General features: G+C 34.0%; 2 protein-coding genes across 2 annotated transcripts in view; both read right to left on the bottom strand.

Moving 5' to 3' along the window:
* Positions 1 to 13,255: 13,255 nt before the first annotated feature.
* On the bottom strand, positions 13,256 to 37,005 carry LOC127858039 (uncharacterized). The gene is made up of 9 exons (XM_052394906.1): positions 36,717 to 37,005; positions 35,090 to 35,227; positions 34,560 to 34,691; positions 32,301 to 32,386; positions 31,743 to 31,960; positions 31,035 to 31,168; positions 27,777 to 27,928; positions 25,986 to 26,200; positions 13,256 to 13,548 (listed from the first exon to the last, which is right to left on the bottom strand). Exons 1-8 carry the CDS (start codon positions 36,888 to 36,890, stop codon positions 26,188 to 26,190), a joined length of 1,047 nt encoding a protein of 348 aa, XP_052250866.1. The 5' UTR covers positions 36,891 to 37,005; the 3' UTR covers positions 13,256 to 13,548; positions 25,986 to 26,187.
* Positions 37,006 to 58,728: 21,723 nt separating this feature from the next.
* Positions 58,729 to 72,089, bottom strand: part of LOC127858024 (uncharacterized) — a 15,165-nt gene continuing 1,804 nt past the window's right edge. The window contains exons 2-12 of the mRNA XM_052394869.1: positions 69,192 to 69,374; positions 68,822 to 68,968; positions 67,633 to 67,771; positions 66,825 to 67,042; positions 66,286 to 66,475; positions 66,032 to 66,049; positions 65,337 to 65,538; positions 61,021 to 61,151; positions 60,097 to 60,255; positions 59,658 to 59,821; positions 58,729 to 59,129 (exon numbers count right to left, since the gene is read on the bottom strand). Coding sequence (XP_052250829.1) covers positions 58,968 to 59,129; positions 59,658 to 59,821; positions 60,097 to 60,255; positions 61,021 to 61,151; positions 65,337 to 65,538; positions 66,032 to 66,049; positions 66,286 to 66,475; positions 66,825 to 67,042; positions 67,633 to 67,771; positions 68,822 to 68,968; positions 69,192 to 69,374 — 1,713 coding nt within the window. The 3' untranslated portion in view covers positions 58,729 to 58,967. The remainder of the gene's footprint in view (positions 59,130 to 59,657; positions 59,822 to 60,096; positions 60,256 to 61,020; positions 61,152 to 65,336; positions 65,539 to 66,031; positions 66,050 to 66,285; positions 66,476 to 66,824; positions 67,043 to 67,632; positions 67,772 to 68,821; positions 68,969 to 69,191; positions 69,375 to 72,089) is intronic.

Raw genomic sequence — 72,089 nt, 5'->3', positions numbered from 1 at the left:
ATACTCACAACACAGATCACACCATACGAACTTGTAGTCCGAGTCGACAATGGCCAGTAAGATGATGCTGAAGAATCCCTTATAATTATAATATAACGAACCAGAGCTGGCAGGCTTTCTGATAGCTATGTGCGTGCCATCAATAGCAGCAACGCAATTTGGAAAGTTCCAATTCTTGAGGAAACAATCAGCAAGTTGTCTCCATTCTTCAGGTGTGGAGGGGGCTGTCATTACCTCATCAACATATTCTTCACATATAGCATGACACACGTCTCTGACCACTACAGAGAGGGCATTCTCAGCGACCCACCAGGAATACTTCATGTCTGAGTACTTGACACCAGAAACCAGGTGACGTAGTGTGACAGCTAACTTTAGCCCTGGATTCAAGGTCTCAATGTACCGAGTGTGTTGCTTCACGAGGCGATGACGAACCTTTCCAAAATTGTATCGTACATTTCAGTAGGCATGCGGAGGAATTTCTTAAATGTTCCAGGATCTTCACTTTTGAACTCAACCATGAGCTGATCATAGATGTCAAATTGGCGCCGTCTCCCGGAATGCAGTCATGGTCTTCTCCAGATATTACGTGCTCTGGCTCCTCTTCTCCACCTTAGTCTGAGAAAGCGGTGTATGTTTAGTTGTTGCTGGACTACTTCTTGATTGGCCATAGCAGCAACATACTGCAGTTTCAGGCGTTGTATATCTTCAATTTGACAAAGAAATAATGATACCTTCAACATTATATATATGAAATATAGGCATATGTCTGCACAAACTACTAAAACAATCAGGAGCGCTATTATTGCGGATGGATTCGCATAGATTCGCCTATCGTAGTTACCCTTCGGATTGTTTCGTATACGAGCGTATACCGTTCGTTTTCTGAACGTTAACGTATCGTTATAAATCGCTAAAATGCGTCGCATTCAATTCGCTACAATACGCAAATCATCGCTATAGTTCGCAACAGTTCGCAAGCTAGCGCAAAGATTTGTTTTCGGATCGTCCTCGTTCGCTTGATATGCAACTCAAGTAATCATGATATGCAAATTAGCTGAGAGCTGCGACCTCTAACGCCAGTTGACGAACGCTATGCGAAGACTTTTCGATCGGCTAACGTATTGACACGAATTTTAATGAACGATAGACGAAACTTTTATTCGCCAACAATTTTTGAACATGTTTAAAATTTTCCGACGAACAGAACTAATCGCAACGGACGCAAAAGCTCACAAACGCATCCATACGAACACCACCAACTATGTGCAACGTACATATACTAATGAGAACGAATTTTGCTTATTTGCCAGTACACGCAAGTTGACGTCGGGAGACTTTCGCTTATGTGTGAGGAGACCTTAAATCCTCTTTCAATAACCTTTCAATATCAGTTTTACACTTACCAGACACGATAATACCTGAGTCATCTGCATATAGGAGGAGCTTATTTTTGACCACAGCAGACATATCATTAACATAGAGTAGGAAGAGCAGGGGACCTAGAATTGACCCTTGTGGAACTCCACATGATATTGGGGCTGTACCGGAATGAGTGCCTGAAACATCAACAAGTTGCTGTCTATCTGAAAGGTATGATTTGAACCACCTTAAGATATCATCACCAAGACCTGCTGCACTTAATTTTATGAGAAGTATAGAGTGATTAACAGTGTCGAAGGCCTTTTGGAGGTCTAGAAGAAATATTCCTACGAGATTACCTTTATCCATTTCCAACCTGATATAATCAGTCAGATGTATGAGACAGGTGTCCGTTAAAAAAAAAACACTTCTGAAACCAGACTGAAATTTATACAACAATTTGTTAACCTTGAAGTATGACTCAACCTGGTCATATACAACATTTTCATATATTTAAGATATAATACTCAAAATAGAGACTGGACGGTAATTACCAACAGAGGTTTTATCACTTTTCTAAAAAAAATAGGAACAACCCTAGCATACTTGAGATCCTCTGGAACAACACCCTGTATAAGAGATTAATAACATGAGTGAGAGGTTGAGAAATAATCGTAGCCCCATCTTTCACAAAACGTGAGGGCATACCGTCTAAACCTGTTGCTTTATTAGAACTAAGCTGGTTTAAATATTTGAGCACTTGGTTCTCAGAAACTAAAAAAAAATAAAAATTGTTAACAGCTTTTACACCAAGTTTAGCATAAAAATTAATGACAAATGATTTTCCAAACTTAAGAACGCTAGTTGGTAATTTATCAACAAGCTTAGAGGCAACTATAGTGTAAAAATGGTTAAAAGAATCTGCAATAATTTCCTTATCAAAGCATATATTTCCGTCAATGTTAAGACAAATATTAGAAGAGGAAGATAATCATTTCTTAGATGGTAAACCAAGATTCTTAATGATAGACCAGAGTGACTTAGAGTCATTTTTGTTAGCTCCAAGAGACTCTGTAAAGAAGTTTTCTTTCGCTGTATCAATACACTTATTTCTTATTAATTTAAATAGTTAAAAATTTTCAGCACTTTTATCACTTTTGTAATTACTTAAAGCCTTGTCTCTTTGGTTGATGGCCTCCAAAATGTCAGAATCTATCCATGGTTCAGTCCTTTGTTTAATTCTCATTTGTTTAATAGGAGAAATGTTGTCTATCACTGACATAAATATATGTTTAAAAAGATCCTAAGCTTCAGAAGCATTGTCACACAACAAAACCTGATTCCAATCCGTAGCCAAAAGGTTCTCTTGAAAAATCTCCCTGTTATAATTTTTCATTGAACGTGCTGAAATGTTATTATGCGATCCTATGAATGATTTTGTTACTTTCCGGGTACAATATATCATGTGATGGTCACTGAAAGTTGTTTCTATAACACCAGACTGTGAAATCTTCTCCGGGTCCGAAACTAGAACCAAATCAATAGTGGTAGAAGTGGTGTTGCACACTCTTGTACTATTACATATTAATTGTGTTAAACTAAACATATTGATAAAATCTTTAAAAGCTGACACAAGAGCACTGGATTTAGATTTAGAAACATCTGTGTTGAAGTCACCCAAAATTACAGTTTCATATTCAGAGAAATGGGTACTAGATGATAACACAGATTCAAATTCATCATAAAAATTACACTGTTTCGGAGGTCTGTAAACTGCAACGCAAAGAATTGGTTTACACTTCAGCAAGAGTATTTCGAGCCATGTTGCTCCTAATTCTGCATGCTCCAGATCCCTTCGACTGTTGAACGACAAGTCGGTACAAACGTAGATCAATACACCACCCCCGTGACGAATAAATTTATGTAACGATGATATTGTGAAATGAGTGTTTAACATGCTAAAGAGGGACACGCTAAGAAATCAAATAACGAGGAATGTATCGAAACTAACGGTTTTGTGAAATTCGAGATAACCGATAATTGAGATTTTGCAATTCTGGAAATTGGGGCAAAGCAAAGTATAAATAAAACATGACATTTCGATGTTAATTCATCATCTTAAAGTGATATTATAGGCATTTTTCACTGTTGAATTGAGCTGAACAGAATTAACAGGTCAAAAGAGTTAGTTAAAATGTGGTTACTGACCAATTATCTGCAACTGATCTTGCTACCAGTTGTTTATAAAAATATATTTAATATTATATATTGTACGTGACCCACCCAGTCCTGTATGCAGAATTGATCCGTAAAACAAAATGGTGTCTTTGTGTCGTATAAACGAATCTGCACTAAAACTAAATTTAGGTTCACATGCGTGATCAGTTGTCAAACGAAAGTACGGTTGATATTCAAATGCATTAGTTTTCTCATTCCGGGATATTGTTTTAGTATGTTGATGCTGCATTAACAAATATAAGTGCATATGAGGTGAAAACACCAAAAATAAACAACGGTTGCGATAGACACCTATTAACTGTTAGATGCCCATAATATCACTTTAATTATAAACATATCATCGTATTAAAGATAAATTCACATTGGAGCCATATTTGCAAAAATTGCATGAAATGAAATTAAGGTTTGCTTTTGCACGATTCAGAACGTCCTCATACAATTTTGGTATTAAAAGTGATAGATACAATAAAAATTCCCATTAATGAATGAACCTGTCGATCATGTAATATGAACCAGACCGCAACAGAAAATCACGTTGAACTTGTTTTCCAATGTATAAGAAGCTCAGAATAAAATAATTTAAACCGTTTTGCAGGCTTACGCTTGATAAAATTAATATTGCTTCAAAAATCAACCGAACTGAACAGAACAGATATTGAATTTTCCATAGAAGCATTTTACAGCTAATCGTAAAAATTAATTAATCAATAACAAATACACATGCGTCAAAACAACAGCACCATGTTTATCCTTTTTTTTACAAATATATGATTATTTTGAGAATCTAGGATTAACGAGTAGGCTCTTTCTGTTACAAAAAAGTAAAGTAAATGGGAACAAATCGTAATAAATATGCAGTCAGATAAAATATCAAAATTTCAATTCGGGGAATAATATATTCTCCAATAACCTTAATAGTATCTGCTGCAAGTTAAAAAGCGTTAATACATTAATTAGCTTGGCGTATCAACATACATTTTCATACATACTTTTTCTGCAAGTATCAGGTATGTTTTGCGTTGTTTAAGTATAACATAAATGGCACATGATAACAGAAGGGCACTGATCTTCAATTTCATTAAATGTACACAATTTACGTATTCTTTCATAAATTAAAAAGGGCATTCGGGGTAAAATGAACGAGATTGTTCGCTCGATGTACTTAATTGGTAGATCATTAGTAAAGTGCAATAATGTTATAAGTGATAGATTGACGTGTATGTTAGGGGTAAGTCAGAATTAAGCTGTCGCCCTATATATTCTCGAAGATTTTTGCCTTACTAATTAATTTGAAGGAATATCATAAGATGTTTGCAAACTTTGCATTATGTTATTTGCCGGTTACATTGGGATTAACACTAATATAATCTGACCTGAAGGACTAGAATCAATTATTTGTACCAATATTTCAACGGACTAAAGTCAGTGAAGAAAATAAAAAGTAAATTACTGAATTAAGTAAAGGAAGAATATTAAGGAGAAATACTAAATTTATAAAAACGATAACCGGTTAGATATTTTCGAATAATTAACATAGCTTGTTTTCATTTTCCTAAACTGTTGAAAGTTTATATTAACAACTGATGAACTCTATCTTTACATTACACAAAATATTGGCCCAAATTGTGCAATGGTATGATAAAATATCAGTTAGAAATGTTTAATTAACTAATAAGGCCTGTTTCAAGATATGGATAAGGGATTTTGGGACTTTTCACAGATATTGGCATGTATTGAAGTTTGTCATTAAATGCTTTATATTGATAAATGTAGACATTGGATCTAAAACGCTGGCGCTGAAGTAAAAAAACAACACAAGAATGCAATTTAAAAAAAGAAAAAAAAGTAACCCATAACTTGGCGCGAACCACTGACCCCTGTTCGGGAGTAAAAGTCTACCGGTTGGACCACTCGGTCATCCGTGCTCATTCAAATAAGGATGTATTTTATACTTTATTTAAGCAACCCTCGTAGTATCACAAAATATAACGACAAAAACAGAACTCGCAAAATTATTCAATCGTTTTGCGTTGCAACGCTTAATAATTTTCAGGTTTTTAATTCGTCTAACGATGCATATAATGGACATTTTAGAGCAAGGTAAATGTTCAGTAGTACTGTATCCTCACAAAGGTTATAACTAAAACGAAAATTTGCCAATCTTAAACCACTTTTTTAATTTTTTTTATCAATTTACCAAAACGTGTAAAGGCCCATTAAAATGATTTTACAATAACAGCAGTACATTTTAATTTTGTAAATAATTCTTAGAACTTTTTATATAGTGAACTCGGTAGAACATGTTTGTCATGTAGATATTTTGTCAATATAAATAGATGTTGGCTAAGTAAAGTTAACATGCAAACGGGATTATATATTAGAATTGTTTATATTATCATGTGTAGGTATTTTTGTGTTAACCAAAAAAATAAATCCTTTGCGTATTTGGTTTCAAGTTAACTTAACCCATTTGTGCCTAGCGTCTAGACAAAAGGAATGATGCGGCATCTCATCAGGGTCTGCGCTGTTTGCTTAAAGGAATTTCTGTAAGAAATATTCTATATATAGAAATAAATATACTAAAAATCCCTAATTTTGGAAATAAATTGATCCAATTTACAAGGATGAGAGAGTCCACTAGGCATAAATGGGTTAAAAATGTGGTTAACATGATTTGTGGTTGAACAACCAAGGAGTTGGAGATGATAATATATAACTAGAGTGACAGACTTATTTATACAAAGATGTAATTCTGAGTAAGGTTATTAAGAGTGCTAAAATGTATGTATTGATGTAAGATTTGAAATGCAAATCTTATTCAAATCACGTGACTATTTCCAAATCAAGATTGGTCCTCTCAAAACTAAGAGCATCTCTGCATTAAGACTAAGATTTGGAACTGGTCGATGGCTTAAACCAATGTAAATATAATGCGAAGACTTGAAATGTGTAATGTTCGCGAAAATGAATATCATTTAACTTTTGAATGCACACGGTGTCGTAATGGTAGAAAGAGTTACATTAGTCCAGTTCACTATGTTAGCCTTAATATGATTGCATTTATAGCATTATTTACATCTAAAATATCAATTTGATTGAAAATTTAGCTATTTATAAAGCGTGGAGAAATGTTATTATATCTATTATGGCTAACTTTGGGTCGTATTCTTTTTTTTATTCTATTGTTTTTCATGATAACCTTCGCCGGAAAACTTAATCATTTTGTTTGATTTGTGATTACACAAATTGAAGCAATATTAATTTATCTGCGTTTGTTTTATGATTGTCAAAATGAAATATAAACTATATTGATGAACATTCAAGACTTCTAATCGTATTTAAGTTCGGCCGTATGTATATGATCATTTCGTCCTTTATATTATTCCACAAACTAAATAATCCAAATGTACAATGGCGAATAAATGTACACTATTATTGAAGTATTCTTCTTTATTTAAAGCTCATACAAACTCAAACGAATATTTCTTACAATATTTAAAAAAATAAAGTGTACACATACCAAGTCAATGTAGAAAAAGCCAAATTGTAAACACTAGATGTGGTCTGATAACATAGATTGAACACGATACAAAATACTCTCTTTGACGATGCTGTTTCATCATCGTCTAAGGTATGATTCCATAAAAAAAATCATCACAATGGCGACCTATGTAAAAGACCGAGCCAGACCAATTGAGATAATGCTCGGGTCGTAGAAATACCGAAATCCCCGTAATTACCGAAATCCCCCCAAATCCACCGAAATCTCCAGAAATCCCCCTTAATATTGATAATTTCTCAAAATACTGCGGATATGAATATTGCAAAAACACTGAAATCACTGATGAAACATTGTTTTTATCCAAGTTTGATCGTGAAAAACTAAAATATAAACATTATTATTGGGATTCCCAGTATGAATTCATAGTGCATATTTGCACAAGCACGATCAGGTACCGAAATCCCCGCTGTAAAGACCTTCAAGTGTCATAAATTTATCTGGGGCTTATTTATCTTATAAAGCAGCGGTACAGTCAAAAACTTAACAACAATATCCCACTTCTGTTGAAAAATATTGACTTGTTGCGGGGATTTCGGTAATTCTACATTCGCCTAGCAGAGTTGTCGTTCGTGTTTCAACATTCAACAATGGCCGCCCCATGAGGTCTCGTGTCAAAACTTTCTTACAGCATAACTTGGCTTGTTTCGCTATTTAGAAGCTGTAATTTAGGGTATATGAAATATTTATTCACTAAGTCTCCGCTTATGACAACAATAGATGGAATTCGAAGGATATATACTCGATGTGAATGAAGGACTTTCTCGATCGTAACAGCTTGACACGGCAACACTGGCATACTGGTATTTTTAGTTATCAATTTAGTTCACATTTTGCGTTATAAATTGTATTCGAGCATTTTGCGACATATTGAATGACTATGATACCCGATATCAACATTTCATCGGGGATTTGCAGATACCAAGCTGTCCTGAAATTCAACATTGATTTCAAACTCTTTACTGGTTTGTACTCTTTCTTCTATGTTAGTACTTTTTATCATTTTAAAGTTAAATGAACTGAGTCACAGTAAAAGAGACATTAAGGCGATTGTGGCCAGTTTGGATCTAGATCAGCCAGCAGTCGCTTGAAAGCTGTTTGCTTAAAAGCGGTTTTCTGACAATAACAAATAATTTAATTGGATACTGATTGGACTGCGCTTTTCCTGTGACCTGGCTCAAATAATAGAATTGTCATTAATTAAATTATTTATTTCGAACATTAATCAATTTTTTTTCTTGTCCCTCGAGATCAATGACTCCAGCACTTTCCTGTTGAGAATTGAATACTGCTTAAGGCGATGATAGCGGGCGTGAGAGATGTTGCACCTTCCATTATCGCTCGATTGTTCATTGTCGGCTCTGGTACTACGTACATGTACCCCGGGTACTCTAAAGTATACTTTCATGTATCCCGGGAATGGTAAATATACTAAAATGTACCCGGGAAATTTAACCCTTAATCAGTCGATGTCGACTATTTTTTTTGTATTAAGGATATTGTTTTGTATTTCAGATTACCCGGGGTACATGTAAGTATACTTAAGAGTACCCGGGGTACATGTAAGTAGTACCAGAGCCGACAATGATCAATCAAGCTCCATTATCTCTCATGAACCGACTCAAAAAAACCGAGTCGGTAATATTTGACTTAATTTTTGGTTTGGTTGCTCTCGAGGGGTCGAACAATTTTCCTAAAAGCCCTACGGGTTTGATCCCCAGAAGCGACATTGAAAACTAGCCAACTTTGTTATCTAAAAGGCTGCTAAACCTGATATACAATGATAATGTGAATTTTCTCTCACATGATGTTCATCAGTTATATTATATAAAAACTCACAGCAGTAGAAAACAACTGGACAATAAATAATGAACGCATCTTTCATTTGTCTTTGACACTTTTATTTTGACATGGCCTAGATTTAAATATGTGACTTGACTTAACCATCATTCTTGTAACAGAGCTAAAGTTTAAATGTATCATTGAAGATCACCTAAATCCAGATTTGCTATTATAGAAGTGTGGAAAGTTTTAAGGGTGTGACAAGTAAGCAAAAATTGGTCATTACCCAGAGGCCACAACTGATCTCTGACTGTTTTAAAACAAGAAAAATCAGTGCCTGATTTAGATTTCCTTACAAAGTTCAATAAAATATAATTTCAGAAGCCTGGTAACAGTTTAACGGTAATGTTATCAATGTGTCAGACCAGGGCCTTGATTTTGAAATCTATGACTTGCATGGTCATTTCTTCATGAAATCAGGACAAAAAATTGTATTTTAAGTCCTTAATTGACCTGGCTATAGTGCTCAGATTATTATAAGCTCAATCAGTATATTTATATCATTATTTATGCTTTGTGTATTGTAAACATATACACAATCATGCAGTTACATGAAAGCAATAAATAATATCAAAGTTACCCATACTATAAAGGTCATTGACAAAGCCTATGGTAAAAATGTGAACACATTGAGTGTAATCGCCCTCTCGTGCCAGCAAAAACAACACGTTGACCGGTTGTCATTTTTGACAGTTCTACTTTCACTTTAATTTTGTGATATCAAACTATTAACAATTATGTGGCTGAGAAAAATATCGCCATTGCTTTTTATGCCCCCGGTAGGGTGGCCTATAGCAATTGAACTGTCCGTCAGTCAGTCAGTCAGTCAGTGTGTCAGTCTGTCCGTCCGTCCGAAAACTTTAATGGCCATAACTTTTTAAATATTGAACATAGCAACTTGATATTTGGCATACATGTGCATCTTATAGAGCTGCACATTTTCAGTTGTAAAAGGTGAAGGTGAAGGTCATCCTTCAAGGTCAAATGTCAAATATATAAAGCGTCTGTCCGTCTGTCCGAAAACTTTAACATTGGCAATAACTTTTTCAATATTGAAGATAGCAACTTGATATTTGGCATGCATGTGTATCACATAGAGCTGAACATTTTGAGTGGTAAAAGGTGAAGGTCAAGGTCATCCTTTAAGGTCAAATGTCAAATATATGTTGTCTGTCCGTCCGTCCGAAAACTTTAACATTGGCCATATCTTTTTCAATATTGAAGATAGCAACTTGATATTTTGCATGCATGTGTATCTCATGGAGCTGCACATTTTGTGTAGTGAAAGGTGAAGCCTGAAGGTCAAGGTCATCGTTCAAGGTCAAATATCAAATATATGGCGTCTGTCCGTCCGTCCGAAAACTTTAACATTGGCCATCACTTTTTCAATATTGACGATAGCAACTTAATATTTTGCATGCATGTTTATCTCATGGAGCTGCACATTTTGAAAGGTGACAGGTCAAGGTCATCCTTCAAGGTCAAAGGTGAAATATATGGCATCTGTCCGTCAGTCCGAAAACTTTAACTTTCGCCATCACTTTTTCAATATTGACGAAAGCAACTTGATATTTGGCATGCATGTGTATCTCATGGAACTGCACATTTTGAAAAGTGACAGGTCAAGGTCATCCTTCAAGGTCAAAGGTGAAATATATGGCATCTGTCCGTCCGTCCGAAAACTTTAACTTTCGCCATAATTTGTTTATGCCTCTGAAGGGTGGCATATAGTTTTTAAACTGTCCGTCTGTCTTTTCATCAGTCTGTCCGTCCGTCAGTCCGTCCGTCCGTCCGTCCGAAAACTTTAACATTGCCCATAACTTTTGCAATATTGAAGATAGAAACTTGATATTTGACATGCACGAGTATCTCATGGAGCTGCACATTTTGAGTTGTGAAATGTGAAGGTCAAGGTCATCCTTCAAGGTCAAAGGTCAATGGTTAAATTTTGCAATATTGAAGATAGTAATTTGATATTTGGCATGCATGTGTATCTCATGAAGCTGCACATTTTGAGTGGTGAAAGGTCAAGGTCATCTTTCAAGGTCATGGTCAAAGGTCAAATTTTGCAATATTGAAGATAGTAACTTGATATTTGGCATTCATGCATATCTCATGGAGCTGCACATTTTGAGTGGTGAAAGGTAAAGATCCTTCAAGGTCAAGGTCAAACTTTGCAATATTGAAGATAGCAACTCCATATTCGGCATGCATGCGTATTTCATGGAGCTGCACATTTGGAGTGGTAAAAGGTCAAGGTCATCCTTCAAGGTCAAAGGTCAAATTTTGCAATATTGAAGATATAAACTCGATATTTGGCATGCATTATTTGGTATCACATGGAGCTGTACATTTTGAGTGGTAAAAGGTCAAGGACATCCTTCAAGGTCAATGTCAAAGGTCAATTTTTGCAATATTAAAGATAGCAACTCGATATTTGGCGTGCATGCGTACCTCATGGAGCTGCACATATTGATTGGTGAAAGGTCAAGGTCATCCTTCAAGGTCAAGGTCAAAGGTCAAATTTTGCAATATTGAAGATAGCAACTCCATATTCGGCATGCATGCGTATCTCATGGAGCTGCACATTTTGAGTGGTGAAAGGTCAAGGTCATCCTTCAAGGTCAAAGGTAAAATATATGGCTTCAAAGCTGCGCAGCAGGGGGCATACCCAAACAATTTTCGGTCTCAATTTTTTTGTTCCGAATTTTGTTTCGTACCCAAATTTGTTTTCGTACCCAAATTGTTTTCGCAAAAGTTTTGTACCAAATTTTTTTTCATACCAACATACACAATTGTGGTGATTGTGGTGATGTCGATAAACTTCACTTGATGCTTTTATATCCATCCTCTCAAAAGCATCGTCACATCAGACTGTCAGTACTTTGATTCTTTTTTTGTGGATCTATATATTCAAAACATATTCATGTACCAAGTTTGTCTTCGTTTGTCGTATGAATAGATATCGTTGCAGGACATTAACTGGAATATATCGTTCTCATTAAATCTGTGTTACCACACCGCGTCTAGCGTTGACCATTTTAGCTAAGTTTCATTATGAGTCATAAATTAGGCCTCTGTATTGCTGAAGTGTTTGTGTACGATATTCTGGGACAGTCATTGTAGTGATTATTCAAAAGTTCGCATTATGACAGTTCTTTTTGCATTTCTTTAACATAAAAGTTTTTATTATTTGAACATATCCAACTATGCTTATTATAAATGCATGGTGGGCAATTGCGTAAATATATTTATAAGACAATAAAGCATTTTGTTTATAACATATGTAAAATAACGTCATAAAATTATAATTGTCCTATCAATACGGTATATCAAATTGCAATTACATAAACGAAAACAGACAGAACAAGCGTTGAAAGACTTGTCGACACAAGATACTTTATCGTTCTTACAGTTTTGGAGAAGGATCGCGATCTTCCATCCACATTATAATGAATACGCATTGGTCAACGTTGAAGCACATATTTTGTCTTGGGTACCACTAACTAACTAAAGTTAATTCTCAATATGTAAATATCTGTATTTTTGCTCCATTAATGCATTAATTTGCAAACATGTGCAATTTACAAGTTATAGAAATAAACAATTTGCTGTAATATTTTACCACATCAAAAGGTATAAGCGATAAATCTACAGTTTGCACTTGACATGTGTTAGGCATTATATATGATTCATAGCAAATGAAAAAATAACTATAAATCTTGCGGACACATCATTAATATTCATCTGTTTTCAGGCAGTAATATCAATAATAACAAATTACTTTTTGGCAGACATTTGCTATTTTTAAACAACATTTTAATATTTTTGTCATAGCTGCGTTATTCTATTTAATAAATATATATAGGCTGCAAGCACTTGAACGTTTTGCTTTAATCCGACGTACATTATCGTTATGTATCAACTGTTTATTAATTCGTCAACACAAAATACCTAAATAATAATGATAATAATAAAAATAATAATAAAGCGATACACATTATAACATTACTCAAAGCAATCCTCAGTTGTTATGACAAACATTAGTAAGCAGGTGCATTAACATTTTACATGATACATATAACCCTTACATAACAATAACATTTTTTATTTAATTAAACATTTTTTTCTAGATCGATCAATCATTCAATAAGTATTTGAGAAAACAACTTTCGATATTAAAATATCATAAAAGCAACATATAAATATTTAACAGAACAAACACATAGAACTGCATTTAAAAAGGTAGACTAATTTCCATATATTATGTGATGATGTATAATTTTATAATATTACCTGACTTTGTTTCACTTAAATTTATAAGTTTAGAACGATAGCAAATTATTACGAAGGGTTTAATCGTCCATTGAAGGCAATGCAGAATTAATGTCGTCTTCGATCTGAGCTATAATGTCGTCTTGCCGTTTTCGCCTCGCCTCGGCGCTCTTGTTGTCAATCGGTTCCGACAAAAACCTGTACAGTGTGAACACGTCTTTGTCGCTTTTTTCGATGTAATCACTGCATATTTTGCCAAAATACTTCCAGTTCTGTAAAAGTACATACTTGTTAGAATAACAAGAGCTTTGCGGTCGGAGATCTATGCCCTTCCCCCTTAAACATGGCCTGGGCACAGGACTTTGCAACGATAATGACCATAAGAGTTAATCTTATCATATTAGTGTGACTTAGCCACTTAAATAAGTTTTAAGTTGACAAACAATTATGAATTTATGTTAAATCATCGTTATAGTAAATGGGTTGAGAATACAAAAGTATGAACACTAGTTATGGCACGATGACTGAATACAATCGATTAATCGTTGTTGGATGAGTAAGTCGGCGATAATCGATTCTCTTCCCGGAAAAATCCTTGGATGACATATCGAACGAAAACTAATTTAACAGTTTATGTCAAAGTGACCGTGACATTGAACTAGTAACCCCATTTTAATAGGGGCCATCTACTGTCCAGTGCAAATGCGCATGTGACGCATCAAGCCAATCGGTCAATTCGTCGACTTATTTAATAGGGGTCATCTTCTTTCCAAGACCAATACACACGGGAAGTATCAAGCCAATCGGTGGATCAGTTGACGAGTCATTGATTGAAAAATATTTCACATTTAGTGTGACAGTTACCTTGACCTTTGATATTGTGACCCCAATTTCAATAGGGGTCATAAACTGTCTAACGCCAAAGTACATGGAAATTATCAAGCCAATCCTCCGTTGACAACTTATCGATCGGAAACAATTTTCACTCTAAGTGTGACAAAAGCCATTGCACATTGGACGAATCAAGCCAATTGGTCCATCCTTTCAAAAGTTATTGATCGGACACGAACTGGTCTGCCGACAGACCGGCCGATCAACCGACATCAATCAAAACAATATACCCCGCTTCTTCGAAGGGGGGCATAATTAGAACAGTTAATTATTTATATAGTTCAGTTTAAAACTGGTACACTGATCTTATTTTTCAATTTATCTTTTAACTTCTTAGCATTTGATTACAATTTCAGGTTCGCACACTTTTGTCTTCCACAGCTGAATACCGTTTATAAGCTGAATACCGTGTGATTTATGGCTTTAGTTTAAATTCAATTAAAAAAATGTATAGACCACTTTTATTTATAATCAAAAAGTGTTCAGTGGATAAATGCGAACGTTTTCGCAACCATGAGAAAGACAATAGCATCAGCTAATCAATAGTGTCGAATAGAAACGAATTATATTATATTATTTGTATAGTATTTTAGTGTACGCTATGGAATGGTATGTTATGGTATAGTATGGTATGATATGGTATGGTATGGTATCATGTTGTATTGTATTGCATTGCATCGCATCGTATGGTATCGTATCGGATCGGATAGATCGATCGGATTGTATCGCGAGATGTGCTTTGCATTATATCGTATATTTATACATAAAAAAATGAAATAAAAACGTCAAGCGACCACATGCGAATCATTCATACATATTCAAAATAGTTATACGCGCGTAAATTGATCAGGCCTGTTTTAGTTTTTTGTCGTTAATCATCGTGATGATGCTTAAAAAATCGGTTAACAATGGTTAACACTGGTGAAATTATTATAATTAATTTTATAAAAAATGCACACAAACTAAATTGATGTCGAGAGCTGAATGTGAAACTGCTTTATCCGTTAAGCCTTTTTATTAGCGATGAAATTGTTATAAATTGTCATCAGCTGAACACGCAGTAAACATAGTTGCGAATCGCACTGTTGTATACCTTTTTATAAAAACCCATGCAGAATTGGAATTTTGATAACCCTTAACTTCGCGAAATAGAAAGTCAATGGAATTACCTGTCTATGTAAATGGGAAAGCTTATTTTAGATTGCATGTTTGTTCTAGTTTGAAAGTGTTTGGTATTTTTAACAAATACGAAAAACACTTGTATTCGTTCGGGTCTACTTGCGGGAAATGTTATGCAAATGTATGCAAAAGTCAGCTTAGGTAAAAAGCTGGGTTATACAGCTATGCCGAAAAATGGTAACGTGAAGAAATGTTTTCGTAAATGCAAAATCATTAAGTTTTATTTGTTAACAAAGCTTCCGACTTTTAAATGCTAAGTTCACACTATCATGATTCGCGCCCAATTAAAATTGTGGACCATAGACTTATAACTTATAAAAGGGTCAAGACGCCAGTACATACATTTTGCTAAATGATAGTTGTATTATACTATTCTAACGATTTCTGAAATATAACACGTGTACTTTTTTATTTTTCTGTTCACACAATTCATTTGTGCCTGCTTATTTGTTGCGAATTATACTCGCATAAGATGTATATGTTTCACTCCGCTAAAACATTTTATGTGGCGCAATTGAGTTATGCTTCCTTAGTTTATTTTCCGGCCTTCCGTGGATGTATTACATACACTAATCTGGTTCAAAATTCACTGCGGGGAATCACGTGGTTTTATTTTGATATGGAACACGGAAAATAGCGGCGTCATTGTCTCGGTTAGAGTATTATTTTTGTTCTTGTACCTAAATGTTTGATTTTAACTTGCTAAGATGTAGCTATCATATGCGGAATCGAATTCCGCGTGTAATGTTACCTTACATTTCATATATTACTGAGTAATTTTCTCGCTAACCCGTTGAATTGGTACTCATGCGAATGCATGACAGTGATAGTTTTCACGGATTTAAATGAGATCTTCACAAATATGATTAATATCGACATTCCTCAAATTCTTTTTTTATTAAATATAAACCAGGTTTTCTTTACATTACTAACAAATTGTCTGAGAGTCTGAAAACTTGGAAGTTTCTGCATAATAAATCACAAAACAAAAATGATATGTTTCACGGAAAACAAATTAATGACATGTTTCACGTTAATTGTATGATATGTTTTACGTATTGTCTAAAGGCGAGAAATAAAACGTCGGATATTTTCAGAATAATGCAACATTTAAATATAATTCCAGTTTTACTATTACCATATTTTTTGTGATAAATGTGACAAGGCATGCATTTTTTCGTCCAAATGACATGCATGTATCTGGTGAAATATGGTTGTGTATCATTTTTAAGACTTTAGATAAATGCATGTATCACAAATTCTAATTATTTTAATACTTTGAAGCGCTAGTAAAAATTATTATTTTTATTGAACATCGTGAAAGCATTTTAAAGTCCACATTATTTTTGTGTTTTACAATATCAACTGTGATAATTCGTAATGGTTATATTACATGGGAATGAAGGTAAATCATGTGATAAAGTATTATATTTCACGAGTTAAACATAAGTCATGCTTGAAAAGGCTGGCGCGTCACATTGTTTTTGATTTTGACGTATTCCATATGTGTCTAATAAGACTATGGTTTCTCATTAGTCGCATTGTTCGCATTTTTCAAATATGTGTTCTTTCATTTTTATAACGGTCATGTTTACACTTACAATTAAAAGAAAAAGCGAGAGAAAGAACATGAAAAGAAATAAGAATTAAATGTAGTATCATATAAGTAGGGGGTGAGAAAATCTTATTAGTTTACATGGGCTTAAGCGAAATGATCATTCACTAGAATTTCCGCACGTATATTTAATAGCATAAAATAACTTACTTTCATAGCGTGTATATAACTTTACTAAAACTTCGCTTTATTGCAATTTTAGTAAATACACATATTTTTAAAACTCGCTTAAGTGAAAATGTACATCATATTTTTGTCCACTGTTTATTTAGGATTTCGGTTTTAGTATTTGTTAACAAAAGAATACATTTATGCATACTATGTCGGTTAAAATAGAATGTCAATATACTTTTTTCTAACATCGATTTAAAGAGGACATACACCTACAAAATGATATACGTCTTCGATATTATTTGAGTTACATATATTGCATTAACGTTCGATTTAAGGAATATTTATATGTCTCCCAGACTCAATTTTTAAAATGTGGGACGAACGTCTTAATTTTTTTATGTTTTTTTTCTGAAATGAAAGTTTTTGATTATGTTAAGGTAATCAGATTATTCAAATCGGTGTTTCAATTCTTTATATAAAGTTAATGAACATTTTACAATTAAATGATATAGCCACAAATCATATCAATAAGCGTGGTTTCAAATATAGGAATAAATACATTTGAATTTACTGATTCTGGATACATCCAAACATCTACAAAACCAGTATTTTGCGTACTTTGGTTATCCAATTGTTACATCGTATTATATTTTCAGCACCGTTTCTCGTATAAAATAGTGAACTATATAAAGTACAATTAGTTTGTTTAACAGTATAAAATTTTATAAAATATTTTATGATTCGTACATGGCGATTTATATATAACGGGTACTGCCCTAGTTCCCCGTACTCTGCTGAATTAGGAGTACTCTTTTCGACACCAAGAATTCGTTTAAAAAATCTTTTAACACACGACAACTTGTAGATATGTTTTACTATAGATCCACATATATTCCACATTGACTAAGTATTTATGATAATATTTCCAATTAATAACACAATTTTTTTAGACTGCTTGAAAAAAGATACGTGCCAACCATTGATCACGTGACACTTTCCTACATAACGCATCTACTTAGAGGGGGTATACAAGGGACAAACAAGATGGCGAGGCCCAGGCCGGGAAGGGTATTTTGAGCCGTTTTTCACCCTTTATTACTTGTATGAATTATTTAATGCCGCTCACTTTCCAGCCATATGAACAAAAAAGTAATTAGCGTGTATTTCGTATTGATATTGAACTACAATATGTACACGCGTATAAGCAATACGAACGTACTTGATTTTACTGAAATTAGTTATCACTGCCCGATTGAATTTACTTTACTTTGTGATAAACTCACATCAAGTAGTCAAGGGCACAACTTAATAAAGATAGATTGGAAACGAAATAATATAGATTTTTTCAAACATGCCTTAGAAGATAAAAGACACAGTTTCAACGAAATAACAAATACATTGCTATCGGACTGTGACAATTACGATAACTGTATAGATGCTATCGAATACTATTTTTAATATCTTCTTTCTTTTCTTAATGTTCAAACTGTGCATGCAGGCGGTAACCAGCGAAAAATTAAATGTGTGAAGAAATCATTGTGTTTAAACGAAGTATGTAAAATAAACAAAAACGAGTTTTATGAATATAAAGAATCTACAAACGATATCCTTGTGACGATAACACGATTAGACTTTAAAATTCCAGAAATAAATATTGCCGCGCTTAAAGGGAGACAAAACGTACATATTTTAATAAAGAAAAGCACACATTAGCTTAGCAAAGAAAAAATAATCTAAACGATTTTTGGCGATATATTAATAAATACAAAAAGAAAAATGTTCCAAACAGTAATGATATCAATATTGATCATTTTAAAACCATTTAAAACAATCATCGAATACTGCACATGGCAGTACATTTAATACTAATGACCCCTAGTACCTGAATTTGTTGCCTTCAATCGAAACGCTCGATTATGCATTTACTTTAGAAAAAAAAAGAAAAACAATATCTAGCATAAGGTGTAATAAAAGCTGTGACTTGTTTAACAATGTAGCCATTTTTTTAATGATTCTTATTATTCTTATGATCTTATCTCACCAAACCTTACTAACATTTTTAATTACAATTTCGATAGTGGTATTTATCCAGATTCTTGATGTAAAGGTGCAATCATAATAATGTAAAAAAGGTGGCAAGAAAGAGCCCTCCAATTACAGAGGAAATACACTGGTAATATAATTTAAAAAATATTTTCATTATGTCTATGAAACAGAATAAACTGTTGTTGTAAGGGATAACATATATTTAATCCCCCTTTTCAATTTGGTTTTAGAGACGAGCGTAGTACAACCGACATAGTATTATACAAAATGTACTTTGGCAGAAACATAAAACATAACCTATATTGTGTTTTTATTGATTGTGAAAAGGCTTTTGATACAGTGATTCATAAAGCATTATGGATAAAATTAATTTAATCAGGTCTAAGTTGCTAAATGATACAAAGTATAAATGCAAATGTTAAGTCGTGTATAAAAAAGCACCTAGGATATGTCATACTCCGACTTCTTTGATGTCCCTCTTGGTGTAAAACAAGGAGAACCCCTGTCGCCGCAACATTTTATACTGTTCATAAATGATCTTAAAGATTGTATTCATGTAGAAAATTTCACTAATGATGATTTGCATTTGCCATCTGTTTTTATGATGTTATTCGCTGATGATATTGTATTATTTTCTACTAACCCAGTAAGCCTTCAGAAACAATTTAACAATGTATACCTTACTCTACTAAATGGAGTCTTAAACTTAATGTAAATAAAACGAAAATATGCATATTTGAAAACGAAACAGCAGATGCAACTACACATGGTCAAAAAATAACGAGTGCCTTGAAATTCTCGACAGTTTTGTATATCTGAGTATAACATTTCTGTACACAGGAAATATGTCTAATACTGTAAAAATCTTAAATGAACAAGGATTTAGGGCATATCATCATCTTGTATCTATCTTTAGCCGTGTAAAAATATATGGCAAAACCAAACTAGCTCTATTCGATTCATTAAGAACACCAATCATACTGTATTGTTCTGAAGTCTGGGGAATGTATGATAACTCTGATATTGATAAATTACATTACGAATTTTTCAAAAATATTCTTTGTGTAAAACAATCTACTTCTAACTATGCTGTTCTAAGTGAATTAGGTAGATTACCTCTAGTCGTTTTATCTAAAACTAGAGTTTTGCGTTATTGAGTGAAAATTGTAAATAACTAAAATTCTTTATTATACAAAGTCTTTATGGAACAGATGAATGTTTTAACCAATTTCAATTTTACGAAAAATAATATATGGTGTCATGCTTTGATTTCAACTTTAGACAACCTTGGCTTGGGTTATATGCTGTATACAACTGATTTCTCGTGCGATATTGTTTACATGGTAAACCAAAGAATTAAGAACCAATTTGTTCAAGAGTGGAGCGATACTTTAGCCCCACAGTCCAAAATGGAATGCTACTTTAAATATAAAAAAACTTCGAATATGAAAAATACCTGGATTGTATATCTCATGAAAAGTCAAGAATCAAAATGAGCCAATGTCGATTAAGTTCCCATTATCTTGAAATAGAAGTTTGTAGATATAGAAGGTTGTCCCGAATAGAACGCACTTGTGACTCTGTAACCAGAATGTTTGAGAATCCAAATATCTATATTATTTTGTTTCCAATCTATCTTTTTATTATGTTGTCCATTATATAACGATCTACGTATAAAATGTAATATCCGGACATCATGGCCTTCCATAAGTAAATACATATCAATGATATATTGTACTAATAATAAATAAAAATCCAATACCTCTTATAAATTTTGTACTAATGGCCTTTAACTAAAAAAAAAAGCGAAATTGTTGGTCGAAGCGTTCAAATTCAGGGGTGAGAATTTAAATAGTCTAGCTGTAGTACAATTGCATGCTAACAAACATAATTGTATTTGATAGTCACATATATTACTTGTTATGATTGTCATATTTGCTCATCTTTAATTTGCATCATTGTATGATTCCCTCTCTTGGCCGTATTTCTTTTGTATAGATCTTCTTGACCAAAGGCAGAATGCCGGATTGATAGTAAACTTTGAATATTCGCCCGTAATCTCGACTTTACTCTCTTCGAATTTTTTAAGCGGGAGCTGAAATGTTGTGACCCGCAACGAAATATCGCAGCGAGTAATACCCCCGTCACACCGGACTGGCGTCTTTACTGCGTCCTTGCGGCGACCCAGGTCGCAGTGAAGACGCCATAGACGCCGGAGGGGCGCAGTAAAAACGCAAGAGAACGCAGTGAGGACGCCGAAAATTGCTCAGGACGCGAGCCCACGACGACCATTTTGAACATGTTAAAAGTGATCGCCGAAATCCGGCGTTTTTATGGCGTTCGTTTAAGGACGTCGTAGGGACGCCGTAGAGACGCAATAGTCGTAGTAGGGACGTGGTAGGGTCGCTGTAAGGTCGCCATGGACGTCGTGTGGTCGCCGCTCAAACCCACAGAAAATGATCATTGACTGCAAGGCGACCGTACGGCGACGTTATTGCAACTTTTGTACGTCCTTTGTACGTCTATTGCGTCCTCAGAACGACTATGGCGTCCTTACTGCCCGACTTCATTGCGTCCTACGGCGTCTATTGCAAACCTACTACGACTATGGTGTTTCTATTGCGACCCCAGCGCGACTTTAGGGCGACCACATCAACGCCTATATAACGGAATATTTTTTTATTAATTTTTTTCATTATGTTTCTCGGTTCCCTTCTGAGAAAATGAATAATTTACTTATTGCAAAACACATTCTAAATCTTCAGCACCAACAGATACTTGACCAACAGCAGGTGGTATTAGGCGTAGTGAGAAGGAGAAGGCAGGCCAGGCGGAGGCGATGCTGGATTAGACCTTGGTTAGGAGATATATTCGAAGGGATCAGTTTGGACACTTCAATCGTCTAATTCCTGAGTTAAGACAAGAGGACCCAGCTTCATTCCAAAATTGCTTAAAGGTTCCACCAGAAATTGTTGACGAGCTGCTGATAAACCTAGTTCGAAGGGACCGACACCACACATGGAGAATGCTGACGTCCTTTTCCAAGAGCACAGCTTGCTCGTTCCAAAGAGCGTCCTTCTTGGCCTTGTCTTTGTACGAAGAGAGTTTGTTGTTGTACAACATGGGATGCTCCTTCAGCCACTCTACCATTACCTCTTCTTCTTCTGATGATAAATCGCGTCTGGTCACAAGCTTACCTTTTTTATTTTAACAGGGCTGTCTGCTGGGTGCATGCTGCTAGCAACAGACTGAGTGTCGGTGTCCGAGCCTCTCTCCGGAGATGGTGAAGGACTAGCTACTTGTTGGGGTTTTACCCGCCCATGCGTCTTATTGATTGGCATTATTGAATTTTTTCTCTGCACGCATCGACGATTGGAAAGAAAATGAAATTTCTAAACAAAACGGCCTGTTATACTACTAGTATGGTCGCCGTGTGGTCGCCGCGCAGTCGCCGTGCGGTCGCTGCGGGGGACGCCATGGTCGCAATAAGAACGCAGTAAGAACGCCAAGGACGCTGCTTAGACGCCTTATGGTCGGTTTTGGTCGCCGTAAGGACGCGAGTCTGGTGTGACGGGGCTATAAGGGCGATATATAAAGCGAATATTTACACGCTATAAACGCCTTTCAAAGTCTTTCCGATATGTCTGGAAAGTAAGCGGCATTTTAACAAGATATAAATGTAATAAAGGGTATATGACGGCGAAACATTTCTGTTTCGGCATGGGCGTCGCCATCTTGTTTGTTAGTGACAACCTCATCTGTTTCTATGTTCAAAACATGAACGACCAGGTTGGTTTCGAGTTTACGTTGCAATGCAAACCTGTTGCATACTTCGTTACTCTTAGATGGCGGACATTTCAGTTAACGGTTCATTTCTATGCGCACGTCAAGCAAATGTTGAACAAGCTAAACAAGCAAAGAATTTACTTTATATCCGTGCCAATAACTCAGGTCTAACACTGGATTTAACGTAATTTTTTTTTAGATTATACTATTGTTCCCATACTTACATATGAATGCAAAATGTAGGGGTATGAAAACAAAGACCTTTTTGAACGCGTACATAGGGAATTCCTAAGACAAATTACTATGTCTCGTATAAGTATCTCGTCATATATGCTATATGGTGAATTTGAGATACCCGCTATCTGTCACTATTTACAGCGAAATTATAGGCTTCTGAGCTAGAACTCGTTTTGGTAAAAAAAATATTCGAAAAATAAAAAAGTATACTTACACTTATCAATAACAATTGTTATAACCTTAAATGGATATCTAAATTTAAGCAAAAACATAAATGACAGGAAAAATTCATCGTGCGGCATAATCAAAACTAGCCAAGCATGAAATCACTATAACTGCAAGTTAAACTTACACTTATTGATCAATACATTCAATAGTGACAAGTAGACATGAACCAATGAAACAAAGGTAAATTTTATAATTCATTTAAAACAATATTGAGTTTTAGCATTATCTAAAGCTTCTTCCCAAATCTAAGATTCTACCTATAGTGAAGCCCCGCACTTCTAAGAATCATTTCCCAATCGAAACTTACAGATGGAACGGCACACCAGAAATAAATTCTGTAATGATGGTTACATTGGCAATGAAAAAAATTACATTTTTTAAATCCACACACCTTACTGCCGATATAATCTATATAACTAGGTTTTCAAGACCTGTTTGCAATATTAACACATTTAAGTATATAATGTCTTCAGAAAACGTGGAATATCTACATAAATATATTACATTTGCTAACAAACTGTTAAAATATATCAAATAAATCGTTTTCACCTTGTTATGTTTGTGACCCTAGATACATACAATTGAAAACAATGAGTCTTTTACATTTATAATGTGTCAGAAAATATAACTGTTTTGTATGTGTTTGTTTTTGTTTAGTGTGTGTAATTTGGCTGTACCACTATACCCGTAAAATATTGTAGTACTAAAGATATTGTGTTCCTCTTACTCTAGCTGTATGCCTGAGATGTAAATACAGTTGTGTTCTGTTCTGTTTTGACATTAGGAAAAGAACTAACGATTGCCGGTAAAAATGACGAATAATAATTTAATTAACAAAGGACATCATATAGTGAGTAGAAATTAATGAAATGAGTTTGTCAAGTAATTATACAGAATAAGTTTAAAATATCAAAAACACTTATTTAATAGAACTACAAATTTACTGTTTATCAAGGTAACAAGTGTTTCCAATCGGTGTTCAGTCTATTCGCAAAGATATACACATGCTACAAGATTTTGGTTTCAAAATTGGACAATACAATCAAACTTTGGACAATACAAGCATTCTGTTTGATTATGTTTGTCCCGCGGTACAGTTAATTGAAATGTCATGGATTTGAAATAGCAGATATATAACTGATCTATAAACAGATAAATAATGTTTATTCTTTTTCCAATTTCTTGGTTCATCGCGCTTTTTGTCCCAATCGAAAAGGAAAATACTGTATAATTTGAGCAGATGAAATCACTGCTTTGCATTCACATACATTTGCGTTTAAGTTGGTGGGAGTGTTTAAGTGTTACTGATTGTGTTAATAATCTTAACTTGCAAAAACATGTTGAGAAGTGTTTTTATCACCATGCATTACATCACTTGCGTTAATCGTACCGCATATGTTTGTTGATCGTGGAATTTTGTGTTATAAAAAGTAGTACAAGTACGATAGACATAAGTATATCGTATGAGAAACAGTCAAGCTGCGGTGTGCTTTATATTAAGATATGGTCTTCACCGTATGCAGATATGGTTCAGATAGTTGGCAAGTGCTACATACAAAATCCACAATAAGCATGCTTTGTTTTGAGCTTGATCGAATGCGATGGTTCAAGCCTCTTACAAGCCCATAAAAGGATTAAATCAAGATTCATCAATATGTTCTGCATGGAATCATTCCCTTTTTCATAACTGACTTATCCAATCAATCAATCAATCAATCAATCAATCAATCAATCAATCAATCAATCAATCAATCAATCAATCAATCAATCAATCAATCAATCAATCAATCAATAAATCAATAATTACTCGATCGATCGATCGATCAATCAATCAATAAAAAAAAACAAAAAAAAAACTTACCAACAAATTAATCAATGCATTCAATTCAATTGATGATCATTTAGAATAACGCAACTCATACCCCGACGAATACATGCTCTGTAATAGATGCATGTCTGAACGAGATCTTTTGAAGTGTTTAACGGTAAGTGCGCAATCTACTAGTTATTATAATTTTCACAAATATTGTTAATCATTTAATTGTATAAAATCATCAAAATATCCATCTACATTTCCGATTGTTCAAAGCTGTATTATTATTCAACATATTTTGTGAATCACAGAAAAAGACAGACGTACGAAAGACTGCCAATCGAACGTATAAACGTTACATCAATTGGCTTGTGATCACAAAACGAGCCTGCTTCTGTTTTTTTTCTTAATCTCAGAGACCGGGATTTATTTTTATTCAACAAAAAAAGATGAATTTAATGTTTACACAAAAAAGCTTCGAGATGCGTCTGGTCTTGCAACATGGTTTGGGCGCATTGTTTTTGCCTCGTTGATATTCTTAATTTATGTGCGTAAATCTTAATTACTAGTGAGACAACTGTTATTTTACATAATATATTATGATGATTCTTCGACATAACATGATACTAAATTTAATTGTTTTCAATAACACGAATGAATATTTGATTTACATTTATGAAGTAACGACATGTGCTAGTTTAAATCAACCAATTATTATTTTAGTATCAGACCTTGATGACCATTTTGTAATCACTAATAATTTTGTTAAATCAATTAACTTATGGACTTTCATGGCTTACCTCTTCAGTTTTAATTAGATCTTCGCGAAACTGCGTTTCCCCAACAGGATCTGTTATCTCATCAATGAATGTGGCACTGTCGACGACACCGTCTCTTAGTAGTTTAATAGTGGCAGCCATATTCTCCCAGAATGTGAGGATTTTAGTGAACTGTTTATCAACGTTTCCTAGGTAACGATCGGCTTCTTTAAGTTGAGTAATATCACCAAGACCATCTGCAATCATACGTCATAAAATAATTCGAATAATATTGAACTCTAAACAAGTTTCTAAAGCTAAATTAATGCTATACTATCATGTGGCAAATGCATGTACGTATGAATAAAAAATTCATGTTCCTATTTTTTTCCATAAAGGTGTTGCTTTAATAATATGGAAACCATGACTTGTTTCTTTACGTGTATATCATCTCTTTTTAGTTGAAATGCAGAATGTATGTTTGTCAATGATTGTTGTTAATATTTATTCACAGGCTTTTGTAATAAAAAAAAATTCGTTCTAATTTCAATCAACGGAAAGCAAAAATCTTAGTTACATTTTTGGCGACAAAATAACATGTGGCTTGAGGCTCTAATTTCCATTATCAAAATGACTACTAAACATACACATTTCTTTTTACGATTGCAATACAAATACTTATTTAAAGTGTTTGCATTGAGGAAAGATATGAATCTTTATACGCCATACACATGTATAATAATTAAGAATATACATGTTCCTTACTATATAAGAATATTGATATAATAGCACAATTTGATTCTCATCCTAACCATTACTAAGGTTGCATTAAACCTATATGCGCTGATAATTGACATTGTTCGTGATTTTCCTTTTACTGTAAGTAATTAATTTGAAAAAAAGGCAGTTCGAAAAGGGAATTTTGGTTCATTATTTTTTTACAATGTGACTTTAGTTATATAGGTTTCCATTCTTAATATAAAGTAATTTAAGTAGTTGATGATTATATAAACTGACATTTAAATTCGTCATGTGCTTGATCTCTTACTTACTTACAAAGGCATACATATGTTGCAACTTGTTAAAACAAGCATACAATATATAATAATTTATGAAACTAACACATGAAAAACATCACAATGAACACACGCTATTTTTACAATTTCTTACAGTAAATTAAACCTGGCGGAAAATCAAATGCACTAATTTTATTATTAATAAATTAATCGCCATATATTTCTGGTAAGAAGAATGAATGTCTATCCATTCGTTGTGTCGGGAATTGTTTTGATTTTACGCCTTGTCATTAATCTTTATTTTTGCTATTCACTGTAAATGTTTTTTTTTTATATTTCATGAATCATTTATTTCTGTTCTGTCTTCATCCCTTGCCCACGACAAGAATGTACTTCGGGAGTCTTATGCAATACCGTATGAAGAATGTAGCAACAAGGAAACAAGAATGTGTTCCAGAATGCTTCATACGATTTTCAATGCCCAGAACATACACGTAGGAATTTCCAAATGGTACTAGTCTGAAGTCGATAGCATGCAAAGCAGTTTTTTAAATGTGGATCTTGTATTTCGACTATTTGTATATCAAATCTTTTGAATATTTATTGATGTTTGGTCAAAGCAGCATCTCGATTTTCTTTTTTATACAATTTAACACTTTGTAGTGAGTATTGAAAGTGTCTGAACATCTCCAGAATGATGCTCCTGTTACCAGAAGCTAGTCTTAATATCAAGCAAGACTTATTGCTTATGCATCACGCGACAAACTGATTACGAATTCAGATCTGTAATAAAAAACCATTCAAACTGCTATTTTACCTTGTTGACGAACCATTTTTTTTACGGTTCTCCAAACTTATTAATGCGTTTGCCCTCTTATCGCGTATTTGATCAATAATATCTTCCTGTCCTTCCATTGTTCTGCGCAGGGACTCGTCTGCTTCACGATATTTTTTCATTATCTCTTGATACTGTAGAGGTAAAAATCGCATGAAATGAAAAAAAAACATTCTTTTAAACAACAAGAGGACCAAAGGCTCTTGGTTGCTCACTTTTAACCAGAAGAAACCGAGCAGTTGTGAATAGATTTTTTGACTTTAATTAAATACAAATGAAGGCAACTTATTAATCACTAGAAGAGGCAGTTTTGATCAAAGGACATGATTTGCCCAAAGTTGGTGTCTAAATGTTAAATATATCCATATAAGGTAAAAAAAGTTGAATCAAAGTGAGGACGAATTTTGAGCCCAGGATGGGACAAATTTGGACAATAGATGTATGATTAATGAAAGCGCCGACGGCATTAAAAGGTATTGGCAGCGGAGTTTCGCCAAATTTAATGTTCAATAAACGTTTGACTAAAGTAAAAGAATAATGGTTATCAAAAAGATGTGTTTTACTAATTAATTACAAATACATAACACAAGAAGTTATGAAATAATAAAAAACGTCATATATCAATCGGAAAATTCAGAAACACGTTTCAAGGGAGCTTGATATCGTGCGAATAATGAAATGCCCGGATGTAAATGTGTTTTCTTTTATTGGAGTGACGTTTATTTATGCTCTTATATTAATAAGAAGAAAAATGTTTCCCTACAGATCTGCCCTTTGTTTGTTTATAAGGATGTAATTATTATTTCTCATTACTATTACAGGCTCCTTTGAGATATTCGTACTAGTTGGTAATTACCGTTATCATTAAACCGTAATTAGTGACGAGCCAGAACGACTTTTTCATTCGGAAGCTAAGGTCAAAATATAACTTAGTTTTGTTTGTTTTATTTGTTTCTTGTAATTAACATGCTACCACCGCTCCATTTTCATTTAAACAGAAAGGAACACTTCGTTATTGTTGTTGTGTATTTGTTGTTTACGGACAATGTTACTTACGCAAAATATTATATGTATGCTGTATTTTGGAGCTCTAATTCTGAATGTTTTCATACATATTCAAATAATGCAAATAGATTCAAATAATATGAAATATCATTTTCAGATTTATATCAAAATACCTTAATTGACCCCCTAAATCTCAAGGTTAATAGTTGTCGTCACATAAATTAACAATATTTCAGCCCTAAATGACTCGCCATTCTTTTGCAAAAAGCAATTCAATTAGTTTCCGTTAAAACTATTTAAGGAAACGAAAGGAATTCAATAATCCTTTAAAACTATTAAACGTTACGTACCCAATAATAAATAGATTGAACAAGTATGTTTTTACAACATCAAGTTCGACGAGATTCACTATGTAAAAAAACAAATAAATATGTATGCAAAAAGTTAGCTTAAAAAGTAAGGAACAGACTTATTTGAAAGATGGCATCAATGAAACAAGTTGTTAAGGTACCATAATTTAATCAAAATCTCGTTCCCATCCACTATTTTAAAGGAATTGTTCAAAGATTTTCGCATTTTTTCGAAATGTATGAAATATAACAGCTAACACATTTAAAACTATAGCGCCCACGCTGCAATGTAGGTCGGCGTTGGCGTTTGCGAATTGTAAACCCATATAATTTTCATCAACATAAGACTTTTTAATAGATAATCTTTCCATGTATACACAGTTATGAAAAATATTGTATCCGTCTGAAGGCACATATTTTCTACAAATATAGACGCGTACATAAACCGCCAGCCAATCAGAAAAAGATAACATCGGCATGTGTTTGTCACCATCCGAGCATTTTTCCGCCCGCAGCAACACCACGTGACTTTTTCAGCACTTAAGGCTATTGGCATACTGCCAATAGTTTAGAAACATGCATGATATAAATACTTCCATAGTGTTGCATATCAAATACCAGACATGTATGCCTTATAGTTTAAGAGGAAATGTATCTAAAGGTTGCACTATATTCATCTTATATAATGACCTTAGGAGCACGATTTGTTTAAATGGTACACGATAAAGATGACACTTTCGTTCAATACCAAAATAATGTTAAATTATTGCTTTGTGTATAAGTCAAAATACATAATCTGATTCCAATGAGTCTAATGGTTTGCATACAATGCTGTTAAGCTCTGCTGAACTACATATGCAACGGGCACATATGATTTGAACAATTTCGAAAGAGGGTCTCTGAGAATCACTCTCTTGATGCGGTGTTTAATTTTGCACAGCGGTTCGTGACAGGTCATTAGAAGAAAACATAAACGCACGCACACCATGACCTTGTTTTGGTGAACAAATAAGGGATCCTGCATAAATGTTGCGTTGCCCTCTCCCAAATTTTTTATCGAATAACTTCGGTATTTTTTTGTTTGGAAAATTGCATGAACACATTTTGCTGACGTACAGAGAATCTGACGGATGGATATTACGGACGGGGTGTGAACATTTGGCCCATTTCGGTGAAACTGTTATGGGACTAATCAGTTTAGTGTTCGAGTTTTTGCAAGCATTTTTTTTATAGTAACATTTAGCTGTGTTTTGTACTTGTCATACCATTTCTGTTTGGCTTAAGAGGTTTCTAAAAACTTTCTTATTCTACATTCTTATTAAACTTTTTATTTGTATTTGTTTACGTTCTATCCGACCTATTTCAATAACTTGTAATGTATGGGATGATACAACATTGCATTAGGCATAAACATTCTCGTTCTACAACACAACTTTTTACAGTCAAACATTTTCATCCCCCTATTACTTTGATATTTCTTAAATTGCATGATGTTAGTGGTTTCATTAGATGATGTAAATCGAATATACAATGTATATTTTATAGTACAAATGCCTTTCTCTCGGTTTCAAATGTAATCATGATTTTGAGGAAAATTGAATAATCATTTAATAATTCTGAAAACTATGTAGCAACAAAGAAATAAGTGGGAAATATGCTCCGAAAAATTCGTTATATACAAATACTCCTATGTTTTAAATATCTTATCATTTTTAATCTTTGTACAATTGTATCAGATGAAATATCTAATTAAATAAAGCTCCTTTCTTTTTTGATCAATTTAATTTTTAAGAACAATACATAATTTATCAATGTCTCAGAAGCGTGCTATCAAAAGAAGAATTCACAGTAATGTCAACCTATTGGAAAATCAATCCATACTTACGTAATTATCATTTCCCCCAAAAATGTGGGTAAAAATGTTCCCAAACAGGTCCAAAATGAATCCAATACCACCCATACTATGTCCAAACTTAAACGTGTGATCCTTTCTATTTTCCTGTTCTCTTTTCGCAGAACCTAGAAATAAAAAGCATCCGAGTTCTATGATCAAAAGCACATGTATTTGCATTTGAATATATAGTGCATACATGCGTTAATTGTCCGTATTTATGGGGAAATTTCATTTCGGTTTAGCCCCAAAAGCAAGCAATGTTTCTTTCATTTATTTCTTTCATGTTCGTGTTTTTGGAAGCTCATCAATTAAAATCTGGTCTTATTGATTAGTGGCAAATTACTTTGGGAATCAACATTCGAGGGCCATGTTGGATTATATAGAAAATCTGCCGTGGAAGGGAAATGACTTTGTTTGGTCGGCTCGTAAAGAATATGAGTAAATTAGATGGCATATTCGCATAAAAAGGTGAAGCTGAAAGGATGTACGCCGATACAAATTTCTCTAAGAAATACATGTATTTATTATAATCCACTTCCTATATTCTCTATTTATTGTGAAAATGTCAAGCATAATTAACTTGGGCATTGCGCATTTAAAAAAAAATGCTTGACAATTTTAAGATAAGCAAAGTTGTAAATTATACAAAAAACTTAAAAGTATATTATTGTATGGATATGCTGCATATACAATTCTTACCATATAGATTATCCCGCTTTTGTTTTAGTTTCTGAATGTCCTTGTCTAAATCAGCCTTTGTCTTCCCCAACTTATGTTCCTGTTCTTTAGCGAGCTTGGCCTGTTGTTTTTCTTTCTCCATTCTTACCTTCAATTCATCAGATTTTTTTCTATTGTCATTAGTTTTTGTATTCACAGTTATAATATTATTTTGGACTTGACCATGTAGATCGTAGTATCTGAAATGCGTCAAGTAAAGTACTTAAAAAGAAAACAGAACACCGACATGGGTTTATAATTTCTTTCTCAGCCCATGTATTGGCTAAATATATAGTTTTTTATATAAAAACTATGTAATTTCAAATTGCATGCCTTGAAACATAACATGATTATTAAATGTCAATACGGAATAAATTGTGTCAGCTATCTACAAAGCTCAAAACGCTGATAGTTTGGATTAATTCCTTTTTTACGTACAATAACAGGCAGAGTACATTTTGATTACGGAAAATCTACTAACATACCTTCAATTACGCATATTGTGCAATTTTAAACATAAACAATCTAATAAAACGCTACCTTTTTCGTGTATATTCGGTCTCTGTTTTCATCTCCTCAGCAGTTGCAAGGATTTGATTTAAAATCGTCTTGATAACTGGTGGTTTCTACAATAATAGTATTTTGGATGTTATTATTTTATCGTGTAATTCAAATACTTACTTTATATCCGTGTAGTATTAATAAGTAGTGTTTGAAACAAAATTACGTTGACGACTTTCATTTTAATTACAGAAATAAATGGAAAAGTTAGATTATATGTTATAAATATATTAAGTCGTGGAGTTTTACAATGATATTGTCAAACGGATAGCGATTTATAAACGCTTCCGTGTGCTAAATAATGTAACGTACTGAGCATTTATTGTTTAATAGATATTACACATACATTAATTGTATTACGAAAATCATTCAACAAAAATGAGGCAAAATAAGTATTTCTTGTTCAGACGGTAAAACACAGTGACTGTTAAATAGATAGAATATATGTTTTGCGGGAGGAGTAATAAGTTGATTTTTCAGCAACTAAAGAACATTTTCACAAACGCTTCCGAAAGCAACTACATTTCCGTTATATCAGTATTATTGAGCATTTTTATCATATATTTTATTTTGATGTTCGTTTTTGCCAAACTGTTTTCTTACTAATACGTCATACTTGGGTAAACAACTAATTATATATCACCATATTGGATTACAAAAAAACATGTTTAGAAGATTTCAATAGATATGTTTGGGGCTGGTACCTAGCGAGGCCATTACCTCAAACACGAATAAGACATACCTTAATCTGCGGTGTATGCTTAGAAAAAATTACCACTTTTTGATATTTTTTAAACAATATGAAAACAATGGAATATGCCACTTAAACTCTAAAACTGTCTCAGATTGAGGTGTTTTCTGAAGATGATAGGTTGACATGTTTTCTGACACATTAAAATTTTTTTTCAACAGAACAGAACATACAAAAATGTTTTAAATTAAGCATATACATCTTGTTGTCATAATATTATACACACTTAACAATTATTAAATGCGCTTTTTCTATATTTTAAAATCATAAATTCATAAAAAAAGTTTCATATAGTAAGAGCAAATAATTAGCAAGAGTGTGATGAAATTATTAATCATTGCATTTAATTTACAAAACACTAGAACGCTGATAACACTGTCTCAGATTTTAAAATTTAAATAATATTTGTTGTAACTCGGTTTTGGAATATTTTTTTCTGCATATTTGATTTATTACTTAATTGTAGAATAAAACTTACTTTCACAGCCAACGGGGAACAAAGCAAATAAAAAAACTTAATCTTTTGTGTCAAGTTTCGAAAGTGAAATGTGCATGTGCCCATGAACGATGAACTCGACGTCCAAAAACAGAAACATAAAAGAGACCCGCTGTAAAATTCAATTTCAAAATCAAGGCTTTAAACTGACAGAGATATAAGATAGGGAAACTATCACAGGTGTAGATATTCCTGAATGAATTCGATTTTACAAGCCATAAGAATGGAAGAATTCTGAGTTAAGCCGTTTCTTTTTTTTTAATCCTATACATTCAGTTGTGTTCATTGAATATGTAAGCAACTTTGGCTCGAACTGCTCTGTCAATATTTACTGTTATTTATGTCCACTTCATTTTTATGTTTTTTTACGAAGATGAACAGTGACATTCATTAAAATGTATTTCTAGTAAATATAAAATTATAAAAAGGAGTTCGCACGTAGAAAATAATGTTAATTTGATTCCCAGTATTATTGGAAGTTTGTTTGACAAGTAGGTCTAATCGTATTTCTATTATTCGATTCCAAGCATTACACAACCCATGAACAAAATCTTGTTAGGGTCCACAACGTGTATCGCCTTTTGTCAATATATGACTAACAATCGCTTTGATTTGTATGTGGCGACGGTCCACACGGGACGATGACAATACATTATGTAAAGCACTGACAAGATTCCGCAGCCTCGTGACCTCGCAAGGGTCCTCGAGCCGCTATTGCAATGATTTACACATGTTTGGATATAAAAAAAATTCGGACAAAGAAAATAAGGTCCCTTGTATTTGTTTTAGCAATACCTTTATAATTTATTCTCTCCAACCAGGTGTATAAATGGGAACATTTGGCCCGAATCAGCCAATTGGCAATTGCTGCATACAGACAATGGTTTCAAGAGCGAGCTGGTGACACGTAATATTAATTGTGCAGGATAATAAATACAAATAAAATGTTAATATTAAATTAAATAGGTAGGGTTAATAAAATCCATCATACTTTCATTTTTAAACCAACAAAAAGCTTCGGGATCTTCCTGCTAACAATGTCTAAAGCTGTCACTGCGAAATTCTTCATCAATCCTGAAGTCATGAGATGCTGGGATCGAGACTCGTGGGCGGTAATACGAATCTAAAATTTATATGTTGGACAGGCGTTCAGCGGGTTATGAAGATAATCAATACACCAGGCAGTCTTATGAAAGGCAGACGTATAATTGTTTGTTTTAAAACATTAGCGGTGTTAATATTTATACTAGTACAACGGTTATTTTGTAAACAGTCTGACAATATTTCAGTCGTGATACAATTATAACTGCGGCATTATTAGTATGCGCTTTTTATCATGACTAAACGTAATGACATTGCATTTAGCTTCCTAAAAAAGCAATTAACATAATAATTCCTTCTCAAACTTGCATTTCATTTCATTCATACAATGTATATTAATAAATAAAGCCAGAAAGATTAAATTATAACAGAAATATTACATCGGTTACGATTTTCGTATATCTGTTGTGAGCTAGTTACCTCTTTGGCAACGTCTGCGTGGTCAGCGCTCATCAGAAGGGCCATCTCGAGATATTGCGCCACCTCACGTTGTGCTCGGTACATCTCCACTGTAGTCATGGTTTGAAGCATTAGTTGCGACTCCAGCGCCGCGTCATCCTGGGTTTAGGAGAAAATTTAAACCATGTGCTTTTTAAGAATCGACTAATGTATTGTTTGAAACGGATAGTATATTACTAGTATTTAAATATGTACCGAGAGTTTTAGAAAAATATGTCGATTAAACAGTGTCTATCGTTATATTCAATACTCTATGGATGGTTTGCCGTATTATGAAAATGACTTTTGAATTGACGCGCTTTTGAGCATTTTATTATACTGTTTCTCTCCTGCCGATTATTCTCTATTTTCACCATGTATAGATTACCTAATCGATATTTTCGCATAGAAAACGGTTGGTTTACCGCATTGTAAGGAACAAATATTAAGTGTATGTTAAACGGAATTTAAAACATTCATATTTGTATTAAAGAGTTTTAAGTTGTGTTTGCACTTAATTCTCATATCACTTGCTTGATTCGAACCATACTCATTTTACAACAAACACAGTTTTTGCAATACTCTTCCCGCATGCATTACAATTTTAGATTTTATTAATTAAAAGACACCAAGGTCATCCTCCAATCATTAATTTATTTAACGTTTCTTTTGCTTCTAACATATAACACTTGGCAAGTTACAATGCGCGGTTAGACACGCATTCGTTCAACGATATAATGTGACTTTCAAGAGACACAACAACAATGAAATTTTATTTCATATAAGAAATAACGGGACAGTTGTTTTAGAAGCAGCACATAGTGACAAATACTGAATGATTAAATGTTCAAACCATATTAAGATTTCAGCGGTTTAACAGTAACATGTCTGCAAAAAATTATTCGATTGCGTTTGCATGGCCTGTAATTGCAAGATTCGTTACATGCTGTAGATAAATGGAACATGTGCAATTTCTTCTTTTGAGTTTTATATCTGCTGTAAAAGAAATTAAAAAAGACATAGTACTTCACTTGGTTTAAGTTTAAGACAAATGTTCTGTTCTCCACACCAAGTTCGGTACTTAAATGGGTTCAGCATTGTTTGTACGGATTATATGGGTTTTCTAAGTTTAGGAGATCTGTATTACATGTACTAGCCAAACGGTATCGGAAGAAATATCTAACACACACACGAATAAACAAATGCACAAACCGCCATGACAAAAGCTTGCTGGATTCAGTTAAATACATCGACAAAATAGCTGTTCATCTAAACACTCGTTTGCCCCGCCCGATACGAACGTGACGTCACATGAACGTTAAAATGAACGCAGAAACACACTATTTAAAATTACGTTTAAAATGCCTTTCGAAAATTCGTCAACACATAAATGCCAATTATAGTATCACATTTCCTTAAGCTCGGCTAACTACGATTATATATCTGACTGTTGATGTATATTAATGATAAGATCACCTGGGTCTTTATCGCATGCTTGTCTCTTTACAAAAATATGTCGATGGTATGGACAAGATAACACACAAATTCAATAAAGATATTATGAGGATCAAACATTTGCTATTTTACCTTTTTTCAGACACAATATTACCTGATAATTATGCAACTTATCCAGGTCATCTCTAATGAATGAATCCTTTGCCAAACATACACCATCGTTACACTTATTTATGTCCTCTTCAGCTTCACGGTGCTCTGTACAGATGATTGAACATGTCAGTGCACACAACATCAGAACATTGAAAAACACACTTGAAACAGCCATTGTAATTTACTTAATGTTTTGATCTGTTCTGACTGACTCCATTCAATATATCGACCTAGTATTACCAATTGTAATTATTACAGGACAGGTCGATAAACGAAATCGAAAGTTAAACAACGCAAATAGACTTTTCAAATATAATACAAGTGTTTATGATTGATAAAGAAAAAACAAGTTTAAGCTACAAATTAAGATAAATTAATATGTCATATTATTGTTTTGGACGAATAGCCGTAAGGATTTAAATATATTGCAAACTTCGTGTAATATCGCCTTATTTCGTCTTTTTCCGATACTCAGAATGGTCTCCGAGTATGACCTTAAAGGGGCCTTTTAACGTTTTGGTAAATTGACAAAATTGAAAAAAGTTGTTTAAGATTCGCAAAATTTCTTTTTAGTTATGATATTTGTAAGGAAACAGTAATACTGAGCATTTACCATCCTCTAAAATAGTCATTATATGCATCTTTTGACGATTTTAAATCCTGTTAATTATAAAGCGTTGCAACGCGAAACGATTGAATAATTTGGAGAGTTCTGTTGTTGTCGTTATATTTTGTGAAAGTACGAGGATTGCTTATGTAAAGTATAAAATACATTCTTCATTGTATGAGCACGGATGGCAGAGTGGTCTAAATAGTAGACTTTTACTCCAGGACTCCAGGGCTCAGTGGTTTGAGCCCTGCTGAGGGTTAATTTATTTTTTTTTAAATTTCATTCTTGATTTTTTACTGGAGCTTTTTAGATCCAATGTTTACATTTATCAATATAAAGCATTTAATTACAAACTTCAAAACAGCCAACAATGTGTGAAAAGGCCCCTTTACATCATATTCATTGAATTCAATTCATTCAAAGTGAAAGTCGATACTTTTATATAGATCGACCCCAGTGTGTTTGTACTTTGTGTAACTTTAACCGCTTAGGTGAAGAGGTTTATTATCTTTTGAACTTGATAATTGTTTATTGGATAGAACTACTAAGCGGACAAGGTATAATCACATTTCAGTGGTTATAACCTGGTTTTGAACAAATGAACAAAAAGAGACGTTCATTAATTGTTAAGATTATATTGTTCTGAAATGATGCTTAATAACTATACTATGCAAATAATGTCTACATTAAGGTGTAAAAAAGTAATAGACATTAACTGCTTCAACACTGGTTCAATTAAACTTCTATACATTTTGAAAATCAATATTTTGACGTTTTAATGAGAGATCTTGCTGAAGTACGATACAGTTATAATAATTATATTAATAGTTTAATTTAAAAAGTGAGAATGATAAATTACGCATAAATAAACTAGAACAAGCAAGAAAAAACAAATGCAAAATTACTGTGAAAAATGTTACAAAATCCACTGTAAAGAACTCAAGCTCTTTAACAACTGTCGATTGCGTGAATTATTTTAAAGCGAGGCATATAAATAAAATATGTTACATTTTAATGAAAAATACTTAGATGGACAATCAAACCTAATGATTGAAGAGTGAAATTGAATTATTACAAAAGATGGATAAAAAGTGCTGACACATGGTAAATTTGGTCCACGGACGTAAATGTTTTCTAAAGGAATGAAAATCATAATTGTGCTATCAACGTGTTCTCTTAAGTTAAGTGTACTTTGTTTAACACAATTGTTGATTCTGTTTATTTCACAGAAATATGGTCCGAAGGGTAAAGTGGTTTCACCGAATGAAAAGGGATCTAACTAGTACAAATAATTTCAGAGGCTAAAAGTATTTAGCAAACTTATGTTAAATCTTGACAAAATGTTTTAATGACCGACTAACTAGTTTGGCTGAAAAGTATAATAATACATTGAAGCCGAGGTTGGATTGAGACAAAACATGGGTACCGTAGATAATATTTTTGTATGATATCTTGTTAAAGCAAAGCGCTGTAGGCGCTGAAGGCCTGGGGCTAGGTTTAGTGTGACGTAAAATGCATTTAGTATGTTTTGTCCGAATTTCTCCCTTTGTCCGAATTTATACGGATTGACCCTAGCGGTTGAGTGCAGAAGCTCAGAGACTGCAAGAAAAGACAATAGTTGTGTATATACTACAGTGTACAAAGACGGTGGAGGACAACACGAAACTGGTTGTGGGAACGATAACCTTTTGTTCAACTCTACAGATCTGGTAGACGTTCGTCTACATAGGCGTTGAAGATATACAACAACAACATGACCGCAAAAAACTGTTGTTGTTGGCGACAAATAAATACCTTTCAATAGCCTAAAATAGTTTTCTATTACATAATTAACAGATAAGGAAAACACTCATACTTCCTTTGTAATGTGTATACAAAAGAAAATCCACTTAAGCCCAAGTCTCACTTTTGCCGGTAGAGCCCCGGTCCATCCCGGTTTGCTAACGCCGGTCGACTGGCGAGGACTGGGATGATTCGTAGCGTACACATTTTTTAACGCAGTCACACTATTTCCCGGTGCCGCCCCGGTTGAAGCCGGTCAACAGCCCGGCAGAGTCCCGGTCAACCCGGACTGGCTACGGTTTATCCCGGTAAAGCCCCGGTTGTCGCCGGTAGTGCCCCGGTGAAAGCCGGCAGCGTCCCGGCATAGCCCTGGTTGTCGCCGGTAGTGCCCCGGTGAAAGCCGGTAGCGTCCCGGCAGAGCCCCGGTATACCGTTACACCGCCAGCACTCACCGTGTCTATACCGGCATCAGACCCCGGCAGAGCTACGGCAACGCCCCGGTCGTCGCCGGTAATGCCCCGGCGGAGCCCCGGTGAATGTCGGTGGCATTCCGGCAGAGCGCCGGTTTTCTTATGTACCGTAGCTATACCGGGACTCTTACGGCATTCATTAAAATGAAAGAAAAGAAAATTGTATGAAAAATATAACTCTTTCTGCGCAGATGGAGGGTGTTGACATGTTGATTTTCTCTTCTTTCTTCGCATATTTCTAAGTATTGTGGTATTCTGCATTGATCATTACAGTTAAAATACAATTCACCGTACAATAATATTTTTTTACATTTTCACTTTTGAACCCCACAAATTTTTTTCCTCCATTTTTTGTGAACCATTAATTTACAAAATACACTCTCATTCATCCAAATGTTGAACAAACAACATTGTTAGTATGTATTAATAGATAAATGCATAATATATACAAATATGATAGTTTATAACATGTGACAAAAGGAATAAAGAAACAAGGGCTGTTTGAAAAACATGCATGCCCCACATATGGGCTGTCAGTTGTAGTGGCAGCCATTGTGTAAATACGTTTTTTTTTCACTTTGACCTTGAACTTAAACCAAGTGACCTGAAAATTAGTAGGGGTCATCTGCCAGTCATGATCAATGTACCTATGACGTTTCATGATCCTAGGCGTAAGCATTCTTGAGTTATCATCCGGAAACCATTTTATTATTTCGAGTTACTGTGACCTTGACCTTCGACCTAGTGACCTGAAAATCAAATTGGGTAATCTGCCAGTCATTACCAATGTACCTATGAAGTTTCATGATTCTAGGCCTAAGCATTCTTGAGTTATCATCTGGAAACCATTTTACTGTTTCGAGTCACTGTGACCTTGCCCTTTGACCTAGTGACCAGAAAATCAATAGGGGTCATCTGCCAGTCATGATCAATGTACCTATGCAGTTTCGTGATCCTAAGCGTAAGCATTATTAAGTTAACTTCCTGAATTCATTTAACTGTTTCGAGTCACTGTGGCCTTGACCTTTGACCTAGTGACCTGAAAATCAATAGGGGTCATCTGCCAGTCAGGATCAATGTTCCAATGAAGTTTCATGATCCTAGGCCTAAGCATTCTTGAGTTATCATCCGGAAACCATTTTACTATTTCGAGCCACAGTGACCTTGACCTTTGACCTAGTGACATGAAAATCAATAGGGGTCATCTGCCAGTCATGATCGATGTACCTATGAAGTTTCATGATCCTAGGCCTAAGCGTTCTTGAGTTATCATCCGGAAACCATCTGGTGGACGGACCGACCGACGGACCGACCGACATGTGCAAAACAATATACCCCCTCTTCTTCGAAGGGGGGCATAAAAATTAACAAACAAGTTATGTCATCATCCTTTGAAAACGAGAAAAATTGCAATCTCTAGTCACGAGTCTTTTTTTAAATAAATTGTCAAACAAGAGCTGTCTCCATAGGATGACATATGCCCCCTATAAACGCTTTGATAGAAGTTATAGCATTTTTCGAAACCTAAACGCAGATTTCGAAACCTAAACGCGAACCCTAAGTTCAAGGTCAAGGTCACAGGGGTCAAAATGTTTGTGCGTATAGACAGGCCTTGTCCATATAAACATGCATACCAAATATGAAGGTTATATCTCAAGGGACATAGAAGTTATGAGCATTTTTCGAAACCTAAACGCAGATTTTGAAACCTAAACGCAGACCTTAAGTTCAAGGTCAAGGTCACATGGGTCATAATGTTTGTGCGTATGGAAAGGCTTTGTCCATATACACATGCATACGAAATGTGAAGGCTTTATCTCAAGGGACATAGAAGTTATGAGCATTTTTCGAAACCTAAACGCAAAGTGTGACGGAAAGACGGACAGTTGGACAGACGGACAGTCCGATCACTATATGCCCCCTATTCTTCAAAAGGGGGCATAAAAAAACATGGCAAAAGGAAATTACAATCTTCGAACATAGAAATCATCTACAATGTATGCTTGAATGAAAAATAAAGAAAACAAGAGCTGTCAAAGGACAGCGCGCTCGACTATTCGAGTGCTTGACAGTATAACATAAGCCATCATGGGGAAATTGTTCAAATTATTTAATAAGGTCAAGGTAATAGTTCAGGTATATTTTCAACAATCTATTGAACATTTGTAAAGACATAAAACAAACTAATAAGATTTTTTTTTAAGCTATAAGTTTGATAGCAATAGCTTGGGTGGGATGTTTGGATAGTCCTTCAAAAATAAAGTAAATAATTTTATTTTTTTTTAACCATGTTTCAAAGAAAAAATATTTTTTTTGGGTTGGGTAGGGGGGGGGGGTTGAGCGGGGGTATAATGTGGAGTGTAGTCATTTATTAGACAATCTTTCAAAAATATAAAAGGAAAAAAAAAAAAAAAATTTGGGGGGGGGGGCGGGGGGCGCAGGGATTCTGGGTTGGGGCGTGGGTTATTGTTTTGTTTGGGTGGAGTCCATTGTGGTATTCAGGTAAGTGTTGTTTTGTCAAATTATGAATAAAATCTTATCATACATAAAGAAGTTATGGCAATTTAACTAAACTTCATTCTTGTGACCTTGAGAGTCAAGGTCATTCAAAGATCAAGGTACAATTTAACTTGCCAGGTACAGTACCCTCATGGTAGTGAGAAAATATTTGAAGTTTGAAAGCAATAGCTTTGATACTTTAGACGTCAAGTGGATATAAACACAAAATTTAAGAAAATATTCAGTTACTAAGACAAAAAAGGGCCATAATTCTTACAAAATGCTTGATACAGTTGTCTGCTCTTGTTTATAGATTGGGGTTATGTTGGTAAAGAAGTTTGAAAAATATGAAAGCAATAGGTCAAGGGACATTGAAAATATTTGAGGTGGTACGCAAACTTTAACATAGATTTATCAATAATATGCATATTCTAAATGAAAAAAGGGCCATAATTCTTACAAAATGCTAGATACAGTTGTCTGCTCTTGTTTAAAGGTTGGGGTCATGTTGGTAAAGAAGTATGCAAAATATTAAAGCAATATGTCAAGGGACATAGGAAATATTTCGGGTGGTAGGCAAACTTAAACATTAATAATATGCATATTCTAAGTGAACAAAGGGCCATAATTCTTACAAAAATGCTTGATACAGTTGTTTGCTCTTTTTTATAGGTTGGGGTCATGTTGGTTAAGAAGTATGCAAAATATTTAAGCAATATGTCAAGGCACATAGGAAATATTTGGGGTGGTACGCAAACTTTAACATTTGCACGCTCACGCTCACGCCGACGCCGGGGTGAGTAGGATAGCTCCACTATATATATTTCATATATAATAGGCTTTATAATAAAATGCTATTAATGGGGGTCACCACTGAAAACGAAAAGTTCCCGCTTTACAATCGAGGTTACCCCCCTTTTCCAGAACGCCATACTGAATTTGAGATTTTTATATGTGAGCATAAAGATGAGCTAAATGTTCAAAAATTATTATAAATAGATACAAAAGAGGAAAAGCCTATAATAAACTCATAAACATATAAACATACATACATCTCATATATCATGTGTGAGATGGAACCTACTCAGTGCAGTAAGATTTGCTAACCTAGTTTGATATTGCACGTGAAATGCGTTCTTCTATAAATAAGACTTGAACATGTTACAGGGAAATAAGAACATTAATAATTAAGTAACAAGGCACATTTAAATAAACACGTTTAAAGGAAAATACATTTATCAATTTATCAATGACTAGTGAATGATACTTGTGATATTAAACATTAAACTTATTCTGACAAACAAAACAAATACATGATTGTCATGGTAGTTCTTTGAAGATCTTCGACAGGTTGGAATAAGTGTCTCCAAAAGACGCTTGGCATTGGTGACCCTGGACTGACCGTCAGAGTTATTCATTTTAAAAATGTTCTTGAGACTATCGGGTTCAAAGATCATTTTAAGATGCATCAGGTTGAGTCCAGAGCCAGCTATAATATTTATGTTGTTGCAGCATTGAACACATGAAGGTAAACAAGAACACTCAGTGACTGCAAGTTCCTAGCTTTTTTTACGGGTTGAATTTGAGTCCATAATCTGGGTTGAATTTGAGTCCATAATCTGTCTGGTTTCATTTTCCTCCCGCACAGGTTATCAGCATACAATGTATCAATGAAAAGATAACACCATTGTTCCTTTGAAGTTGATATTTGACTAGTACATGTAGTTATATTCTGGCAGGTTCATAAGAATTTCAATAAGTTTCAGTCGAACAAAATTATACATAATTGCAAATTGTGCATGCATAATTTTAACCATTTTTATTTATTAAAATAAAAATATTTGGTATTTTCTTATTAATTTGGCTTCAATAAGCCTTCTCAAAAGTGTTTCTTTTTTTTCTTTTTTTATTAATTTTCAACATACATCTCAATTACAACAAGGTTATACATATAAAGCTGCATAGTTATACATACTGAAGTATTATATATATTTACTATTAATATGCAAGCAAATGATTTTGGTATATATTAACAATAACACGTTATTAATGCATTAACTTGCTTATGCTTGATATTGTTCCCAGAAAATATATTTTTGAGAAGATGCTATAGCATTTTGGTTAAGAGTGAAAGAGAGAGAGGAGAAACTATGTTAAATCATAAGAGAGAGGTTGGATTGATAAACATTATCAAAAATAATCAAAAAGCATTAGATTTTTGTAAAATTTCTCAAATATTTACAAAAAAGGAAAGATAAAGAGAGATAAATAAACAGTACTTCAAAGAAACATCCTATGATGAGGAGGATATAGGCAAGATTTTTTCAAGGTGTTGCAAAGTTGTGCCATTTTCTATTATGTTGATAAATTTTATCTTTTTCAAAAGCAATTTGTTTTTCTAATATAATTTTCATTCTTAGAGCATTTTTGAAGGTCTCAATATTTGGCTTTTCGGCTTTTGATTTAGTATTAAATATGTAAGACTTCATCAGAATAATTATATAGTTTATCACTTGATTATAATAGCCTCCTTTTTTGTACCAAATACAATATCATTTATATTCAGATCTATATGTAATTGTCTACTATTTAAAAATAATGTCAGCTCCCGCCATATCGGTTGTACAGAATTACATTAATATAGAACATGTATAATTGTTTCCTTAAAACTTGAGCAAAAAGTGCAGAGACTTGAAGATATTAAATTACATTTATACAAATATGAATTAGTTGGTAATATGCATTGCAGAATCTTGTATTGAAAATTGCGTAAAGTATTATCAATGGTGGCTTTAAATGGTGTTATATAAGCATGTTTCCAGTCTATACTTTGTTCATAGGAGGACATTATTTCTTCCCATTTCTGTTCTTGTTTGTTTTTTTTTCTTCTAAGGTTTGTTGTAGATTATATAAATATTTACACACTGATTTAGTTTTTTGTACCTTTTCAAGTAATGTATTATTATTGAAATTGAAGAATTCCATCTCAGAAAGTTTTTGTGTGTAAGTTATTGGAATACTTTTGATTAGTGTGTAATATTTAAGATAATCTGTTGAGGGCATTTCATAAAGGGTTTTGAAAGCTTCGAATGTATAATAGCTTTTTGACCTAAAGTCATAAATGTGTTCTAGGAACTTAATACCCCTATCAAACCAGTTTTGGTAAAAGAAGGTATGTTGGTTATTTTTTGCTATTGTCGAGTTATTCCATATAATCGTTTTATTTACATGTCCTTCCGTTTCTTTTGATTTAATTTTGTTCCAAGAAGTAATTACATCTCTGAGGAATACATTTTTAAAATTTGAATTAATATGTTTGTCATTAAGGGCACATTCAAAGACAAGATTTCCACCATATTTATAAAGTTCGTTCTGATAGAAAATTTTCCACTGCCCTGTATTATTAATGTCTGTAAATCTTTTGACCCAACTGGCCTTATTTGCGTATAAAAAGGCGGTTATATCAGTGAGTTTGAGCCCTCCCTGCTCAATTGGTTTAACAAGAGTTGTTCGTTTTATTTTGTCAGGTTTACCATTCCATACAAATTGGAATATTGATTTATTAATTGTTTGTATTATATCATGATTAGGGTTTGGGAGTGATGACAATGTGTACATAATTTTGGGTAGGGCAAATGTTTTCACCACAGTGACTTTTCCGAGAAGTGTTAATTTTCTGTGATGCAACTGTTTTAAACAATTTTTAAAGGCTTGCAATTTTGGTTGAATGTTTTTGTCTATATTGAGATTTTCGTCATTTGTGAAGTAAAAACCCAGTGTTTTGGCTTCTTCTGAGGTTCAAGTAAAATGTTTGTATTTGTTAAATATAATTTGTGTATTTTTAAGTGAACCAACGCGCATAACAATGGATTTTTGTGTATTTAGTTTGAGTCCAGATATTTGGCTAAAGTTTTGGTTAGTGTTTATCAGTGCTGAGAACGAACTAAGCGTTCCATCTGTCAGATAGGTTGTATCATCTGCAAAAAGTGTTTGTTTTATTTCTTGTTCTTTTATTTTTATTCCTTTAATGTCTTCATGTTTTTCAATATAGTTGGACAATATTTCTATACTTAATATAAAAAGTGTTGTTGACAATGGACAGCCTTGTTTTACGCCTCTTTGAATAGGGATAGGTTCAGATAGATGTCCATTATTAATAATAATGGTACTTATGTCCGTGTAAAATAATTTAATCCATTGTATGAGTTCAGTTCCAAAATTAAATTGTTTGAGACTTTTAAACATGAAGTCATGATCTAAACTGTCGAATGCTTTTTCATAATCAGCAAATAAAAGTAGGCCTGGTTTGTTATTGTTATTAAGAAAATTAATTGTTTCAAAAATTGTGCGTACGTTTTCGCCAATGAATCTTCCTTTTATGAATCCCGTTTGTCTTGATTCAACAACAGATGATATAACTTTGTTTATTCTGTTTGCAATTGTTTTGGTCGCTATTTTATAATCAACATTTAATAAACTCAAAGGCCTCCAATTATCAAGTGTTTCAAGATTTTTTCCTGGTTTTGGAATCAGTGTAAGAATACTTTGTTTTTTAAGTTGAGTCAATTGTCCATTTACAAATGAATGATTAATATAGTTAATATAGTATGTTTTGATTACATCCCAAAATACTTTGTAAAATTCTGCTGTTAACCCGTCTGAACCAGGACTTTTATTGTTATCCATCTCTTATAAGGCGTTTAGACATTCATATTCTGTGAGAAAGCCTTCGCACGATTGTTTATCATTTTCTGTGAGTCTTTTTATATTATAATTAAGGAAATGTGAATTGTTTAGAGTATTCGTATCAATATCTTTTTTCTTGCTATAAAGGTTTGAGTAAAAGGTTTTTTGTTCGTTCATAAAAGCGTTAATGTCTGTTACTTCTTTGTTATTTATTGTTAACTTATGAATGTTTTTACTTTCGTAATGTCTTTTTTCCAGATTTGCAAAGTATTTGGTATTTTTCTCGTTATGTTCAATGTGTATAGCTCTTGCTCTTACTAACATGCCAATTATTTTTTCATCTATAATTTTATCGTACTCTATTTGTGTTTCTTTCATTAATTTTTGTATTGTTTCATTATCACTATTTGTATGCAGTTGTTTCTCTAGTGACTCTAATTGTTCAATGATATTCTGTTCTTTTTCCTGGTTTCGTTTTTTAGTTATGGTAGCAAATTTTATACTTATGTTTCTTACCTTACCTTTTATTATTTCCCACAAAGTATTTGGGTTACAGTTCGTGTTGTTTTCTGCTACTTTATGAATTTCTTGCTTAATTTGATTTTGGTATTCATCATTTAAAAGCATGGAATTATTTAGTTTAAAATAACCAGGTCCTTTTTGTTGTATTTTATTGTCAATAATTATTTCAATTAGAGAGTGGTCGGTTTTGTATCCTGGTTTTATTTTTGCGATATTAATGATGTTACATATATTTTTTGAGATTAAATAGTAATCCAGTCTACAAAAAATGGCTGGTTTTCCACTTGAATGCCAAGTGTAGCATTTTTTCTCCGGGTGAAGTGCTCGCCAAATGTCTATCAACCCGCATGCCTCGAGAATAGAGTTAATTTTTTCCTGCTTTTTATGTGTGTATCCTTTTTTCCGTTCTTTTTGTGAAGGTTTGGATTTAGTATGGTATTAAAATCGCCTCCTATTATATAATTTTTATCCATGTTTTGCAGAAGTTGTATTTCTAGTTTATCAAAAAAGCATGATTCATCTTTGTTTGGTCCATATATATTAATTACAGTGATTTCTTGATTATTAATAATAACATCAAGTGTACATAATCTCCCTGGTAATAATTCTTTAAAATCTCCTATACTTATATTATCTTTATTTTTTATTAAAATACCCAAACCTTCACTATTTGATTGTTTCCCACTGTAAAAACTTATTCCATTCCAGTCTGATTTCCATTTGTCTTTTGTTAGCTCACAGACATGTGTTTCTTGAAGTAAACACACTGAGTAATTATTTTCTTCGAACCATTTGAATACACTTTGCCTCTTATTATAATTATTTAGACCTCTTACATTTAGAGAACATATTTTTTCATTCATTTTTATATTTAAAATATTTTATGTTTATGGCTAGATTGCAGTGTAATTGAACTTGCCTATACAATTTATAAAAAATCATACTGATATCCTGTTTGCCTGCGTTGGAAATTTGCTTTTTTTTCCTACTGGTTTATAATAATAGAATTTATGTTTTTTGAATAATTAAGGTACATATATAGATATATGTGCAAAAAAACAAAACAACAACACAACAATAAAAGTACAGATCCAAAGAAGTACATAAATGCATATACAAATAGCACAACGGTAAATATTCAAATGAAAAGAAAAGTATACAGACAGGTCGATATGGTTATGGGTACACAAACACAGAGCAATAACAATACAGACAGTGAGGGCAATATGCATGCATATACAGTTACAACAAGATAAAAGTACAAACAAGTGAGAAAGCAGCCATTTAAACTAATACTGAGCATGTACATTTGGCACCGCCGATTTCATAGTGCAACGGACACGGTTTATAATATACAACTTATACCTACAACTTCACCGTGTTCTTAAAGTTTCTTCGTTCTATGTTAGATATGCGTTTCCATATGCCCTTCTATATCTATAAAATAACCTGTTTAAATCACATTATAAAATACAGCATGTTCCTAAAACAGTTAAGCCACCTAGCTAGTGCAATATACATAGGCATGCTAACAGTATATGGTATATTATTTTAGTTTCACCAGCTTAACCAACATGTTCCAAAAATATTTTAGTTACCTAGCTAGTGCAATATACATAAACCTGTTAACATTATATATATTTTACTTAAAGTTTCACTTTTTTTTAACTTGTTACTAAGAATATATAAAGTTACATAGCTAGTGCAATATACATAAACATGTTAACATCATGTATTATAAAAAGTTTCAACGGTTTTTCAAACTTATTCTAAAACTGCCTAAGTTCACTAGCTATACTTGAACATGTTAACGTCATTTAATAATGATTAATTGTATCCAATTTGTTTAATGTAATTAATGATACAAAAAAACCTCGGACTTGGCCGTTACTGGTGTAGCAGGTGACTTCTGCTGTCTAAGTTGTCAAATAAGGAAACATTCGTGAGTGAACACTCAGGGAACTAAAATATAAAAGTATGGTACAGTCTTTATAATATATAGAATCACTTAAATCAAAAAGGGGATACCGATTCATATTTTTACGTCATTTCATTTAAAAGTGCAAGGGGGAGAAACCCTTATATCTTATAAGAGTTTCTATCAAGGATAGTGATTAATTATGGTTTATTGTATTTATTCCTTAATCACGAAAGAAAAGATAAAGGAGATAAATACAAGTTTTACCGGGGTGTAATTAAGGCAGTTTTTTTTAAATAACAAATATATTTTAAGTATGTGTACACTAAGTAAAAACGTACTTATTTATGTTTTTTTATATATAAATTATATGTATGCATTACTTATTTATATTTATTTATTTATTCATTTTACTTTGATACATAGTGTTAGTATTTTCTTAATGCATGGTGTTATATTACATATTTTTCCAACATACATTATGTACTAAGAAATAAACGTACTTATTTATTTTAACTTTTTATATATGAATTATATGTATGTATTATATATTTATATTTATTTATTTATTCATTTTACTTTGATACATAGTTATAAGTTGTTTCTTAATGCATGGTATTTTATAACATATTTTTCCAACACACATTTTTACCCTATAACAAGAGTTAACAATGACCATAACCACGGTTGAGTGACCACTAATCCTTTTTGCCTATACAACTGCACCTGGATTAAAGACAGGTATTTGTCAATGTACATCAATGCTCATGTTGGTATACTTCTCAAAATGTGTTAGGCCCCACATATTCACTGTTTGCACTGCCCATATTGTAGATAATCCTTAGTTTTTAGTTCTGCTAGATTTGTGTATTACCACAGTATTTATGAATGCTCATTGGTGTTCACATATTTATGTAGGCAGTTCTGTTTGTGTTTTCTACTTCTTGGGCCATGGTAGGTTTAGCCACTCGTCTTACTGTTTGTATAAAACTCTGTGCACACTGCCATCTCGGTTTTTGTAAAAAATCTTTACATCTCTACTCCAGGCTGACTCTACGGTGTCTCTTTTCTTCAAACGAACAGAGTTGAATACATCTTGGTGTAATGGGGTGAGATGTTCACTTGGGTATATTTTTGCCTGTTTTAGCTGCTTGTTCATTTTCAGGACCGCGATCTTCCTTTCTCTCGAGATGAACTTTATGACTACTGGTCTGCTTTTACCGTTTTCAAAACGACCTAGCCTATGTCCATAGTCAATATCCGTTCTGCAGAGTTGTATACCCGTATGTTGATTAACCGCGTCTGCTATCAGCCTCATAGTGTTTTCAGGAGTTTCATTTTTATCTGTATCTTTCAGACCATGGAACACCACATTGTTTATTCGTGTATATTGTTCAAGCTCATTCGGTGCTTCTCTGTTATGATACTTTTCTTTGCTTAGGTTTTCAATGTTTGTCACTTGTTCTGATTTCAGCTCAGTCTGGAGCTTATCTATTTCTTTCTTTAGGTTTTCATTCTCACTTTCTCTTTCAAACAGCTTTGCTTCCAATAACTTAATTCTATGGAGCAGGCTGTTTTTCATTTTCCCCACGATATTTTCAATCATCTTTTCAAGACAGCTGTCATCTTTCATCATAACATTTGTGAGTTTTTCATTGATTTCACTCAGCTGTTTTGAAATATCTTTAAAGCTAATATTATCTTTACCTTCATTGTTTGTTGCCTCTTGCTTTTTACCGTTCTCATGCTTAGGTTTTTTCTTTGACTGTTTTGACTGTTTTTTGCTTTCTTCTTTTGTCGAATTAATACTGATGTCTTGCTCACTTACGCTGCTGATATATTTACGTTTATTGTCTTTTTCCTCACACTTTTCTTCACTTTCACTTTCAGATATTTCTAAAACGTCTGTTAGTTCTGAAGCTTTTTGTTTTGTGATGTCCTCTTTTTGTGAAGAATTTGATGCCATTTTTTTAGCGCACAGTATACTTTGTAAAACTTTTAAATATGTTTTTATATTTTCTTCTAAAGCATGTTATGTATTTCATACCTTTTGTGTTTATGTCCAGTATTCCATTTTAAACTATACATCAAATCATTTCTATAACAAATTCACTGAGGCTGAAAAACTTCTAAAACATTTTAAGTTTTGTTATCCAGATAAACACAACATGCCCATTCAAAGTTGGTTCTATAAATTTACAACATTTTCTTCATGTTATTTAACAAAACAATCAAATACAGATGTCAAATACACAAGCACTTGTATAGGAGTAAGAACTGACATTAGTGTTTCATGAGAAGTGTGACATAATCCATTATGATATGCGTCATCGTTTTTATTTATTCAACCATTCACGACATAGCATGTCATCACTAGTATTTTATATGATACACCCTTTTAAACTGGATTAATAAGTAAGTGTATACACCACATATATACATTCTTCATCCAAATGTTAATACCAAATACATGTATTATCCCTACTGGATATGAAACTGTATATTAATGTTACATTTTATTTATTACTTAAAACATTGGTTCTACATTATCAATCATATAAATCAGCAGTGAAATACCTACTTAGTTTCCATCTTATAAGCCTGTCTGCTATAAAGGAGATAGTTGAAACTTGATGAATGTACGTCCTTCCCGCATGTATTTCCATTTACTTTAAGTTCAATTGATCATTGGAACATACAGTGTTGACAAAAAGTAATTAACCGTTCCTGGACCATCAATGTTGTTGATCATTGCTGAAAAGATAATAAATATGCAGCATTTTAATTTGAATAACCATCATACATAATTTAGGTGATCACACAAGTAGCAGTCATTGGCATATCATTTTCAGAATAGTAATTTTAGTATTTGGGCCATAATATACTTTTTTGTTGTTTGTTTGAGGAAAACATCATTACTTGGTCATAAAATTCAAATATGCTGTCCTTGATTTCCATGCATTTACAACACAACTTTTTCCTTACATAGCATATTTTCTTTTTCAAACTGAAAGCAAATATGAGCCTGATTATGTGGTAAAAATCACTGACAGGGTGCACTTTTCCTACAAAATCTACTTTACTCCAATTATGAATAATGAAACTGTTATACTTGAAAAAAATATTGCATAATTCATGTACCTTCCTGTTCCGAGCTTTGTGTTGATAGCAAAACAAGACATTCCTTTCTTGAAAAGTTGAAGACTCTTCTTTACGTGATGGGTTTTGCCGTACGATAACCCGGTCACATGGCTACAGTCATCACACAAGCATAAATCCACTTTATCCCCTTTTACTGCTCACCAACAATATTAAATTTTGTAAGTGACACGGGTTCTAAACGTTTTTCTTCACAGTGGTCAAAATGTTCAAGCGTTTGACATTCGTATTTCCAGGAATCGTTTTCTTCATAAATATCAACACTGCCATGCATTAGTTGACGTTTATCATTAACTCTAGTCACATTAATATGAACAATAATAACACTTTTATTAATCTTTCTCTTTCAATATAGCAAATTGCTTTTTCTTTAAACGACCCAATGTGTCAGGTACAATGTCGGCCATATTTGTTGTCATTGTATTTAGCGGGTCCTACATTTATTATTTCATAGCGTATTTAAAGAATATTCGTAGTTTTCCGCACATTACCGGATAACGTTCGGAGTGACGGATATGTACGAAAGAAGGAGATATCGCACGAAGTTCATTAGAGTGCTAATACCTTAAAAAAATGTATCAGAAAAAATTCTTCTTACTGTCTCCGTAGACACTCGTATATTTTCGGCCTAGACCGTCAAGTGAGGAACTTATTCTCGCATGAATATGCAAACAATAATAAAAACTATGTCGTTCCCAATGCTTAGCAATTTTGCTTCAATAATATTTTTTTACACGTTTCATGACACTGTCATGTTATATAGTGATGTTCTGTATTAACAATGCGGGTTATTGAGAACTTCTTTGCTGGGACCTATTTGTTTGTATAGGTCCCTCTTCTTTGATTGCGCATGAATGACCGCCGAGTGGTAAATCGGACTTTTAGCAATTCATTCATTCGTAGTTGTTTTGGCAGCCAGCCAATTCTGACTTCTCAGAAAATTGTATCATTACTATGGCCTTAGGGCTTCGCCCCACGCCAAAAAGGCAAAAGTAATTGTACGTGGCCTGTCTTGATGTTACAAAAAGCGTTTGATTATTTAGTTAAAGATGTATCATTGTATACACATATTAAGATGGACGTTCGAGGTCGAGTGATTTACATAATTTTTTTATATTTACTATTTTGTTAAATCAAGAGTTAAGAACAATATAATGATAAGTAGTAGCTTTACATGCACCTTATGGCTACGCGATCTTTGTTTAAGTATGTGAAATAGACTATAAATACAAAAAAAAACTAAATAAATGACTTATTAGAAAATGATGACAATAGAGAAGAAATACTAACTACGTTATTTTTAAATGAATGTTAACTCGTTAGAGATTATCGATAAATGAACATACATTTTCTTTTTTTCAACCGGGTGTTTATTTTCCTAATTGTTTGATTATTTTTTTCTAGACAATTCTTGAACACTTTTATTTTTAAATGATGACGATGTTTGTAACAGTTTATAATATTACGATACAAAATCAATTAGAAATGATCGGTAAACTAATATACACTTTTTAAAGCTAAGGTTCAACGATGCGGGAACATTTAAATAATTTACGAATTGAAAGAATACATTTAAATTTGTGTAATGAATTGTCAGAAAGAAGAAGACAGTTTAGTTTCAAATTTTATATGGTGAACTGGGTAGAACATTTATATTAGAAAGGCACTCTGTAAATATAATTAGAAACTGATAAGACAGTTAACATGCAAACGGTAAAATCTGTTAGAATTGTTTATGATATTATGTACAGGGATTTTGATAAAAACTAAAACAATAAGCCATTAGTTTATATGGTTAAACGCTTACTAGAAAATGGTGGTTTTAATAATAAGTGGTAAAAGCAAGGATTTTAAGATGTTAATATATTGTTGACATATAAGTAGAGTGACATATTGTTTAAGAAAAGATTGGATCGCGTATTAAGTGAGTCAAATAGAGCAAAAACGTATTATTGATGTTAGATGTTGATTTCCAATCCTATTGAAATGATGTAAATTGCTCTCAATGCATTAGCCCTTTAAGAGTCCCTCTGCATTAATACTAAGACTTATAACTGGTAGATGGCATTAACTTATTACACTACCATTCGAAGAAATGAAATTTACCCTTTATTATGTTAACGAAGATAACTGTAATTTTACTTCTGAATGAACACTGTGTCGTAATGTTGGAAAGAGTGACATAAGTCCAGTTCATTGTGTTAGAACAGATATGATTAGATGTATATAATTATTTACCTTTAAATGTAATAATGTGAGTAAAAGTTAGATATTTATTAATCGTTGGAAATAAAATGTGTTCTTATTCACTTTAAGACTTATTTTTGGTTGTATTCACCCCTCGCTTTTCACTTCCAGCTTATCTAGAAACGTTATGTTTGTTTAAATAATTATTACATAGACCCTTTATTTAGAAAAAGTTTAGACTTCTGACTTAAAGGCAACAGCCCGTTTTGCAATAAGCCCGTTTTGCATTTAATTATTGAAAAACGGATTTGTATGTCTTATTTCGATTGGAAATGTAAACAGTTTAAAACAACACGTTTTATAGCGTCATATAACGACGGGACCATGTTAAATGTTTAATATGCTTTTGAAATTATGTTAAATATTGTTTAAAAATTAAGTATACATGGAAGCTTTTTTATTTTAAAGATATACTTGTATGATGTTAAATTGACCTGTTGTATATTTTAAAATAGCCATAAATAAAAGAAAGATAAATAATATTAAATTATACATATAGAATACTTAACTAACAATCTGGATTTAGAAATTAATTGGAAATAAGTGCATTGTCTATAAATATACATGCATGTCGATGTAACTACTGTTCAACACTTTGGAAAATGTGTTTTATTTAATTTTGATTTCTGTAAGACGGTCTTATTTTCTTATAAATTTATAATACAGTCTCGGTTGATTGTTGTAAAATTAAAGATTACATTATCTATGTTAAGGATCCTAAAGCAAAGTAGTTCGTGTAGCCCTTGTTAATTTGATCAACAAGGTATTTGTGTCTGCACTCATAATACTCCCTACAAACTACACAGAGGATTCGTACTGCGGAGAGTTTTACTGCAAATTCACATGGTCCATTTATTTGATATGACACTAAGGTAGGGTCATATTTGACATGCATCTCAATGTATATTCATAATTGTGTAACATGCTGTCAATTGTACTATACACTGTTGTTTGAAAGCGTATGTTAAACAGTGTAAATGTAAGCTATTTCTAATCAGCATTGTGAGTTAATGTAATATTCCCAACTAGACTCATCATTATATATGATCAAAACGTTGTGAGAATAAGGTTCCCCACGTAGTATCACCTTTTTACAGTAATCATTTTCTTAAACATCACTTGAGATACTTATCTGATCTATGACGTAAAGAATGCTACACCTACGCATGGCTCTTTGATGTCCTCTGGGTGTTAATTGAAATGGCCACAAATGCCACAAACATGCAGTCTGACTTCATCAACGGTCTCACAATTGGGTACCGGATACGTAAGTGATGAGGAATAATATTAACACTTTAAGAGACACAAGATTATGTTATATACAAACAACGTAGTTCCAGAAAACCCTGTGCATCCTCACAGTCTGGTCATGAGCTACATTGGCCGCTGCAAAGTTACGGAAGATGTTGTGGTCTCATTAACGAACAGCGTACCTCCTGTTCAGACTGTGCGTATATGGCCTTAATTCGAATAAGATCTATTTTCGCATGACGCTTAGCATTCGTTAATGGCACCCAAAATCTGTATTCGTTGTAGATTGTAGCATTATAATGTGATTTGGTTTATTAGGTCAACACGTATAATTTGCATCTCGACAACTGTCAATCAGATTATTTTCTAAATATCGATCTACCAATCAGCGATCGATAAATCGGGCGCTCCGTTTGCTAACGTTCTCTCCGCCATATTCCAGACAAGCCGAACGCCTAGTTCTTATTTATTCAGCGAGTTTCGTTTATTTTATTCGAAAAAGAAGAAAAAAATATAGTTAAACGGTGTTAATAAGGTTTATGTAACTCGGACATTCGGTATCCAAATAGATAATTTAAAGGAATTTAATTGTAAACCATGTCCAACGCGAAAATGTGGTCTTGATAAGTGCGAGAGGAAGCTTCAATGTGCAGATTTACCAAAATTCAATTGATGAAAATTACTTTAAATCAGAAACTGAAAATGTGCTATAAGCTACATTAAAAGTGATATTATGGGCATTTTTCACTGTTGAATTGAGTTGAAAATAATTAATAGGTCAAAACAGTAATTAAAATGTGACTACTGCCCAATTATCTGCAACTCATCTTGCTACCAGTTGTTTATAAAAATATATTTTATATTCAATATTTTACGTGACTCACCCAGTCCTGTAAGCCGAAATGATCCGTAAAACAAAATTGTGTCTTTGTGTCGTATACAAGAAACTGCACTAAAACTAAATTTAGGTTCACATTGTACATGCGTGATCAGTTGTCAAACGAAAGTACGGATGATATTCAAATGCAATATTTTTCTTTTTTCCGGGATATTGTTTTAGTATGTTGATGCTGCATTAAGAAATATAAGTGTATATGAAGTGAAAACACCAACAATAAACAACGGTTGCGATAGACACCTATAAACTGTTAGATGCCCATAATATCACTTTAATTATGAATTATACCACGTGTATATATTAACCAATAGGGAATATTGGTGTTTGCGTAACATAACAAATTCAACGTTATAAATCGCTTTTTATGACAGAAATGAGTGAAAACTATTTTAGGTTACCAGTTTAATAAAAACGATCAATGCCACAATTTTGTTTTTCTGCACTTTCAAGTAAAATGATTGATAAATGTCCCATTAGCAATCTGTAATATTATTAATATTACTTATACGTAATAACATGTGGGATTATACGTAATAACATGTGGGATTTCGGTACCCGCTCGGCATCAAAAAGCATACACAAATCAATCGAAATCCCAGCTATAAAGCGATATTTCATGTCAAATACGTGTGGAATATAATTTGTGTTAGTATTTTCGTAAATAACATGGGTAAATACCAGCGTAGAGGTGTTAATATATTACTAATACCACAATTACACTTAGTGACAGGTTAGATTTCGGTTAGCGCGCACGGGTTTGAGAGCGTGTTTTGAGTACCAAAATACCCGTAATAGATAGTTAATGTTCTTTATAAACAAATATATTTTGCATTAGAATAATAAATATATGACACAAACCCCTTTAACCAGTGCTTTAGGTAACAAGTCCATAAAGCATCCGGAATATCGCGTGCCACTTTTGTGTTAGCTCAAGGTTTTCTAACCGCTAAGCCACGCGACTAAGTGAGCGATCGTCCAGGCTAATATGTCAATTTAGCCGCGCTCTGGGAATACCGGGCTCATTGCATGTGCGTAGCGTTATGTTGTCCCAGATTAGCATTTGTAGTCTGCACAGGATATCCAGCGACCACACCTTTCGCCAACCCGTGATTTTCTTCAAGAAGAGACTTCTTTTAAACAAACAGCTTATCTGATACAAAACTTGTATAAATATGAATTCATACATGTATAAAGTCCGGTGTTCGCAGAGTGAGACTCGGATATTTACTGAAAACTTGCTATTTAGTTATCATTATGGACACATATTCCAAAAAGTACGTTTTCTTACAATCAAAGCATGTACTGATTATTTGTTATAAAGTTCCAACAATTTGCAAACACCTTTTAAATAAGCATGGTAGTTTTGTATAATCCGGAGAGTAGGTTTACTTAGTTAAGAGTTTCAAAGTTCCAACAATTTGCAAACACATTTTAAATAAGCATGGTAGTTTTGTATAATCCGGAGAGTAGGTTTACTTAGTTAAGAGTTTCAAAGTATTTTTTTTCAATTTTCATATAAACCTGTATGATATCCAAATGTGTGTTTGTGATTTTTTCTTATACAAACGCTGCAGTCTTACTCGTAGGTATCTGACACGAACTTTTTAGAAATATCTTAAGTTTGTGTTGACAGGCTTAGCTTTAGCGTGCATTTTTCGCATTACAATAACGTGCCCATACATTTAATGGTACAAAAAATATTCGTTCAACACAATGATTTTTTTCAAAGTAATTTGAGTCGATGAAATATGTGACCAAAGCCTCACATTAAAATCAGGCTTAAGAATTGTTTAGAAATCGGCAATAGCTTTAAGTAACGAGAAATCATTACAATTTCAAATATATGTGGGATTTGAAATGTTGCGTAATATCTTAATAATGGACAAAGACCTTACTGTTCAGAGTGAAAGAGGGCATCAGAATCCCGTTTTTTGAACAATTGTGGACAACACATATAACTATAGCCTTAAGTTGAGTCGTGTAAATTTATTGATAAAAAGAGATGAAACGGTTACATTTTATATTCTAATGATGTCTAAAGTAAAAAAAATCAACGCCAATATACATATTTATATATATACTGTATTAGCAAGATATAAAAACTGTAGTTGTAACTGTCAACATTTCGAACGGTATCTTCCAAAAGCACCAGTAGTTGTGCAGTAACCATTGCAGGTCCCGGTTGCAGAGATTTATGCAGTTTTGGTTGCTCAGTTTGAGTGCATGACATCATCTATCCAGTCGTAGAAGTGGTTAACGCGCGTGTAGATCCCAGGATACTGTGGGTGGGCGCATCCATAGCCTGTTGATACCACGCCCACCTGTGTCCAGTGACCGTTATTGAAGCACGCCAGTGGACCGCCCGAGTCGCCCTAGAAAAGAACGAGAGTCGCCATGTACTGACATACAGTTCTTCATTTGACGTACTTATTTAATATATAGAAGTATAAGCAAAAACATTTTATTTCGTAGAATCTGACACGAATTGATAGTTAATAACATAGAATATAAAACTAGCTCATGTTTTTTTTTGCGATGACAGTCAATTTCTTGGACTATTAAAATACATTATGATCAAAGCCAACAACGTGAACAGATCTGCTATCTAGCAAACTCTATTATACGAAAACAACTTATTTTGTGAACAAAACCGAGTTTTGTTGAATATTAATACAATTTCATAAATGGTGATAATTCCTTTGTTTATTTTGACGTGCTGGTAATACGACCAAAAATTAAGACATGAAATTCTTAAAACAGAATCAATGAATGTCATCTTAGATTGGCAATATCAAAATAATTCATTTTAGACACGGTAAACAAGTACACGAATTACGATATGATACTAAGCTAATTAGCTGATGAATACGTCACTTCATATGCGGGGTATTCAATACTACCTGACAGGAGTCCTTGCCCTCAGCGGCGGCGCACATAAGAGAGTCCGCGATGGTGAAATTCTGATAGCTGTATTCATACAGTAGACTGTAGCTGTCGGCGCAGACGGAATTCGGCACGATCTGAACACTTGCATGGTGCGGCATTTCCACGCCCATACCCGCCCCTGAAAAACATCGCCGCTCCGGGTGTAGTATTGGTAGAGACAAAATAACAGTATAAATTCTTTTCCGGCGCTCTTGTCTTTCTAATGGGTACGAAAAGTATCTTGGCAAATAAAGATGGACAGTTTACTAATGTTTGGTTTGCAACATGGACTCATTACTGAATACAAATATAAGGACTTTTTTTCTGTCGGGAAATAATAAAGTATAGCTAAACTTAAAATGGGTTGTTCTATTTTAAATAACTGTTATTTAGTCATTAGAAATAAGAGTCTACCATGCTCCAAGTCTCCCCAACCCGCTGTGACGCAGTGGCTGTGATCGGGCGCGGTGTAGTCAGGCTCGATACAGATGGTGTTCACGTACTCGGACAAGTCAGCTGGCCTGCTCAACTTTAGTAGAGCGATATCATAGTCCATGTGATCGTCCGACGACACTATAATAGAAAGACGCCGTATTTTTAAGACACAAAGAATGCCATTGATATATCCACATATTAGCGTGTGAAACAACGGCGTTTGCATTGACAACCTTGTGGAAACTAATGGAATTAATACTGACTTACGTTTGTTAGATAGGCGTGGACACTACGAAGCGAGTGGTGATATATTTGGTCGACACAAACAGGAGTGTAAAGCATTGGTGTGGACACTGACAAGTGAATGATACATTGGAGTTGTGTGGTACACTGATCTGGATACTATTGGCCATTTGATAAATTGAAATTGAAACTGACAAGAATGTAAGACATTTGTGTAATTCTCAATTAATGTAAAACTCAATTAACACGAATGTATGTCAAATAAAATGTAATGCACGCTAGAAATTGTCTTCGCTTGAGTATCGCACACGTGTCTATGTCAACTGTGATAAATTGGCCTGGTAACTGATAACCGTATGTTATAATGCCGATGACGCTGACGGGCGTGTTAAAACATCGTTGTGGACACTTGAATTCGTGTGAGTAATTGGAGTGGGCGTTGAATGAAATGGGATTGAAACACATTCAATCATGCGACAACTTATCGAGTATGATACAGTTTAACTGACATTTGCAGGTGCACTTAAGAGATACAATTGAGTTTAGGTGTGATGCGTTTGATAAATTGGAATTATTAACATGCGTATGCAAGCGATCACTTAAAAGATCTTAGATCAAATAATAGTAAAGAAAGAGTATAATTAAGGAGCAGCAACTCACGCAAGTACTTGGGGTGTGGGACAACCTTGTCCAAGGTGTGCTTCTGCTCAGTGCCTTCCTCTCGATACTGAACGTGCTCCCCGAGCACAATGCGCCAGATGCTTGTGTCCGACAAGTCAATCCAACTAAAACTGCGGATATGATCGTTATTTCAATAACATATAAACATTTAAAATGGTGGCATTATTGTTGTGCTAAATTCGAGTGCAGTTACTATGCGAAAAGTAATACTGTACAAGTATTCAGGTTAATATTCGAAAAAATATGTCAACCTCACAAATTAATGCAACAAAAGGTATTAAAACAAAATGTTTTTTTCTGATCCCGGTAGGTTTGGAGATCCTGTACAATAGTTACCAAAATCGGACCTCCAGGAAGTTTTTTATAGACGGCGTCACAATTCGCCGCCAAAACCTAATGGAATTACCTTGGTGAATATTCACTCAGATTTGATGATTCTGGTGTCTATACCAAGGTTGTGGGGGTCGAATAACACATTAAGATAATTAAAAAGTACAAAGAAATTCTACATGGCGTCCTAATGGCCGCTAATTGAAATACCGCAAGTGCATAACAAATGATTCAAACGTGATGCTGATTAAGTAAGTCAGTCATTGTAAGGTAAGACAAATATCTAATTCAACAGAACTGCTCTGCGACAAACGGTTGATTGTGATTTGACTTAACATGGTTCTAACACTATGACCTGGTTTTAGTCGACTGAAGAGACTTATAAACCTCGTTGAGAAAACCTTTAACACTCTAAAACCAGATGTTGCACTGTAACAAACTCACTTTTCCAGACAGCACATTTTATTAAAGTATTGTTAGATTCTTACTACATTGCTCTATTTGTGTCCTAGCATACGTTTCTTGTAAGAGATTGAGCATGTGCTTTATAAAGTTACCTCCTTTGATGATAACTACAACATTTGTATGCATTGAAAAAACAACCCAGACACAATTGGTTAGCATGGCAAGGATGTTGATCGAGACGAATCGTACTTGATGTTGGCTATTGAAGTTGCGGGCAGTGCCCGATTGTCTATCCGTCTTTGCCATGTAGTAAAGGAGAAAAGTGGAGGAAATGCACCCATATGTTTATCAAACGTTTGTTGATGGTTTGCAAATTGTTTGTTGAAGCAATCCGTGCTTGGGTGGGCTAAGCAGTGATCTTGGAATTAAGCAAACATTGATGAGGTCTCTAAAAAACACAGATAGACTCGTGGCAGGGGGATGACCAAGAAAATGCAAAACATTGGGACCTTATATCACAGAGCAGAGGAAGATGGGTCTATTGTCACTTTCGGAGTAATGCAGGGGAAATATGAACAAATGTGTACCCTCGCCCACAAACGTGGTGGTACTATGACGGGATCGTTCCACGGTTGCTTAAACGATAACAATGTCTTCTTTCCCTGGTGCCAGAAGGACATAACATTTCTTTGTAGTTTAGCTTTGCTGATCAGAGCAATCATGTCTGCCGGTCATTTGTCACGAGACAAAAAGAGCATTATATTTCTTTGGCGAAACTCTCAATATTGTTCACGTTTTTTTCCTTATATCTGGTGTGTGCTTGCATTGATAGTAGGTCCGTTTGCGTACAATACTGTCATTTGACCGTGTTGCCTAATAGTGAAATCTGCGCCCGTTTTTTTATGATAAACTATGCGCAAAGAGCCACAATCAAGCACGTAACACTATGTTACTGTTCATCATAGCCTCATTTGAATGCGTCTAAAACATGATCTCTAATAACCTGAGCGAACTAATGCTTGTCCGCTTTATTTAGTATGTTCTTTGCTTCAAAGATGGAAGGAGGATGGGGGATGAGTTCATACGACGGTATATTTTCAAGGGAAAGATCTCCATACTTTGACACTACCAGGAAATGTTGGAACAAAAGGGCAGGATCAATAGCATGGTCAGAAACAGTCGTACCAGTGGATCTATTTCCAAGAGTTTTAGCTTTATAATTTCTCTTGAATTTATTAGCAAAGGCCGATTTTCTTTTGATATATCTTATGATCGTGTTACCAACCGTCTTACATCTGAACATTAACATCTGGCCAAACACTGTCCCATTGACAATGTTTCTCAGATTGTGAACAACTGTGTAGGGTGAGCAGGTTACAATCTTTGTCAGCATTTTTTCGAGATCAGAAGCATCTCTTTTAATACGCGCATCAGCGTCATTGTGTGGTCTTGTAGTTAAGTCCCGGTCTGTGAAAGAAGTGTAGGAAAACGAAGTGTGCAAGCTTTTGTTCTTGCCTACTCTGACTGTGATCGAATATCAGTGATTTTTCGGATATTAATAAAAATCTGTCCCTATCACATAGTCATGTGCTTGTTCAGACATCCTTCCAAACAAGTCTTACAAGGAAATATCAAAGCTTGGCAACTGGTTGATGGCGGATCTGTTTGCTGGCAAGCCTAATTATTCATTGGAATAGCTGAGCATAACATTTTCACAAAGAAAGTTGCTGAAACATTCGTCATTCCAGAGCGTTTTCCTCAATCATCGCATGCAACGGTATTTTATAGCCAACGCGTATACTATCTACGAATAAGGATGGAGTGGCCGATAATATGAAACCGACAAAATGTGTATTTAAACAGGACACCGACCAGTTAGTTGAAAATCATCCAGTGTTGCAACTGTTCTGTAGGATGTAAATCATCTCGATGAAGCTGCAGACGCTATGAACACAATTGTGCTGCTGTATGTGGCACTAGCCATACTGAAAACTGTAATTATACAAACAAGTCACAAGAGGCCAGGACTGAGGAGGTGGACGACGGCACCGATAATTCAACGCTCATAGAAAAATGCTATGGACAAATGTGAGTGTATATCATGTGATAGAGGACAGCTGAATGTCATAAATTTGATGTCATGATTTGTGATATCATCAATTCAATCAAAGTGTTTTTGTCGCCCAAACTGTGGCGTTTGTCATATTAATCATGACGTTTCAGTCAAATGTTATGGACTTGTTGTTCTTGGTATTCAGTCGGTGGTCATTTTAGGTGACATGTTGAATGTCTGTGTAATTTGATAAATTTACACTACGTCTGATGATCTTAATGTGTTCTTTGCCCCCTGAAACTTAGATATAGACACCAACATCCTTACATTTCAGTGAGTAGTTACATACTTTCGATCATTCATAGGTTTTGGCGGCCATCTTGGATGCCGTTTTGAAAATAAAACACTTAACGGAGGTCCGATTAATCGGTTAACTTTTAATATATTATACAGTACTTTCTCCCTATCCATGATCAGTTAAAATACCTTTTGTAGCAAAGATTTGGAGGTCAAAGTGTATGTTGACCCGACTAAAGTATATACATTTAATTATTATTAACCCATTTATGCCTAGCGTCTAGAAAAAAGGAATTGGCAAACAGCATAGACCCAGATAAGACGCCGCATGATGCGGCGCCTCATCTGGGTCTGCGCTGTTTGCTTAAAGGAATTTATGTAAGAAATATTCTAAATATATAAATAAATATACTAGGCATCCCTTATTTTGGAAATAAATTGATCCAATTTAGAAGGATGGCGAGTCCACTAGGCATAAATGGGTTAAACTTAAGTAATAATTCAGAGACATATGTTGTTACATCGCGCGTACAATATGTAGTCTTGTTTTATTTTCTTGTTTCACTTAAACCTATGGCGAATTTAGCACAAGAAAAAACAAAATCTTTAAACCACACGGCATAATAAACAACCCTACACTATCCTTGTTTTGGAGACTGGCATATGGTATTTCGATAAAACTAAATGCAATAATTCATGAGTTAATTGAGATGTATACATGGATATTTGCCTTGGAATGTGCACGTGAACTTTGGGCTAGACGTTCACGTTTTGTGTACAACACGCGATCTTAAAATGGTGGTGAAATGTGGCAAATGATTTCTAAACTTCTACGTAATGAAGTTAAAGTCTGAACAAGATTTATTATTATTCAGACGATGATCATCACGACATTTTACAATGGCCATATAAATGATGAAATTAGACTCCTGACAATCTGAATAAAGGCCACATTTTGTCTTTGACTTATATGTGTGGTATTCGCCTTTGAGATTGGAATTTGTTGCGCACATGTTAATAATTTATGGACAGATATTCAATAATAGTGTAAATAAAATTTAAAATAAATAGTGTCCGGGAAATCCGTATAAAACCTAGTTTTTAAAGCCAGATAAAAATGGGCTGCACTCACACGTCTTTCAACGTGGTAAACCATGTAATAAATTTACTCTAACAGATGAATAATGAAATTTAACTCAATTGAACTCACACGAAGCAGTGCGCGGCGGTGAGTAGCCACTGTGGGTGAATAAGTGTCGCTCCACACGTATGACCCGTGATGTTCTCCCCATACGCATAGTGTATTGATGCCAACCACGGCCACTCACCCTGAAGTAACGCCGAGCCGCCTACAACGCGCTTCTTAGCGTCGTTTTCCTCTATGTAGGTATTGCCACACGAACCGACGGGTTCTTACAAAGATTTACATGTACATTAAAAATACATCAATGGATTGCTCTCCATATATGCATCATTTTATTTCAACAAAGTAACTTCTGATAAAAATCCCGGTGAAAATTTTATTTTGTTACGAATAGCAAAATATCCAAATTAGTCAGGCGAAAATTGGTCTTATTCCATATGCGACAAATGCAGTTGCAAACCAGCCTGTGCATTTATACAGGCTGGTCAGAAATTACCCCGTCCGCTATAAAATTACACGAGGTTCGCGGTCTAATAAGCAGATAGGATTTTCCCCAGCAAAAATATGTAGGCTGGTCTTAAGCTACGCTGGCAAAAGACCTATTTTCGTATGACGCGACACAAGAATGCAACACGGCTTTAAACGGGTTTAATTGTTAACAAAAACGAAAACATGTTATCTTTTTAACCTAATCAATAGGCATTTAGAAAACAATATCAAATTAATCAAATATTTCGTAGTTTAAAAATACAGTTACTTACCGTGCGTCGCCAAAGCATCTGAAATCAAACATATAACGGATCAAAGCATCAGTCAATTTGATATGTGTTAAACAGATACGTACGTCCTTATTTGCTAGCTAGTATCGACTTATTTATTGAAACTGAAAATAACTAAAAGCATGAGATTAATTAAATAATAATTTCCTCATTTATCGCCTTTTATCAACTTACACGCCATGCATATATTTTAATCACACTTTCAAAACATGCTGTAAATAATAAGTAACACGTACTACAGCCTTCGAATGTCACTTGATACCCTTCTGTTTCCATGGCTACCAATGGATTCCCCGCTTTCGGAGTGCCGCCCTCATCGTCGTGTCCGGTCTCCCAGCGACTGAGCACGGCAATACACTGGGAGCGGATAGGGAAACCTGGTCCCTCTAACACTAGCGAGCTTTCACCGTACGGAATCTCAAAGTCCTGACATAAAACATAATATCGTATTTAGTATAATACCACCTGCATATGTTCTACTAAGTCAACGTTTTAGTGTCCTTCTTTATTACGCATCACTATCTACGACGCCGTTTTTTTAGATCTTAGGGTGATCAATTAATAGTTTAGCGTGACCCCGGAAAGCTCTTTTCTCCCAACCACACCCCATGAAATTTATCCAAGCTTATTATTCATCCCCTGGTCTCTAAGCGCCAGTATATACCTGAAACTAATATGTTCATGTTAATAATTACTTTCTGATATTTATAAACACTGTGTGCCATTAAATGGGACGTTCAGTGCTCTTCAGTACACCATGTGGCATATCGTCTACCTTCGGCAGGTCGTTCTCCTTTACGAACTGTACCATTTCGTAGTTGCAAGCCCTGGCATAGGCCACCTTAAACGCGGGCGTCTGTTCGGTTGCTGGAGCGGTCAGGGTGATTCGCATCGACGTGATGACCTTCTCCTTGTCAAACACGAACTTCCGGATCTCGGAGCTGGGACACTCTGTAGAACTTGGCGTGATGGAGCCCTTGCAATGGTCAGGAGCTGCCACCACCATGATATATTATAAAAGTGAATGCTCTTGTACGTGGAAATGATATGAACATATAACGCTTTGTTATCGACATACTGGCTGATATCAAATAGCATTGGTTCCGTTTAAGGCGTGTATCACAAACAAAAACCCTGGAATATTTTTAATGACTGAGATAAGATGGCTAATAAGTCATCGTTGGTAATAGTTGTTCCGGTAGATAAGTATTCACTTACCAAGTGGTCAAATTGTTGTGTTGTTTTTAATTTTCTACTTCATACATGCGAATACATTATAGCAGAGTTTTGTGTCAGAGTTTTACACAACTGCAGCACATGTGTTGCACCTAATTTAACAAGTGCATGCTATATTCCTGATTTATCATTCATCTCATATATTACTGTTACCCGTAATTACTGTAAAAATATGAATGTCACGAGAGTAATAAAATGATAATTATAAATTATTACAGAACACCAAATTACTGTTGTATATTTTTATTGTGAGTTCACTCTTGCCAAAAAGCCTCCAAATTTCGTTAATTGCAAAATATTCTTGTTTAAAGATCAGCACATCATGTTTGTGGCACCGATGTACTTACAGCAGCCGAGTAGTTCAAATGTCATGGCAGTGTTTTCTCCGATACGTTTTGTCGGCACGATGCGCACGCATCTAGCGTTGAACACGCGATCGAACATCACTGTCGTTGAAGTATTAGAGTCCTTATTTCCGTAATATTCCTGTGGATACATGGATGAACGTAAGATTTATGACTATGTATTAATTTATTTGATTTCAGATAGACGTGTGTAGAAGATATAAAATCTCGCCCCTCAACGCCATATTATGATGTCAGCCTTCTTTGAGCATAATTATGTAGATGGCATATTTATGTCGTGTTTTCAATACACTTATGTCGGAACTATGTAATTAGATTTATGACTCATACAACAGCAATAAATAATACTAATCGTGTTCAATTAGTATAGAAGAAAACGAAAACATAATACAGTATGACAATGCAAGATCAGCGAAAATGTTGCAATTACGTTTGTTATGCAATACACGTTCGATTCTCTATTCAGTTCTGTTCGCGAGCAAGTAGGTTTTCGGATACCAGAAAAAGCATACAACATTTTGACAATGTTAAAACTCAAGTTATACAGTGCATACAAAATGCTTCAAAATTATCATATGCAATTAAAACAAATGCGTTTCGAACAAAAAGTCTCCGTAATGGATGTGATTATATGGTGGCTAATTAGACAAAAAAGTCATTAAAAATGTTTCCCCGGCATTTTTATTTTTTAATCTCTTACAGTAAAGCAGTTATTCAGTGCATTCATTTTTAATAACCAGTTTAAGAACACTGCACACATGTGTATGAGAATGGCGTTTATTCAAGTGCCTAAAACTTTATAAGTCCTTACATTCTGAATTTTGTGTTATCTTTTATAGTTATATATCGAACAAACAAAAACTTTAAGGGCACTAGTCATATTACCAATATGTCTAATTAAAGTATAGTAATATTATGATTATAGACAATTATAGTTTTATAGTTAAATCTGTCCCGCTGTCATACAAAAATGTTTTTTTAAATTATTTACTGTTTTTTTCATGTTTAATTAGTAGGTTACACATAGACGTTAAACATTTGATCAACTGTGTATGGCCTGACATAACAAAGCATTCAATTTTACCTTACATTTAAATGCGCACTTTACAAAGTTACGTTAATTGTCCTGTTTTTTTTAAAGAATTATTTTCAATTTAAAAATAAGTGTCACCTGATCTTCGCCGTGTCTGTCAGTGACATTGGCGAATGTGATGCAGTCGGTGCTGTACGCCACCCGGAAGAGCGTAACCCGGAACTCAAAATGCGAACTGTCGTGGGTAACAATGCCGGATATCAACGCAGTCTCTTTCAATTCTACCTAAAATATAGAGGATCAGAACACCAATGTCTATCTAAAGAAGTAGATTAACTTAACTACCCTTTTTGTAGACATCTGGTATCAGAAAGAAATCGTCAGGTGCGATCGACCAGAGTGACGTTAGGTTGCACGATTCATAGTATTGCTTATGTGCTATGTAATACCATCGGTTCGCTACTATAGAAAGCTTATAATAGTTTAAATATATAATGCAGCAACCCACTTGAAAGTAAGACTGTGCCCCAAAGGAGATTCTTTGTGGCTCCGTTTCGTCACTTTTTTCGTCGGTGATGGTGAAGCCCATCTGAATATTAATGGAGTCCCTTTTGCTTTCCAGGTGCTCGCTGCACGTCACTTCCGAATTTGAGGCATCTTCCCGTCTTTGTCGTTTTACCCCATCAACGACCTGCGACGAATAACATGTAGTAGAATGAATTGAGCATACATAATTGCACTGAACGACAAGCGTTTCGTTTTTGTAAGTGTATACATGTCTAGTATTCTCAAATGTCTATGAGAATAATGTTTATCATTCCGACGTGACCCGTACTTAAATGTCCTTCAAACCTGACCATTACACATAGACCAAGAACAAATAGCAGTGTTCATTGATAGATAAGAAACACACATATATTGGTCGTGTGTTTGATGCGGAAAAAGCATCAGTCCATCAAGATTTAGTTACAGGTTGCTAGACCTCTTCTGAATACAAAATTGACAACGTTGATATATATAATATGCGCATGAAAATAACGAACATGTCATAATGTCTATATATACAAGTACAATATAAATAAACGTGGAGCAATAAACAACCATTAGTTGCTTGCTTATCAACGGCGGTCCCCTCAAATCCGTAAGTAGACCATATTAACATCCTTCAAAATACCCTTTAACAAACGATCAACTCGGTAATTAATTGCACCGCAGATGCGAATGTAGATAAGCATAATGAATATATATTAATCTAATATTTCAGTGGTCTGGCAACAATGGCAAATTATTTGGAAGGTATCCCGCGAAGGTCACATGTAATATACTTTATTTGCATATAAAAGTTGCGATTAGTAAAAATTAACAAATCATAATCTAGTATGGGTCGCTCATTTTCCTCGTATTATACGTTATTATTTGACGCCGCACTCGAGTGCGGGGGTCTATATGGAATGATAATTGTGTTCGTCATCTTTATGATTGGTTATAATTGTGTTCATGTATTTTTTCGGTCTTGTTTTTTCCGTCCATTGTGTTTTATTTTCCTCGTCAATAAGTGTGCGTGGGTCTAGGGCATCCCACTCCACACCGTACAGCGTTTACAAGCAATATATGCACATTGAACACATTGTATACATTGTACAATCAATAGCAAAATCTCAATATATAAACACTATTTGTGTTGCTAAAGAATCGGTTGAAGTCCCTTAGAACAACCACGTGTACAGAGGTAACAAAAGTTCCCATTCTTTACTTTTACGCAAATCGTTAAAATACTCAATTTCGTTTAGTAAATTGCAGTTCAAGGACAGGTACGATTTTGCTGTTTTAAGAATGGGTCTAGTTTTGGGCATTTTACCATGTCAAAATAACGATTATGTTAAAATTCACTTAAATTACTTGTAATCTACATGTCGTCTTTTTGCAATGATGCTGTTTCCAATTTAGTGCTTATTTTCAATCTTCCAAAGAGCATTACATGCGGGTTTTTTCTTCGTCGATGCTTATATGAAGTAGAATGAAGTAAAACTATACGTTGCTCTTTACAATCTTCAGTAGCCAAATACTCTTTGGATGTTTATTATCGACAAAAACATTGACCAATAGAACAGTTTAGTGGTATCATAAGGGTGAGGATTAAAATGGCGGGTATCAATAATGTAAGTAGGAACATAAAAGGGTCGGAAATAAAAAGGGTGGGCAAAAAACATGTAATGATTGGTGAGGCATATTTTAAACGGGTAAAATATAAAAATGAATGGACGTTTTTTTTAGATGTTTCATTGGAAAAGGGAACGATCAAACATATACAACGATTACCATCGCATGCGTGTTACGCATATATGTTTACTAATATACTAAAATTGATAAAACCACTTGTAACGTTGTTGATAACCAATCGTTACCAGAAACACAATTCGAATAAAATATTATATACAACTTGCAAGTTGCCGTATTTAAAAAAATAATATAATAATGTAAGATATGAATGCCGATTTAACCAAGGCACCCAGTTAAATAAGGTACGCAACATTCACACAAGTAGTCGAAGAATAAAAACATGTATTAAAGATTCTTTATTTGGTCTTTTGTCTGTGTTCATTTGTTAGCGTATGACTTAAACAGTCAGTTAATTGTCTTTAGTGGAACCCAAGCTGTCTATATACGGTGATTGTGCGATGACAACCCGTGCGCCTACCCGTAAACTAGCTAGTTCTTGTATTCCTTCGCATCAGAACACTCACTCACAATCATCCAAAATTGGGTCTCCGATTCAAAAAGACAACCCCTTTCTAGAATTTGATTCTACTTAACGTTACATAAGATTGATGAGTTAATTCAACAATGTCCTTTTCAAGGAGCTACATTCAACCATTCAGCTTGTGTTTCTGTTTATAAAATATGTTTTTCTTTAAACAACAGACCGGATATTTTATGGTAGTTCGCATACGTTTAAGGTCTCACATTATATTTTGTGTTTTTTATTTAATAATATATATTCATAATATGTAATAAAAAAAGTTTAACCAAATAAGTTTGATGTTTTTGTTCTTCGCATATCATCAATTATATATCTTGAAATATTAAATTTCAAAATTAATTTCGAAATATCGCATCGCAGTATCTCGAGTCGTAACTCACTCGTGCGCGAAATAACATATATTTATACAATTCAATATATGCGAAAATTAAATGGTTAGATAATAAATAATATTATTTTAAACAGGACAACATGCCGATGGAAAGATGACAGTTTGAGCCTTAGTCCCTGCTTAGAACGTATGATGAGGAACCAATTAAAAAGAAATCTACATAGGTTGCTTTTCTCTGACGCAAAGCATGTCGAGACTAACCGTAGCAAGAATAGCAAATTAACAAACGGTTCAAGTATGTACTTTGAGAAACT

This window comes from Dreissena polymorpha, chromosome 1 (genome assembly GCF_020536995.1).
Source record: "Dreissena polymorpha isolate Duluth1 chromosome 1, UMN_Dpol_1.0, whole genome shotgun sequence".
Classification (NCBI taxonomy): domain Eukaryota; kingdom Metazoa; phylum Mollusca; class Bivalvia; order Myida; family Dreissenidae; genus Dreissena; species Dreissena polymorpha.
This window is presented reverse-complemented; position numbering and strand designations above follow the sequence as displayed.

Coding starts and splice junctions, on each gene's coding strand:
- LOC127858039 (XM_052394906.1), bottom strand. CDS start 36,890: ATGGCTGTTTCAAGTGTGTTTTTCAATGTTCTGATGTTGTGTGCACTG. Junction 31,169..31,742: donor AAAGCGGGATAATCTATATG/GTAAGAATTGTA, acceptor TTTTATTTCTAG/GTTCTGCGAAAAGAGAACAG. Junction 27,929..31,034: donor TTGGGGGAAATGATAATTAC/GTAAGTATGGAT, acceptor TTACCTCTACAG/TATCAAGAGATAATGAAAAA.